The sequence below is a fragment of the Dipodomys merriami genome, unplaced genomic scaffold (assembly GCF_024711535.1).
Source record: "Dipodomys merriami isolate MVZ:Mamm:240054 unplaced genomic scaffold, mDipMer1.0.p SCAF_83, whole genome shotgun sequence".
NCBI classification, from domain to species: Eukaryota; Metazoa; Chordata; class Mammalia; order Rodentia; family Heteromyidae; genus Dipodomys; species Dipodomys merriami.
In genome coordinates, this window is record NW_027206435.1 from 5004087 (window position 1) to 5076175 (window position 72089).

Sequence of the window (72089 nt, forward strand, 5' to 3'; positions counted from 1 at the left end):
AACACTCACTCTAACCCTTACCCTCACCCTAATCCTAACCCTTATCCTCAGCCAAACCCTCTTCCTAACCCTAACCCTAACCCTCAACCTAACCCTAACCCTAACCCTAAAACTAATTCTCACAATAACCCTAAACCTCACCCTCACACTGACCCTCACCTTCAGCCTAACCCTAACCCTAACCCAAATCCTAACCAGAACCATCACACTCACCCTCACCTTAACTCTAACCCTAACCCTAATCCTGACCCTCACCCTAACCCCAATCCTATCCCTAGCCCTCAACCTAACTCTAACCCTCACTCTAAACCTTACCCTAACACTCACCCTAACCCTAACCCTAACCCTAATGCTATCCCTAAACTTCACGCTCACCATTACCCTCACTCTAACACTTACCCTCACCCTAACCCTCACCCTAACCCTAAACCTAAACCTAACCCTCACTCTAACGCTCACCCTATCCCTCAACCTAACCCTAACGCTAACCCTAACCCTTACTCTCACCCTAATCCTAACACTAACCCTTATCCTCACAGTAACTCTAAACCTAACCCTATCCCGCACATTAAGGCTAACCCTCACCCTAACCCTAACACTACCCTTCACCCTACCCCTCACCCTAACCCTAACCGTAACCCTCACCGTCACCCTAATCCTCATCTACACCCTCACCCTCAACTTCAGCCTACCCCTAAACCTAACCCTAAACCTGACCCTCACCCTAACCCTAAACCTCAACCTCACCCACACCCTCACCGTCAGCCTAAAACTAACCCTAACCCTAATCCTAAACCAAAACATCACACTCCCCCTAAACCTAAATCTAAACCTAACCCTAATGCTGACTTTCACCCTAACACCAACCCTATTCCTAATCCTCATCCTAACCCTATCCCTCACCCTAACCCTAACCCTAAACCTCACCCTAATCCTAAACCTAACCCTAATGCTAACCCTAACCCTCACCCTCACCCTAACCCTCACACTAACACTAACACTAAACCTCACCCTAACCCTCAACCTAACCCTAAACCTAAACCTAACACTCTCCTTAACGCCCACCCTAAACCTCAACCTAACCCTAACCCTCAACCTCACCCTAACCCTCACCCTAAACCTTACCCTAACCCTAATCCTAAACCTAACCCTAACTCTAACCCTCACCCTCAACTTAACCCTAAGCTGAACCCTAACCCTCAACCTAACACTCACCCTAACCCTAACGTTGTCCCTAAACCTCACTCTCACCCTAAACCTCATTCTAACCCTTACCCTCACCATAACCCTAACCCTAACCCTAACCCTAATCCCACCCCAACCCTAACCCTCACCCTCACCCTAACCCTCACCATCACCTTAACCCTCACCCTAACCCTAACCATCACCCACACCCTAAAACTCACCTCAACCGAACCCTCACACTCACCATAACCTTACTCTAAACCTCACCCTAAACCTAACCGTCGACCTAAACCTAACTCTAACACTCACCCTCATACTAACCTTAAGCCTCACCTTAACCCTCACCCTAACACTCACCCTAACCCTAACGCTAACCCTAACCCTCAATCTAACCCTAACCCTTATCCTCACACTAACCCTAACCCTAACCCTAAACCTCACATTAAACCTAACCCTCACCCTAACCCTAACCCTACTCCTCACCTTAGCCCTCACCTTAACCATAACCGTAATCCTCACCCTAACCCTAACCCTAAACCTCAACTTCACCCTAACCCTCACTGTTACCCTACACTCACCCTAACCCTAAACCTCACCCTCACCCTAAACCTCACCGTAACCCTCACCATCAACCTCACCCCAACCTCAACCTAAGCCTAACCCTAACCCTCAACCTAACCCTAACCCTAATGCTAACCCTAAACCTCAACCTCACCCTAACCCTCACCCTAACCCTTACCCTCAACCTCAACCTCAACCTAAACCTAACCCTAACATTAACCCTAACCCTAACCCTCCCCTAAGACTCACCCTAACCCTAACCCTAACCCTACCCCTCAGCCAAACCCTCCCCCTAACCCTAACCCTTACTCTAATCCTTACCCTACACCTAAACCTAACGCTAACCCTCACCCTAAAACTCACCCTCACCATAAATCTAATGTGAACATTAACCCTCAACCTCACGCTAAACTTCGCCCTAACCCTTACCCTCACCTTAAAACTATCCCTCACCCCCACCCTAACCCTCACCCTACGCCTAAACATCACCCTCAGCCTCAAGCTCAACCTCAGCCTATCCTTAACCCAAACCCTAATTCAAACCCTAATCCTCTACCTCACCATAACTATAAACCTAACCCGAACCAAAACCATCACGCTAACCCTAACTCTATCCCTAACACTCACCCTAACCCTAAACCTAATCCTAAAACTACCCCTCACCCTCACCGTAACCCTTACCCTCACCCTAACCCTAAGCCTAAACCTAAGCCTAACCCTCTTACTTACCCTAACCCTAAACCTAACCCTAACCCTAACCTTAACCCTAACCCTAACCCTAACCCTCAACAAAACCCTAACCCTCACCCTCACCCTAAGCCTCACCTTCAACCTCACACTCACCCTCACACTCACCCTCACACTCACCCTCACCCTAACCATAACCTTAAGCCTAACCATCACCCTCACCCTCACCATGACCCTAACCCTAACCCTCACCCTCAACCTCACCCTAACCCTAAACATAACCATAACCCTCACCCTAAACCTAACTCTGACCATCACCCTCAACCTCACCCTAAGCCTATCCCTACACCTAAGCCTAATCCTAAACTTAACCATCACCCTCACCCTCACCCAAACCTAAAACTCAGCCTAACCCTAAGCCTAACCCTAGCACTCACCTAAAACTTACCCTCACTGTCACCCTAAACCTAATCCTCAACCAAAATCTAACCCTCACCCTAACCCTAACCCTAACCATAGCCCTCACACTAAACCTACCCCTCACCCAGACACTCACCCTAACCTTAATCCTCACCCTAATCCTAACCTTAAGCCTAGACCTCAGCCTCACCCTACCCTCACACTAACTTTAAACCTAAAACTAACCATAGCCCTAACCCTAAATACCTAATTCTCATGCTCACCCTCATCCTCACCATCACCCTCACCCTCATCCTCACCCTCACCCTCACCTTAACCCTAACCATAACCCTAACCCTCACCCTAAACCTGACTCTGACCCTCACCCTCACCCTCATCCTAAGCCTAACCCTAATCTTAAGCCTAAATCCTAAACCTAACCTTCAACCTCAACCTCACCCTAAACCTAAACCTCACTCTAACCCTAACCCTAACCCTAGCCCACACCCTAACCCTTACCCTCACCATCACTCTAACCCTCACATTAACCATAACACTCACCCTAAACCTACCCTAATCCTTACCCTCACCCTCAAAATAACCCTAAAACTAACCCTCACCTTAACCCTAACCCTAACCCTACACCTCAACATAACCCTCACCCTCAACCTAATCCTAAAGGTAACCCTAACCCTCACTATAAGCCTAACCCTAACCCTCACCCTAAGCCCAACCCTAACCCTAACCCTAACTGTAACTCTCAACACAACCTTCAACCTCACCCTCACCCTAAACCTAACCGTAACCTTAACCCTCACCATAACCTTGACCGTAACCCTAATGCTATCCTTAACACTCACCCTCACTCTAAATCTCACTCTAACACTTACACTCACCCTAACCCTAACCGTAACCCTAAAACTAAACCTCACCCTAACACTCAACCTAACACTAAACCTAACACTAACCCTCTCCCTAACGCTCACCCTAACCCTCACCCTAACCCTAACACTCACCATCACCCTAACCCTCACCCTAAACCTTTCCCTCACCCTAATCCTAACCCTAACCCTAAGCCTAACCCTCACACTAACACTATACGTCATGCTAACCCTAACCCAATCCCTCAACCAAACCCTCTTCCTAACCCTAAACCTAACCCTAACTCTAACCCTCACCCACACCCTAAGACTAAACTTAACCCTAACCCTCACCCTCACCTCACCCTAACTCTAACGCTATCCCTAAACCTCACCCTCACCCTAAACCTCATCCTAACCCTTAATCTCACCATAATCCTATTCATAACCCTAACTCTAATCCTCACCGTAAACCTAACCCTCACCTCACGCTATCCCTCACCGTCACTTAACCCTCACCCTTAACCTAAAAGTCACCCACACCCTAAACCTCACCCTCACCCTCACTCTCACCCTCACCCTAAACTTACCCTAGCCATCACCCTAAACCTTACCCTCACCGTCACTTTAAACCTCACATTAACCCTAATTCTCACCCTAACCTTAACCCTAACCCTCACCTTAACCCTAACCCTAAAGCTATCCATAACCTTCACCCTCACCCTAACACTCACTCTAACCCTTACCCACACCCTAACCCTAACCCTCACCCTAAACCTAAACCTCACCCTAACCCTAACCCTCACCCAAAACCTAAGCCTAACGCGCACCCTCATGCTAAACCTAACCCACAACTTAACCCTCACCCTAACCCTCACCCTAACTTTAAAGCTAACCCTAACCCTCACACTCACCCTAACCCTCACCCTAACCCTTACCCTCACCCTAACACTAACCCTAACCCTAACCCTCACCTAATCCTAACCCTCACCCTAACCCTAACCCTAACCCTAACACTAACACTAACCCTAACCCTCAACATAACCTTCACCCTCACCCTCACCCTAAACCTAACCTTAACCCTAACCCTCCCCCTAACTCTAACATAAACCCTAATGCTATGCTTAAACCTCACCCTCAGCCTAACCCTCACTCTAACCCTTAACCACACCCTAACCCGAAACCTAACCATAACAATCACCCTAACCCTCACCCTAACCCTAACCCGCACAATCACCCTAACACTGACCCTAAACCTTTCCCTTACCCTAATCCTAACCCTTACTCTAAGCCTAAACCTCACCCTAACCCTAAAAGTAACTCTCAGCAAAACCCTCTTCCTAACCCTAACCCTAACCCTCAACCTAACTTTAACCCTAACCCTCACGCTAAACCTAAGTCTAACGCTCACCCTCATACTAACACTAACGGTCAACTTAAACCTCACCCTAACCTTAACGCTAACCCTAACCCTCACACTCACCGTAACTCTCAGCCAAACACTTACCCTCACCCTAAACCTAAACCTCACACTAAACCTAACCCTCACCCTAACACTAACCCTGACCATAACCCTAAACATAACCCTCACCCTCCCCCTCCCCCTAACCCTAACTGTAAACCTAACACTCCCCCAACACTAACCTAAATCCTAATGCTATCCCTAAACCTCACCCTCACCCTAACCCTCACTCTAAACCTTACCCTCACCCTAACTCTATCCCTAACACTTAAACTAAACCTCATCCTAACCCTCACCCTCATCCTAAGCCTAACCTGAATCCTAACCCTCACACTAACCCTCACCCTAAGTCTAACGCTATCCCTAAACCTCACACTCACCCTAAAGCTATTCTTAACCCTTACACTCACCATACCCTAACACTAACCTTAACCCTAATCCTCACCACAATCCTAACCCTCACACTCACACTAAACATCACCATAAACTTAACCCTCACCCTAACCCTAACCATCACCCACACCCTAAAACTCACCCTCACCCGAACCCCCACACTCACCCTAACCTTAGCCAAAACCTCATCCTAATCCTAACCCTAACCCTAATTCTAACTCTAACCCTCACCCACATACCAACACTAAGTCTCACTTTAACCCTCACCCTAAACATCACCCTAACCCTAACGCTAACCCTAACACTCACTCTCACCCTAAGCCTCACCCTAACCCTTATCCTCACACTAACCCTAACCCTAACCCTAACCCGCACATTAACTCTAACCCTCACCCTAAACCTTATCCTAAACTTCACCTTCACCCTAACCCTCAACTACACCCTCACCCTCACCTTCAGCCTAACCCTAAACCTAACCCTAAACCTAACCCTCAACCTAACCCTAAACCTCACCCTCACCCTCACCCTCAGCCTAACGCTAATGCTAACCCTAATCCTAACCCTAACCCTCACACTCACGCTCACCCTAACTCTAACCCTAACCCTAAAGCTGAATTTCACACTAACCCCAACCCTATTCCTAACCCTCGACCTAAACCTAACTCTAACCCACATCCTCATACTAACCCTAACCCTCACCCTAAACCTAACGCTAACCCTAAACCTCAATCTCACCCTAACCCTCACCCTAAAACTTATAGTCACGCTAACCCTAACCCTAACCCTAAACCTCAATCTCACCCTGACCCTTACCCTAAAACTTATAGTCACACTAACCCTAACCCTAACCCTAAACCTCACATTAACCCTAACCCTCATCCTACACTTCACCCTACCCCTGACCCTAACCCTAACCCTAACCTTTACCCTAACCATAACCCTAGCCCTCAAATTCACCCTAACCCTCACCGTCACCCTACCCTCACCCTAACGCTAACCCTCACATATAACCTCACCCTCACCATTACCCTCACCCTCACCCTAACACCCACCCTCACCCTAAACATCACCCTAAACCTAACCCACACCCTAACCCTAATCCTAATCCTCACCCTAACACTAACCTTCACCTTAAACCTCACCCTCACCATAATCCCTACCCTAAAACTTACCCTAAGACTTTCCTAAATAAAACCCTCACCCTCAACCTAACACTAACCATCACCCTCACCCTATCCCTCACCCTCAACCTAACCATCACTTTATCCCTTAGCCTCACCCTAAACCTCACTCTAACCCTAACCCTAACACTAACACTAAACCTCACTCTAACCCTCACCCTAACCCTCAACCTAAACCTAACCCTCACCCTAATGCTCAACCTAACCCTCAACCTAACCCTAATCCTCACCCTACCCCTCACCCTAAACCTCACCCAAAACCTTACACTCACCATAACCCTAAACCTAACCCCAACCCTCAGCCAAACCCTCTTCCTAACCCTGACCCAAACACACAAATAACCCTAAAAATAAACCTAAACCTAACCCTCAACCTAAACCAAACCCTCACCCTAACCCTCAGCCTAACCCTAACCCTAATCTGAACCCTAACCCTCACCATCACCCTAACTCTAACTCTAACACTAACACTGACCCTCACCCTAACCCCAACCCTCACCCTAAACCTAAACCTCAACCTCACCCTAACCCTAACACTCACCTTAAACCTCACCCTTACTCTAACGGTAACCCTAACCCTCACCATCACCTTAAACCTCACCCTAACCCTGACCCTCTCCATAACCCTAAACCTAACCCTAATCCTCACACTAAGCCTCACCCTAACACTCACCCTAAAAGTAACCTTAACCCTCAACTTCATCCTAAACCTCACCATCACCCTAAACCTCAACCCAAACCTAACCCTCACCTACACCCTAAACTTCACCCTAACCCTCACCCTCACCCTCAACCTCACCCTCAACCTAAACATTACACTAACCCGAACCCTGATCCTAACCCTAAACCTAATCCTCACCCTAAACATAACCCTCACCTTAAAACTCAACATCACCCTAATCCTCACCCTACCCCTAATACAAAACCTTTCCTAACTGAAACCCTCACCCTCAACCTAACCCACACGCTAACACTTACGCTCACCCTAGCCATCACCCTAATCCTAGCCCTAACCCTAACCCTCACCCTCACCCTCAACCTAACCCTAACCCTAACCCTAACCCAAACCCTAAGGCTAACACTAGCCCTCATCCTCACCCTAACCCTAACCCTAACCCTCACCCTCACACTCAACCTCAGCCTCAGTCGAACCCTATGCCTAACCCTAATCCAAACCCTAAACCTCACCCTCACCCTCAACCTAACTCTGAACCTAAAAATAACCAAAACCCTCACCCTAACCCTATCCCTATCCCTAACCCTCACCAGAACCCTAACCCTAATCCTAATCCTAACCCTCATCTTCACCCTAACCCTTAACCTCACCTTACTCTAACCCTCACCATAAACCTTACCCTCCCCAGAACCCTAACCTTAACCCTCAGCCTAACCCTCATCCTAACCCTAACCCTACCCCTAACCCTCAACCTAAACTTAACCCTAACCCTAACCCTCACACTAACCCTAACCCTCACCCTAAACCTAACCGTACATGTCACCCTAACCCTAAATTTAACCTAAACCTAACCCAAACACTCATCCTAACCCTAACCCTAACCCTAAACCTCAACCTCACCCTAAACCTCAACGTCACCCTAACCCTCACTCTAACCCTAACCCTCACCCACACCCTAACCCTAACCCTAACACTCAGGCTAACCCTAACCCTCACTCTCACCCTAAACCTCACCCGAACCCTAAACGTTACCGTAGCCCTCACACTAAACCTAAACCTCACCCTAACAATAACGCTAACCCTACCCCTCACCCTAACCCTTACCCTCACTGTCACTCTAACCCTCACCCTATCCATTACCCTCACCCTAACCCTAACACTAACCTTCAACCTCACCCTCATCCTAAACCTAACCCTAAACCTAACCCTCACCCTAACCCTAACCCTAATCCTAATGCTATCCTTAACCCTCACCCTCACCCTAAATCTCAATCTAACCCTTACCCTCACCCTAAGCCTAACCATTACCCAAAATCTCAACCTCAACCTAACCCTCACCTTAACCCTAACCTAACCCTAACCCTCACCCTAACGCCCACCCTAACCCTCAAAATAAACCTAACACTCACCGTCACACTCACCCTCAACCTAAAACTTTCGCTCACCCTAATCATAACCCTAACCCTAAGCCTAACACTCACACTAACCCTATCCCTCACCCTAACCCTAAGCATAACCCTCAACTTAACCCTAACCCTAACCCTATACCTAATTCTCACCGTAACCCTAAACCTCACCCTCAACCTCAACCTCACTCTCAGCCTAACCCTAACCATAAAGCTAATCGTAACCCTAACCCTCACACTCACCCTCACCCTAACTAAGTTTAACCCTAACCATAAGCCTGATCCTAACCCTAACCCCAACCATATCTCTAACCCTCAACTTAACACTAACCCTCACCCTATACCTTACCCTAACCCTCAACCTAACCCAAATACTAACCCTAATGCTATCCCTAACTCTCACTCTCACCCTAACCCTCACTCTAAATCTTACCCTCACACTAACCCTAAACCTAAACCTAACCCTCAACCAAACGCTCACCTTATCCCTCAAGCTAACCCTAACGCTAACCCTAACCCTCACTCTCACTCTAATCCTCAAACTAACCCTTATCCTCACAGTAATCCTAACCCTAACCCTAACCCTCACATTAATGCTAAGCCTCACCCTAACCCCAACTTTACCCTTCACCCTACCCCTCCCTAACCCTAACCCTAACCCTCATGCTAACCCTAACCCTAACCCTGCCCTTCAGCCTAAACCTCACCCTCACCCTCAGTCTAACCCTAACCCTAACCCTAAACCTGAACCTCACCCTAACCCTAAACCTCACCCTAACCCACAGCCTCACAATCAGCCTAAACCTAACCCTAACCTTAATCCTAACCCTAACCCTCACACTCCCACTAACCCTAAATGTAACCCTAAACCTAAAGCTGACTTTCACCCTAACACCAACCCTATCCCTAACCCTCAAACTAACCCTAACCCTCACCCTAAGCCTAACGCTAAACCTCACCCTAACCCTAAAGCTAACCCTAATGTTTAACCCTAACCGTCACCCTTACCCTAACCCTTACCCTCACCCTAACCCTCATCCTAACACTAACCCTAACACTAACACTAAACCTCACCCTAACCCTCAACCTAACCCTAAACCTAAAATTAACACTCTCCTTAAAGCCCACCCTAACCCTCAAACTAACCCTAACCCGTACCCTCACCCTAACCCTCACCCTAAACCTTACCTTAACCCGAAGCCTAACCCTAAACCTAACTCTAACCTTCTCCCTAAACCTAACCCTTACCTGAACCCTAACCCTCACCCTAACTCTCACCCTAACTCTAACGCTGTCACTAAACCTCACCCTCACCCTAAACCTCATTTTATCCCTTACCCTCACCATAACCCTAACCCTAACACTAACGCCAATAATACCACAACCCTAACCCTCACCCTCACCTTCACTCTAACCCTCACCATCACCTTAACCCTTACCCTAACCCTAACCGTCACCCACACCCTAAAACTCACCCTCACCCTCACCCTCACCATAATCTTACACTATACCTCACCCTAAACCTAACCCTCACCCTAAACCTAACTCTAACATTCACCCTCATACTAACCCTAAACCTAACATTAACCCTCAACCTAACGCTCACCCTAACCCTAACGCTAAAACTAACCCTCAATTTAACCCTAAACCTTACCCTAATTCTTATCCTCACACTAACCCAAACCCTAACCCTAACCCTCACATTAACCCTAACCCTCACCCTAAACCTAACACTAGCCCTCACCCTAACCCTAACCCTAACCCTCACCTTCACCCTAACCCTCACCGTCACCCTACCCTCAACCTAACCCTAACCCTCACCTATAACCTCACCCTCACCATAACCCTCACCCTCACCCTAAGCCTTTCCTAACCAAAACCCTCACCCTCAACCTAACCCTAACCCTATCACTCACCCTAACCCTAACCCTAATATTAATGGTATCCCTAACCTTCACCCAAACCCTAACCCTCACCGTTAACTTTACCCTCACCCTCACCCTAACCCTACCCCTATCCATCAGCCTAATGCTCGCACTAACCCTAACCCTATCCATAAGCCTCACCCTAACCCTAACACTAATCCTAAACCTAACATTCACCCTTATCCTCACGATAAACCTAACACTCACCCAAAACCTAACCCTCACACTAGCCTTCATCCTAACACTTACTCTCACACTCACCCTCACCCTAAACCTCAACCTAACCCTAAACCTCACCCTAAGCCATACCATCACCCTAACTCTAATCCTAACCCTTACTCTGTCACCCTAACACTAAACCTTTCCCTAACCCTCATCTTAACCCTAAACCTCACACTAACCCTAAACCTTACTCTCACCCTCACCCTAACCCTAAACCTCACCCTAACCTTCACACAAACCCTAACACTAACCCTAACCTTCACCCTCACCTTAAACCTCACCCTAACCCTTACCCTCAACATATCCATAACACTAACCCTACCCGAAATCCTCACACTAACCCTAACCCTCACCCTCACCCTAACCCTAATCCTCACCCTCACCCTAACCCTTACTGTCACCTGAACCCTCACCCTAACCCTAACCCTACCTTCACACTGACCCTCGCCCTCACGCTAAACCTATCCCTTACCCTAACCCTCATCCGCACCTTCACCCTCACTCTCTGCCTAACCCTAACCCTAACCCTAATTCTAAACCTATCCCTCACACTCACAGTCAACATAAGCCTAACCCTAAACTCACCCTAAACCTAACCCTATCCCTAATGCTAAACCTATACCTCACCCTCACCCTAACCACAACCATAACGCTAACCCTCACCCTAACCCTAACCCTAACCCTAATGCTAACCCTAAACCTCACCCTCACACTAACCCTCACCCTAAAACTTAACCTCTACCTCACCCTCACCGTCATCCTAACCCTGACCCAAACCCTAACCCTCACCCTAACTCTCACACTAACCCTAACCCTAACCCTACCCCTTAGCCTAACCCTCACCCTAAACATAACCATAACCCTAATCCTCACCCTATCCCTAACCCTAAACCTATCCCTCACCCTATCCCTCACCTTATCCCTAACCCTAAACCTCACCTTAACCTTCACCCTCACCCTAATAATAATGCTAATCCTAACCCTCAACGTTACCCTAACCCTCGCCCTAACCCTGACCCTGACTGTAACCCTATACCTCACCCTCACCCTAACCCTCATGCTAAACCTTACACTCACCCTAACATCAACTCTAACCCTAACCATAACCCTCAACCTAACCCCCACCCTAACCTTCACCCTAACCCTCACGCTAACCCTAACCCTCACTCTCAACCTAACCCTCACCCTAAGCCTTATACTCACACTAACCCTAATCCTAACCCTAACCCTAACCCTCACACTAAGCCTAATCCTCACCCTAACCCTAACCCTACCTATCACCCTAATCCTCACCTTAACCCTAACTCTAAACCTCACCCTAACCCTAACCCTAACCCTAATCCTCACACTAACCATAACCATAACCCTATGCCCATGCTTCTCCCTAAACCTCACCCTAATTCGAACCGTATCCCTAACCCTCATGCTAATGCTACCCCTAACTCGAACCCTCACCCTTACCCTAACCCTCACAGACACCCTAACTATCACCCTTACCATCATCCTCACCCGAAGCCTCATCCTCACCCTAAACCTCAACCTCACCATAACTCTAAAAATAATCCAAACCCTCACACTAACCCTAAACCTCACCTTCACCCTCACCCTCACACTCACACTCAACCTAACCCTAACCCTAACACTAACAATAACCCCACCCTCACCATAACCCTAACTCTAACCTAAACCTCACACTAACCTTCACACTAACACGCACGATAATCCTAACCCTCACTCTCACGCTAACCCTCACCCTAATACTTAGCTTCACCCTAACCCTAAACCTAACCCTCACAATAAACCAAACCCTCACCTCAACTCTAACCCTAAATCTAACCCTAATCCTAAAACTAACGATCACACTTACCCTCACCCTAAGCCTAACCCAAAACCTCACCTTCACCCTAACCCTCACCCTCAAACTAAACATCACACTAACCCTAACCCTCACCCTAAACCCTCACCCTAACCCTAACCCTCACCTAATCCTAACCCTCATCCTAACCCTAACCCTAACCTTAACCTTCAACTTCACCCTAGCTCTCATCCTAACTGTAATCCTAACAATAAACCTAAACCTAACCCTAAAGCTCACCCTAACCCTAACGCTAACACTCACCCTCATCCTAACCTAAACCTTAACCCTAACCCTCACCCTCACCCTCACCCTAAGCCTCACCCTCACCCTAACCCTCACCCTCACCCTAACCCTCACCCTAACCCTTAACCTCATCCTAACAGTGACCCTAACCTTCACCCTCACCCTAACCCTAACCATAACAATAACCCTAAACCTCACAGTAAACCTAATCCTCACCCTAACCCTAAACCTCACCCTCACCCTAACCCTGACCCTAACTGTAACCCTCACCCGCACCCTCAACCTCAAACTAACCCTCACCCTAACCCTCACCCTCACCCTAAACATCACCCTAAACCTAACCCTCACCCTCACCCTAACCCTAACCCTAACCCTCACCCTATACTTAACCTAACCCCAACGATAATCCTAACCCTCACCCTCAACCTAAATCTCACCCTAACACTCAACCTAACCCTAACCCTCACCCACTCCCTAACCCTCACCAAAATCCTAACCCCAACCCTCACCCTAACCCTAACACTCACACTAACCCTCAACCTCAACCTTATCCTCACCCTAAAAATAACGCTTACCCTTACATAACAGAAAACCTCAACCTCACCTTCACCCTAAGCCTCACCCTCACCCTAAACCTAAATCTCAAGCTAACCCTCTCCCTATCCCTAACGCTAACGCTCACCCTCACCCTCACCCTAACCCTCAACCTAACCCTATCCCTACACCTCACAATAACTCTTACCCTAACCCTAACCATAACCCTAACCCTCACCCTAACCTTAAACCTAAAACTAACCCTCGAGCACACCCTAACCCTCAACTTACCCTCACACTCACCCTCACCCTAACACTCATCCTCACCTTAACCCTCACTCTCACAATAAATATCACCCTAAACCTAACCCTCAGCCTAACCCTAACCCTCAACATAACCCTAACTCTCACCCTGACCCTCACCCTAAACCTAACCCTAACCTTAACCCTCACCCTAACCCTTACCCTAAAGCTAACCCTTACCCTAAACCTAACACTCACCCTAACCCTAACCCTCACACTAACACTAAACCTATCCCTTACCTTAACCTTAATCTTAACACTAACTCTCACCCTCACCCTAACCCTAACCCTATCATTAATCTTAACACTAACCCTCACCCTCACCCTAACCCTAACCCTAAACCTAACACTCACCCTAACCATAATGCTAACCCTAACCCTCATATTCACCTTAAACCTCACCCTAACCCTTACCCTCACCATAACCCTAACCCTAAACCTTACCCTACTCCTCACGCTAATCCTAACCCTCGCCTACACGCTAACCCTCACGATCACCCAAACCCTCATCCTCACCCTAACACTCACACTAACCATAACCATAAAGCTAATCCTAAACCTAACCCTCAACCTCACCCTCACACTAACCCTAACCCTAAACCTAACCCTCAAAATCAACCTCACCCTAACACTCACCCTTAGCATAAAATTCACCCTAACCCTAAACCTAGGCCTAACCCTCACCCTAACCTTATCCTCAACCTAACCCTCACCCTCACCCTTATCCTCACACTAACCCAAATGCTCACCCTATCCCTAACCCTAACCCTAACGCTCAACCTAACCCTAACCCTCACCCTAAATCTAATTCTAATCCTAACTCTCACTCTCACAGTAACCCTCACAATATCCCTTACATTCACCCTAACCCTCACCCTCACCCTAACCCTACCCTTACCCTCACACTAACCCTAACCCTAACCCTAACCCTAACAGTAACTCTAACCTGCAAACTAAACCTAATCCTAACCCTAACGCTCACCCTAAACCTCACACTCACGCTCAGCCTAACCCTAACCCTAACCCTAATCTTAACACTAACCCTTAACCTCACCATAACCCTAACCCTAACCCTAACAGTCACCCTAACCCTCATCCTACCCCTAACGCTAACCCTAACCCTCACCTTCACCCTAAACATCACCCTAACCCTTACCCTCACCATAACCCTAACCCTAACCATTACCCTAATCCTCACCCTAACCCTAACCCTCGCCTACACCCAACCCTCACCATGACCTGAAACCTCATCCTCACCCTAACACTCACACTAACCATAACCATAACGCTACTCCTAAATCTAAGACTCACCCTCACCCTCACACTAACCCTAACCCTAAACCTAACCCTCACCCTCAACCTCACAATAACACTCATCCTTACCATAAACATCACCGTAACTCTAACCCTCATCCTAAACCTAACCATAACCCTCACCGTAAACGTAACCCTCACCCTAACACTCACCCTACCCTAATGCTAACCCTACACGTCACCTTCACCCTAACCCTCACCCTAACCCTTATCCTCACACTAACCCTAAAGCTCACCCTATCCCTAACCCTAACCCTAAACCTCACCCTAACCCTAAACTTCACCCTCAACCTACATCTCACCCTAACTCTTACCCTCACACTAACCCACAAACTAAAGCTAATCCTATGCCTAACATTCACCCTAACCCTCACCTTCACCCTCACCCTCACCCTAACCCTAACCCTCACCTTAAACCTAAACCTCACCCTCAACCTAACCCTAAACCTTAACCTTACCCTCACATTAACCATATCCCTAACACTAACCCTAACCCTATCTCTCAACAGAACACTTACCCTCACCCTAACCCTCACACTCACACTAAACATCACCCTAACCCTAACACTTACCCTAACCCTAACCATAACCTTCACCTTAACCCTAACCCTAATTGTAACCCTAACCCTCACACTAATCCTAACCCTAACCCTCACCCTCACCCTTACACTCACCCTAACCCTTACCCTCACCCTCTCCCTAATCCTAACCCTAACCCTAAACTTTACCCACACCCTCACCCTAATCTTCACCCTAACCCTAACCCTAACCCTTACTTAACTGAAAAACTCACCCTAAACCTCACCCTCACCCTAACCCTCACCCTCAACCTAGCCCTCAACTTAACACTTACCCTCACCCTCACACTAACCCTCACCCTAAACCTAACCCTAACACTCATCCTAAACCCAACACTCAACCTAATGCTAACCCTAAACCTGACACCCTAACCCTCACCATAACCGTTACCATCACTCTAACTCTAACCCTAAACCTAACACTAAACCTAACCCTCAACCTAAACCTCAGCGTAAACCTAACCCTAACCCTAATCCTCACCCTATCCTTAACCTTAACCCAAACACTCACCCTAACCCTCACCCTAACCCTCAACCTAACCCTTACCCTCACACTAACCCTAACAATCACCCTCACCCTAATCCTCACCCTCACCCTAACACTTACCCACATCCTAAACCTCAAACTACCCCTACCCCTACAGTCTCCCTAATCCTCACCCTACCCCTACCCCTAACCCTAATCCTAACCCACCCCTAAACCTCACCCAAACCCGAACCCTTAACTCACCCGAACCCTCATCCTCACCCTAAACATCACCCAAACACTAACACACACCCTAACCCTAACACTAAACCGTAAACCTCATCCACACCCTAACCCTCACCATAACCCATATCCTCACCCTAACCCTAACCATAACCTTCACACTAACCGTAACCCTCACCCTAACCCTAACCCTAACCCTAACCCTAAGCTTCACCCTCACACTGATCTTCAACCTCAGCCCAACCCAAACCCTAACCCTATTCCTAATACTAACCCTCACCCTCAACCTCACCCTAAAACTAACTCTAACTGTAACCCTCACCCTCACCCTCACTCTAACCCTAACCCTCATCCTCACCCTAAACATCACCCAAACCCTAACCCTCACCCTAAAGCTAACCTCAGCTTAACCCTCACCCTCACATTAATCCTCACCCAAACCTAATCCTTACCTAACCGAAACCCTCACCCTCACCCTAACCCTAACACTAATCCTCAGCCTCAACCTCCACCTCTCCCTCAGCATTACCATAACCCTAATTCTAATCTGAACCCTAAACCTCAACCCCACCCTAACCCTAATATTAACCCTAACCCTAATGCTAACCATCACCCTCACCCTCACCCTGTCCTTAATCTTAACAATAACCCTACTCTAACCCTAACCCTAAAATTCACCCTAATCCTAATCTTAACTTTAAACCTCAACCTCACCCTTACCATCACACTAACCCTCACACTAAACCTAACCCTCCCCCTAACCCTAAACCTAACCCTCACACTTACTTTCAACCTCACCCTCAACCTAACACTAACCCGAACCTTAATCCTAACGCTAACCCTCACACTCATCCAAACCCTAACCCTAATCCTCACCCTCAACCTCACCCTCACCCTCTCCCTCAACCTCACACTAACTCTCAACCTCACACTAAACCTCAACCTACCCCTAACCCTCACCCTAAACCTTAACCACACACTAACCACAAGCCTCACCCTAAACCTCACCCTAACCCTATCCCTAACCCTAACCCTAACCCTAACCTTAAAGCTGATTTTCACACTAACCCCAACTCTAACCCTAACCCTAAACCTAACCCTAACCCTAACCATAACCATAACCCTAGTCCTAACCCTCACCCTAACCCTCTCCCTAACCCTAAACCTAACCCTCACCCTCACTCTCACACTAACCCTAACTGTAACCCTCACCCTCACCCTAACCCTCACCATAACCCTAAACTTAACCCTAACACTCACCATAACCATAACCCTAATGCTGACCCTAACCCTCACACTAACCCTAACCCTAACCCTCATCCTAACCCTCATCCTAACCCTAACCCTAACCGTAATCGTCACCCTCACCCTAACACTAACCCTTAACCTAAGCCTCACCATACCCCTACCCTAAGGCTAACCCTAACCCTCACAGTAACCGTAACCCTAACACTCAGCCTAAACCTCATCCTAAACCTAACCCTCACCCTAAACCTTACCCTCAACCTAACCCTATCCCTAAAACTAAACCTAACCCTAACTCTCACCCGAACACTCAACCTCAACCTAAACATCTTCCTCACCCTAAAAATTGCCCTAACCCTAACCCTCACTGTAACCCTAACCCTCCACGAAACCATTACCCTAACACTAACCCTCACCCTCACCTTCACCCTAACCCTCACCCTAACCCTCATCCTAACACTAACCCTCACCTAACCCTAACCCTAAAATTCACCCTCAGCATCACCCTAACCCTAAACCTAAACCTAACCCTCATCCTAACACTAACCTTAAACATAATGCTAACCCTAAAACTCACACTCACCCTAAACCTCACCCTAACCCTTACGGTCACCCTAACCCTAACCGTAACCCTCACACTAAACCTAACCCTCAAATTAACTCTAACCGTAACCCTCAGCCTAACCCTCACCCTAAACCTAACCCAACCCTATTCCACACCCTATCCTTAAACTTAACCCAAACCCTCATCCTAAACCTCACCCTCACCCTAACCCTAATGCTAACCCTAAACCTCACACTCACCCTAACCCTCAACCTAACCGTTACCCTGACCCTAAAGCTAACCCTCACCCTCAACCTAACCCTCACCCTAACACTTAACCACACCCTAACCCTAACCCTACCCCTCTCCATAACCCTCACCCTAACCCTAACCCTCAACTTAACCCTAACTCTACCGCTAACTCACACCATCAAACTAACCCTAAACCTAACGCTAACCCTCACCCTCACCCTCATCCTAAACCTCACCCACACCCTTACCCTCAACATTAAACTAACCAACACACTAACCCTAACCCTCACCAGAACATCGGAAACCTCACCCTAAACATCACCCAATCACTAACCCAAACAATAACCCTAACCCTATCCCTAACCCTCACCCTCAGCCTCACTCACACCTTAGCCCTTACCCTCAACTTAACCCTAACCATTAACCTAACCATAACCCTCACACTAACCGTAACCCGCACCCTCACCCTAACCCTAACCCTAACCTTCACCCTCACCCTGACCATCACCCTCAGCCTAACCTAACCTTAACACTATTCCTAATCCTAACACTCACCCTCACCCTCACCCTCACCCTAATCCTAACGCTAAACCTAACCCTCACCCACACCCTCACCCTCACCCTCACCCTCACCCTAACAATCACCCTAACCACAAACCTCACCCTCACCCTCACCCTCAACCTAAACCTAAACCTAACCCAAACCCTCACCCACACCCTCACCCACACCCTGACCCTAACCCTAACACTAACCTTAACCCTAATCCTCACCCTAAACATCACCCTAAACTTAACCCTCACCCTAACCATAACCCTATCCCTCACCCTAAACCCAACCTCAGCTCAAACCTCACCAACACCCTAATCCTATCCCTAACCCTAACCCTTACCTAACCAAAACCCTCACCCTCACCCTAACCATCACCCTCACCCTAGCCCTCACTCTAAACCTAAACCTAATCCTAACCGTCAAGCTCAATCTAACCCTAACCCTTACCCAAACTTTCAGGCTCACACTCAGCCTAACCATAACCCTAACCTTAACACTCAGCACCACCCTCACCCTAACCCTAACCCTAACCCTAACACTAACCATCACCCTCACCCTCACCCTAACCCTATCCCTAACCCTAACAATAACCCTAACGCTAGCACTAACCCTAACCTTAAACCTAAAACTCACCCTAACCCTAATCCTAACCCTAACCCTCACCCTCACCCTCATCCTAACCCTCACCCTCAACCTGACCCTCAACATCACACTAACCATCATACTAACACTAACCCACACCCTAAACCTAAACCTAATCCTCACCCAAACTTTCAGGCTCACACGCAGCCAAACCATAACCCTAACCCTAATCCTAACCCTAACCCTCACACTCACCCTAACACTAACACTCACCCTCAACCTCAACCTCAACCTCACCCTCAACCAAACCCTCACCCTCACCCTCACCCTCACACTAAAACATACCCTCACCCTAAACATCACACTAACCCTAACACTCACTCTAAACCTAATCCTAACCCTCACCCTAATCCTAACATTCACCCTAACACTAACGCTAAACCTAAACCTCACCCTCACCCTAACCCTCACCCTAAACTTTATCCTCACATTAAACCTAACCCTAACCCTAACCCTCACACACACCCTAACCCACAACCTAACCCTATCCCGACACCTCACCCTAACTCTCACCCTAACCCTAACCCTAAAGCTAACCCTCACCCTCACGCTAATCCTCACCGTCATTCTAATACTCACCCTCACAATAAACATCACCCTAACCCTAATTCTCACCCTAACACTAACACTAACCCTCAACCTAACCCTAACCCTAACCCTCACCCTAACCCTTACCCTAACTCTAACCCTCACCCTAAACCTAACCCACACCCTAACACTAACCTCACACTAAACCTAACCCTAACACTCACCCTCACCCTCAACCTCACTCTCACCCTAACCTTAACCCTCATCCTAACCCTATCCGTATACCTAATGCTAAACCTAAAACTCACTCTCACCCTAACCCCAAACCTAACCCTCACATTAAACCTAACCCTCAAACTAACACCAAACCTAAACATCACACTAAACCTAACCCTAAACATACCCTCAGCCTAACCCTCACCCTAACACTTACCCACACCCTAACCCTCACCCTAAGCCTAAACCTAACCCTCACCCTAAACCTCACCCTAACCCTAACCATAACCCTAAGCCTAACCCTCACCGTAACCCTCAACCTAACCCTAAACCTCACACTCATCCTAACCCTCACCATAAACTTTACCCTCAATCTAACCCAAACCGTAACCATAAACCTAACACTCACACTAACCCTAAATCTAACCCTCAGCTTAACCCTTATCCTAAGCCTAAACCTAATCCTAACGCTAAACCACACCATAAACCTAACCCTAACCCTAACCCTCACACTAACTCTAACCCTAAAACTCAGCCTAACCCTCATCCTAACCCTAACCCTCACCCTCATCCTAACCCTAACACTCACCGTAACCCTCACCCTAACCCTAACCCTCACCCTCACCCTAACACTCACCCTAACCCTTACCCTCAACCTAACCCTATCGCTAACCCTAAACCTAACCCTAATTCTCACCCGAACACTCACCCTCACCCTAACACACAGGCTAACACCAAAAATCACCCTAACACTAACACTCACCCTAACACGAACCTTAAGCCTCACCCTAACCCTACCCTCACCATAAACCTAACCCTTACACTAAACCTAACCCTAACCCTCACCCTCACACTAACGCTCACCCTAACCCTAACCCTACCCCACATCCTAACACTAACGCTCTCCATCACCCTCACCCTCACACTCACCCTCATCCTAAGCCTAACCCTAACCCACACCCTCACCCTAAACTTCACCCTAAACCTAACCCTAACTCTTACCTAGCCGAAAACCTTACCCTCACCCTCACCCTCACCCTAACCCTCACACTAGCCTTCACCCTAAATCTAACCCTCACCCTAAACCTAAACCTAACCCTCACCCTCACCCTCAACCTAACCCTAATCCAAACCCTAACCCTCATACTAACACTAAACCTAAACCTAATGCTAACCCTAAAACTCACACTCACCCTAACCCTCACCATAACCCTTAACATCACCCTAACCCTAATCCTAACCCTCACACTAAAGCTAACCACAAACTAACTCTAACCCTACCCCTCAGCCTAAGCCACAGCCGAAACCTAAGCCTAACCTTCATCCTAACCCTAAACCTCACCCTCACCCTAACCCTCACCCTGACATTTACCCTCAATCTAAACCTAACACTAATCCTTACCCTAACACTCACACTAAACCTAACCCTAACCCTCAACCTAAACCTCATCCTAACCCTAATATTAACCCTAACCCTCACCCTCAACCTGCCCTAACCCTAAACCTCACCCTAACCCTAAACCACAACCTCACCCTCCCCCTACCCCTCACCCTAATCCTAATCCTAACCCTAATCCTAAACCTCACCCACACCCTCACCCTAACTCTAGTGGTAAACCTGACCCTACCACTCACCCAAACTCTCACCCTAACCCTAAACTATCCCTATCCCTCACCCTAACCCTAACCCTCTCCCTAGACCTCATCCTCACCCTAAAGCTAAACCAAACCCTAACCCTCACCCTAAACCTCACCCTAACCCTAACACTAACCCTAATCCTCATCTTCACACTAAACCTCACCCTAACCTTTACTCTCACCATAATCCTAACCCTAACCCTAACCCTAATCCTCACCCTAAACCTAACCCTCACCCACACCCAACTCTCATCCTGACCCTCACCATCACCATCACCCTAACACTCTCCCTAACCCTAACCTAACCCTAATCCTAAACCTAACCCTCACCCTCAAACTCACCCTAACCCTAACCCTCACCCTCACCCTCACCCTAACCCTCACAATCACCCTAAAACTCCCCCTAACCCTAACCCTACCCCTCTCCCTAACCCTAACCCTAACCCTCAACCTAACCCTAACCCTACCCCTAACCCTCATCCTCACACTAAACCTAAACCTAACGCTAACTCTCACCCTAACCCTAATACTCACCCCCACGGTTCCCTCATCCTCACCCTCAGACGAAACCTCACCCGAACTCTCATCCTATCCCTAACCCTCAACCTCACCCTAAACATCACCCAAACCCTAACACTCACCCTAATCCTAACCCTAACTCTAACCCTCATCCTAAACCTCACCCTAACCCTTACCCTCACCCTATTCCTAATCGTAACCCTAACCATAACCCTCACACTAACCATAACCCTCACTCTAACCCTAATGCTAACCCTAAACCTAACATTCACCCTCACTCTGACCCTCACCCTCAGCCTAACGCTAACCCTAACACTATTCCTAATTCTAACTCTCATCCTCAACCTCACCCTAAACCTAACCCTAACCCTCACCCTAACCATGACCCTCACACTAACCCTCACCCTCACCCTCACACTTACCATCAATATCACCCTAAACATCACCCTAACCCTGACCCTTACCCTAACCCTCACCCTAACCCTCACCGTAATACTAACCCTCACCCTAAGCCTCACCCTAACCCATTCCCGGCACCTCAACCTAACTCTCCACCTAACCCTAACCCTAACCCTAACCCTAAACCTCACCCTAAACCTTACCCTAACCCTAACCCTCACCCTAAAGGTAACCCTCACCCTATCAATATCCCTCACACTAAACTTAACCCTAACACTCTCCCTCACCCTCAACCTCACCCTCACACTAATCCTAACCCTCGGCCTAACCCTAATCCTTACCCTAATCCTAATCCTTACCCTCACCCTCACCCTAAACCTATCACTAACCCTAACCCTCACCCTAACCCTAACACTCACCTTCAACCTAACACTCACCCTAAACCTTACACTCAATCTAACCCTATCCTTGACTATAAACCTAACCCTAACTCTCACACGAACACTCAACCTCACTCCAACCCTCAACCTCAAACCAAAAATCACCCTAACACTAACTCTTACCCTAATCCTAACCCTAACCCTCACCCTATCCCTAACCCTCACAGTAACCCTAACCCTCACACTAACCCTAAATCTAACCCTCACCTCACCCTCACCCTCACCCTATCCCTAACCCTCAACCTCATCCTAACCCTAACCCTCACCCTAAACCAAACCCTAACCCACACCCTCGCCCTAATCCTCACCCTAACCCTAACTCTAAACCTTACCTAACCAAACACCTCAACCTCACCCTCAACCTCACCCTAACCCTCAACCACACACTAGCCCTCACACTAACTCTAACCCTCACTCCAGCCCTAACCCAAATCCTCACCCTCACCCTCAACCTAACCTTAATACTTACCCTAACCCTCATCCTAACACTAACCCTAACCTAATGCTAACCCTAACCCTCACCCTCACCCTAAACCTCAACCTAACCTTTACCCTCACCTTAAACCTAACACTCACCCACAACCTAACCGTGACCCTAACCCTAATGCTAACACTCACCTTAACTTAACCCCTAATCCTAAACCTCACCCTCACCCTAACTCTCACCCTGACTTTTACCCGCACCCTAACCCGTATCCTAATCCTAAAACTAAGCCTCACACTAACTCTAACCCTAACACTAACCCTCAACCTAGCCCTCATCATAACCCTAATCCTAACCCTAACCCTAACCCTCACCATGCCCTAACCCTAACCCTCACAATAACCTTAAACCACACCCTCACCCTCACCATCACCCTCAGCCTTACCCTAATCCTAACCCTAATCGTAACCCTAACCCTAATACTAACACTCACCCTCACCCTAAACCTCACCCTAATCCTCACACTCACCCAAACCTCACCCTAACCCTACCACTACCCCTCTCCATAAACCTCACCCTAAACCTAACCCTCACACTAACCCTATTCCTAACGCTAACCCTCATGCTAACCCTAATCCTAAACCACACCCTCACCCTCACCAGAACCCTCCCCTGAACCCTCATCCTCACCCTAACCCTCACCCTCACCCTAAACACCAACCAAACCCTAACCCAAACCCTATCCCTAATCCTATCCCTAACCATAACCCACAACCTCACCCTAACTCACAACCTAACCCTTACCCTCAACTTAACCCTAACCATTAACGTAACCATAACCCTCACACTAACCGTAACACTCACCCTCACCCTAACACTAACACTAACCTTCACCCTCACCCTGACCGTTACCCTCTGCCTAAACCTAACTCTAACCCTATCCCTAATCCTAAACCTCACCCTCACCTTCACACTCACCCTAAACCTGAACCTAACACTAACCCTCACCCACACCCTCACCCTAAACGTCACCCTAACCCTGACACTCACACTAACCCTCATCCTGACCCTAAACACCCTAAACCTAACCCTCACCCTAACCCTAACCCTATCCCTCACCCTAAACCTAACCTCAGCTTAACCCTCACCCTCATCCTAATCCTATCCCTAACCCTAACCCTTAACTAACCGAAACCCTAACCCTCACCCTTACCATCACCTTCACCCTAGCCCTCACCCTAAACCTAACCCTAATGCTAACAATCACCCTCAACCACACCTTCCACCTCAGCCTTACGCTAAACCTAGCCTTAATCCTAACCCTAACACTCAACACCACCCTCATGCTAACCCTAACCCTAACCCTAACACTAACCCTCACCCTCACCCTAACCCTAACCCTAAAACTAACCCTCACCCTTCCCCTAACCCTTATCCTCACACTAACCCTAATGCTCACCCTATCCCTAACCCTTATCCTCACCCTCACCCTGACCCTCACCATCACAGTAACATCACACTAACCCTAACCCTCACCCTAAACCTAACCCTAAACCTCACCCAAATTTTTATGCTCACCCTCAGCCTAACCCTAACCCTAACCCTAATCCTAACCCTAAACCTCACCCTCACCCTAACCCTAACCCTAACACTCACCCTCAACCTCAATCTCGCCCGCACCCTCAACCAAACCATCACCCTCACCCTCACCCTCACACTAACCCTCAACCTCACCCTAAACATCACCCTAACACTAACACTCACCCTAATCCTAATCCTAACCTTCACCCTAACCCTAACGCTAAACCTAACCCTCACTCTCTCCCTAACCCTCACCCTAAACTTTATCCTCACACTAAATCTAACCCTAAACCTAACCCTCACATTAACGCTAACCCACCCCCTAACCCTATCTGACACCTCACCCTAACTCTCAACCTAACCCTTACCCTAACCCTAACCCTAACACTCACCCTAACACTCACCCTAACCCTAACCATAAAGCTAACCCTCACCTTCACCCTAATCCTCAATCTAACCCTCAATCTAACCCTCACCCTAAACCTAACGCTCAACCACACCCTAACCCTCAGCCTCAAACTCACCGTCACCCTCACCCTAACCCTCACCCTCACCCTAAACATCACCCTCAACTTTACCCTCAACCTAACCCAAACCATAACCCTAAACCTAACACTCACACTAACACTAACCCTAACCCTCAGCCTATCCCTTATCATAAACCTAAACGTAACCCTAACTTTAACCCACACAATAACCCTAACCCTAACCCTAACCCTAACCCTCACACTAACCCTAACCCTAACCTCGGCCTAACCCTCATCCTAACCCTAATCCTAACCCTAGCCCTCACTCTCACCCTAACCCTAACACTAACCCTAACCCTCACCCTAACCCTAACCCTCACCCTTACCTTAACCCTCACCCTAATTCTTACCCTCAACCTAACCCTATCGCTAACCCTGAACCTAGCCCTAACTCTCACCTGAACACTCACCCTCACACTAACCCACAACCTAACACCAAAAATCACCCTAACACTAACCCTAACCTTAACCGTCACCCTAACCCTAACCTCACCGTAAACATAACCCTCAAAATAAACCTAAACCTAACCCTCACACTCACACTCACCCTTACCCTAACCCTAAAACTTACCCTCATCCTAACACTAACCGTCACCCTCACCCTCACACTCACACTCACCGTCATCCTAACCCTAACCCTAACACACACCCTCACCCTAATCCTCACCCTAAACCTAACCCTAACCCTTACCTAACCGAAAACCTCACCCTCACCTTCAACCGCACACTAACCCTCACAGTAGCCCTCAACCTAAACCTCACCATAACCCTAACCCTAAATCTAATCCTCACCCTAACCCTCCCCTCAAAATATACTTCACCCTAAAACTAAACCTCAGCCTAATACTAACCCTAACGCTCACCCTCACCCTCACCCTAAGCCTAAACCTAACAATAACTCTCACCCTCAGCCTAACTCTCACCTTCATCCTCACGCTAACACTAACCCTAAACCTAACCCTCACCCTCACCCTCACACTAACCCTAACCCTAACACTAACCCTCACCATAACCCTAACTCTAAATCTAAACCTCACCCTCACCCTAACACTCAACCACACCCTAACCCTCACACTCACCCGAACCCTCACCCTCACCCTAACACTCACCCTCACAATATACATCACCCTAACACTAACCCTCATCCTAACCCTAACCCTCACCCTAACCCTAAACCTAATCCTAACACGAACCCTCACCTTCAACTTCACCCTAAACATAACCCTATCCCTAACCCTCAACCTAACCCTCATCCTAACTTTCAGCCTCACCCTAACTCTAATGCTAACCCTACCTCTCACCCTCACCCTAACCCTCACCCTAAACCTCACCCTAACCCTTAACCTCACCATAACCCTAACCCTAACTCTAACTCTAATCCTCACACTAACCCTAACCCTCACCCACACCCTAACACTCACCATCACCCAAACCCTCATCCTCACCCTAACACTCACACTAACACTAACCCTAACAATAATCCTAAACCTAACCCTCATCCTCACCCTCACGCTCAACCTAACCCTATCCCTAACCCTAACCCTAAACCTAATCCTCACCCTCACCCTCAATCTCACCCTAAAACTCACCCTCACCATAAACATAACCCTAACCCTAACCCTCACTCTAAACCTAACCCTAACCCTAACCATAAACCTAAACCTCACCCTAAAGGTAACCCTATCCCTAACTCTAACTTTACACCTCACCCTGATACTAACCCTCACCCTAACACTTATCCTCACACTAACCCTAAACCTAACCCTAACCACACTAACCCTAATCTTCACCTTATCCCTAACACTCACCCTAACCCACACCCTCACACTAAATCTCACCCTAACGCTTACCCTCACCCTAACCCGCAAACTAACACTAACCCTAACCCTAACGCTGACCCTAACCATCATCCTAAATCTAACACTAACCCTAACACTCACCCTCACCCTAACCCTCATGCTAACCCTATCCCTAAACCTAACCCTAACCCTAACTCTGACCTGAACACTCACGCTCACCCTAACCCTCACACTAAATATCACCCTACCCCTAAATTTCACCCTAATACTTACCCTAATTTTAAACCTCACCCTAACCCTAACCCTCACCGTAATCCAAACCCGCACATTAACCCTAACCCTAACCCTCACCCTCACCATCACCCTAACCCTCAACCTAACACTAACCCTCACCCTCATCCTCACCCTCAACATAACCCTAACCCAAACCCTAACACTAATAGTCACCCTAACCCTAGCCCTAACCCTTACCTTACCCAAAACTTCACCCTCACCATTACCCTCCCCCTAAACCTCACCCTCAGCCTAACCTTAAACCTCAACCTGAACCTGACCCTCACCCTAATGCTCACCCTAAAACTTATCCTCTCACTAACCCTAACACTAACCCTCACCCTTACCCTCACCCTCACCCTAACCCTAACCCTAAACCTAACCCTCACATTAATCCTCACCCTAACCCTAAAGCTATCCCTATCCCTCACCCTCACCCTAACCCTCAAACTAACCCTTACCCTCAACCTGACCCTAACACTAAACCTAAACCTAACCCTCACACTAACCCTAACTCTCACACTAACCCTAACCCTACCTCTCACCCTAACCCTCACCCTCACCCTAACCATAACCCTAACCTTAACCCTCACCCTAAATCTGAACCTAAACCTCACCCTAACCCTAACCCACACATTAACCCTCACATTCAACCTAAACCTCACCCTAACAAGAACAATAACTCTTACCTAACTGAAACCCGCACCTTCACCCTCATTTTCACCCTAACACTCACACTCACCCTAGCCCTCACCTTAACCCTAAACTGAACCCTAATCCTAATCTTCACAATCACCCTCACCGGCCCCCTCAGTCTAACACTAACCCTAACCCTAATCCTAAACCTAACCCTCAACCTCACCCTCACACTAATCTTAACCCAAAACTTCACCCTCACCCTCACCGTCACCCTCAGCCTTACCATAACCCTAACTCTAATCCTATCCCTTCCCCTCACCCTAAACTTCACCCTAACTCTAACCCTCTCCCACACCCTAAACCTCACCCTAATCTGAACCCTAAACCTCACCCTAGCCATCACCCTCACCCTAAACATCACACTCACCCTCACAGTAACCCTAACCCTAACCTTCAACCTAACACTAACCCTCACCCTCAACCTCACCATCAGCCTAACCCACACCCTAAACCTAACCCTAACCCAAAACATAACCCTCTACCTCACCCGAACTCTCACACTCACCTGAACCCTCACCCTCACCCTAACCCTCAGCCTCACCCTAAACATCACCCTAACACAAACCCTAACCCTAACTCTCACCCTAATCCTAACACTAACATTAACCCTAACCCAAACCCTTACCTAACCGAAAACCTCACCCTCACCCCACACTCACCCTAAACCTCATCCTCACCGTAGCCCTCACCCTAAACCTAAACCTCAACTTAACCCTAAACCTAACCCTCACCCTAAACCTAACCCTAACCCTCTCCCTGAAACTCACCCTCACCCTAACCCTCACCCTCACCATAACCCTAACATTAACCCAAACCCTCACCCTCACCCTAACACTAACCCTAACCCTCAACCTCACCCTCACCCTCACCCTCATCCTAACCCTTACCCTCACCATAACCCCAACCATAACCCTCATCCTCACCTTAAACCTAACCCTAACCGCAACATGCACCTTCACCCTCACCCTCACACTCACTCTCAAACTAAACCTCACCCTCACCCTCACCCTCACACTAAACCTCACTGTCACCCTAAACATCACCTTAACCCTAACCCTCAACCTAACCTTAACCCTTATACTAAACCTAATCCGAACCCTCACCCTAACCCTAACCCTAAACCTAACCCTAACCCTGACCCTAACCCTAATGCTAACCCTAACCCTCACCCTCACCCTAAACCTCAACCTAACGCTTATGCTCACACTAACACTAACCCTAAACCTCACCCCCATCCTCAATCTAACCCGAACACTAAATTGTACCCTCACTCTAACCTTAACACTTACCCTAACCCTAACCCTAACCCTAACACTAACCCACACCCTAACACTTATCCTCACACTAAACCAAACCCTAATGCTCAATATCACCCTCACCCTCACCCTAACCCTAAACCTTACACTAACCCTAACCATAACCCTCACACTAACTCTTACCCTAACCGTAACCCTAAACCTAACCCTCACCTATACCCTCACCCTGAACCTAAACCTAAACCTGAACCAAACCCTCACCCTAACCCTAACCCTTACCCTAACCTTAACCTTACCTCTAACGCTAAACATCACCCTCAGCCTAACCCTAACCCTAAACTAAATCCTAATCCTCACCCCTAACACTAATGCTAACCCTAACCCTCACCCTAAACCTCACCCTAACCCTTATCCTCACACTAACACTAACCTTAACCCTCACCATCAGCCTCACTCTAACCCTAACACTAAACTTAACCCTCACTCTAACCTTAACACTTAACGTAACCCTAACCCTAACCCTCACACTAAATCACACCCTAACCCTTATCTTCACACTAACCCTAACCCTAATGCTCAACCTCACCCTCACCCTAACCCTAACCTTAAACCTAACCCTCACCTTACACTAACCCTAACCATAACCCTCAAAGAAACTCTCACCCTAACCGTAACCCTAAACCTAACCCTCATTTTCACCCTCACCCTCAACCTAAACCTAACCCTGAACCAAACCCTCACCCTAACCCTAACCCTTACGCTAACCCTAACCCTACCCTGCACCCTAAACCTCACCCTAACCCTAACCCTAACCCTAACCCTAAACCTAAACCTAACCCTAACCCTAATCCTCACCCTAACACTAACCCTATCCCTCAGCCTATACCAAAACCTAACACTCATCCTAAACCTAACCCTAAGCGTAACCTCACCCTAACCCTAACCCTAACCCTAAACCTTAACCTAAACTTAACCCTAACCCTAACCCTCGCCCCAACCCACCCCTAATGCTAACCCTTACTCTAACCATAACCCTCACCCTCACCCTAACCCTAACCCTCACCCTCACCCTCACCCTAACCCTAACCCCAACCCTAACCCTCACCCTACCCTAACCCTAATGCTAACCCTAATCCTCACCCTCACTGTCACTGTCACCATCACCCTCACCCTCAAACTCACCTTCACAATAACTCTCAAACTAACCCGAACTCTCAACCTAACCCTAACCCTAACACCCACCCTAACCCTCACCCTCATCCTAACCCTAACCCTAATCCTAACCTTAACCCTCACCCTCACTCTAAACATAACCCTCAATGTCACCCTCACCCACACACTCATACTAACCCTCACCCTGAACCTCACCCTCACCCTAATATTCAACCTCACCTTAAAAATCACCATAAACCTAACCCTCAACCTAACCCTAAACTTTACCCTAACCCTAACCATAACCCTAACCCTAAACTTTATCTTCAGACTAACCCTTACTCTAAACCTAACCCTAACCCTCACACTAACCCTAAACCTATCCCTAACCCTAACCCTACCCCTCAAACTAACACTCACCCTAACTCTAAACCTAACCCTTAAACTCACTCTAACCTTAAACCTAACCCTCACCCTCACTCTAACACTCAACGTCACTCTAACCCTCACCCTAAACCTAACCCTAACCCACACCCTAACCCTCACCCTCACCGGAACCCTCAACCTCACCTGAACCCTCAACCTCACCCTAACCCTGAGCCTCAAACTAACCCTCATCCTAACCCTAAACCTCACCCTAACCATAAACCTAACCCTTACCTAAGGGAAACACTCACCCTCACCCTCACAGTCACCCTAACCCTCACCGTCACCATAGCCCTCACCCTCAACCTAAACCTCACACTAACCCTCACCCTAACCCTCACCCTCACCCTAACCCTAAACTTAACCCTAACCCTCACCCTAAATCTTACCCTTACCCTAACCCTAACCCTAACCCTAAATCTCAAATTAACCCTAACCCTAACCCTAACCCTCACCCACCCCTAACCGTAACCTTAACCCTAACTCTCACCCTAACCCTAAACCTGCCCTAACCCTAATCCTAAGCCTCATCCTAGCCCTCACCTTAACCCTAATCCTAACACTAACCCTCACCCGAAACCTAACGCTAACACTAACCCTCACCCTCATCCTAAACCTTATCCTCAAACTAACCCTAACCCTAACCCTCACCATCACCATCACCCTAAACCTAACTCTAACCCTAACCCTCACCTAACCCTAAGACTTACCCTATCCCTAACCCTAACCCTCACACTAACATCACCTTAAACCTAAACCTAATCCTAACTCTCACCCTCACCCTCACCCTAACCCTAAACCTAACACTGACACTAACCCAAACCCTTACCATAACCCTAACCCTAACCCATACAATAAGCCTCCCCCTCACTCTAACCCTAAACCTCACTCTAAACCTAACCCTAACCCTAACCCTCACCCTAACCCTAACACTAACCCTGACCCTAACCCTAACTCTTATCCTAACCCTAACCCTAAACCTAAACCTCACCCTAACCCTAATGCTAACCCTAACCCTCACCCAAACCCTAACCCTCACACTAACTCTCACATTCAACCTAATCCTCTCCCTAACAATAACCTTAACTCTTACCTAACCGAAAACCTCACCATCACCCTCATTCTCACCCTAACCCTCACACTCACCTTAGCCCTGACCTTAAATCTAACACTAACCATAACATTAATCTTCACCCTCACCCTCACCATCACCCTCAGCTTAACACTAAACCTAACCCTAATCCTAAACCTAACCCTAAACCTCACCCTCACCCTAATCCTAAACCTAAACGTCACCCTCACCCTTACCCTCACACTCAGCCTTACCATAACCCTAACCCAAATCGTAACTCTTAACCTCACCCTCACACTCACACTCACCCTAAACCTCACACTCCCCATAGCCCTTACTCTAAACCTAAACCTCACCCTAACCCTAATCATAAACCTCACTCTTACCCTAACCCTAACCCTAACCCTAACCCTAACCCTAACACTCACTGTCACCGTTACCTTAACCCTTAGCCTCAACCTCACCCTTACCCTAACCCTCACACTAGCCCTAACCCTCACACTAACCCTAACGCTCACTCTCACCCTCACACTCAGCCTAACCCTCAATCAAACCCTAATCCTAACCCTAACACTCACACTCACCGTAACCCTAACCCTAACAATAACCCTCACCATCACCCTCAACCTCACCCTAATCATAACCCCAACCCTAAACCTCACCTTCACCCTAACTCTAACCCTAACCCCAACATTCACCATCACCCTCACCCTCACACCAACTCTGACCCTAAACCTCACCCTCAACGTCACCCTCACCCTAACCCTCACTGTCACTCTAAACATCACCCTAAGCCTAACCCTCAACCTAACCCTAACCCTTATATTAACCCTAAACCTAAACCTAACCCTCACCCTAACCCTAACCCTCACCCTTACCCTAATGCTAACCCTAACATTCACCCTCACCCTAAACCACACCCTAACCATTATCCTCACACTAACACTAAACCTAACCCTCACCCTCACTCTAACCCTAACACTAAACGTAACTCTCTAACCTTAAAACTTACCCTAACCCTAACCCTAACCCTCACACTAACACGCAACCTAACACTTATCCTCACACTAAACCTAACCCTAACGCTCAACCTCACTCTCACCCTAACCTAAACTTAAACCTAACCCTTATCCTCATACTAACCCTAACTCTATCCCTAACGCTAACCTTCACACTAACCCTAATTATAACACTCACCCTCACCCTAACCCTCACTGTCATCCTAACCCTCACCATAAACCTAAGACCAAACCACACCCTAACCCTCACCCGAACCGTCACCCTCACCCGAACCATCACCCTCAACCTAACCCTCACCCTCACCCTAAAACTAACCTTCAATCTAACCCTAACCCTAATTCTCACCCTAACCAAAACACTGAAACTAACCATCACCCTCAACCTAATGCTCACGTAACCCTAACCCTAAACCTTACCTAACTGAAAACCTCACCCTCACACTCACACTCACCGTAACCAACACCCTCACCGTAGCCCTAACCCTAAACCTAAACCTCACCCTATCCCTAACGCTAAACCTCACCTTCACTCTCACCCTAACCCTAAACCTAACCCGACCCCTCAACCTAACCCTAATCCTCACCCTATCCCTTACCATAACCCTAACCCTAACCCTCACCCTAAACCTAACACTCAAACTAACCCTCACCCTCAACCTAATCCTCACCCTAAACCTAACCCTAATCCTTACCTAACTGAAAAACTCACACTTACCCTCCCATTCACCCTAACACACACCCTCACCGTAGCCCTCATCCTAAACCTAAACCTCACCCTAACCCTAACCCTCAACCTTACAATCACCCTCACTCTAACCCTAAACCTAACCCTAACCCTTACCATAATCCTCACCCTCACCCTAACCCTCACCCTAACCCTAACCCTCAACCTCAACCTCACCCTAACCCTAATCCCCAACTTAACCATAACCCTAAGCCTTACCTAAAGGAAAACCTCACCCTCATCCTCACACTCACCTTAACCCTCACCATCACCTTAGCCCCCACCCTAAGCCTAAACATCACAATAACCCTTACACTCAACTTCACCCTAACCCTAAGCCTCACCCTAACCCTCACCTTAACCCTAACCCTAACACTAACCCTCACACTAAAAATAACACTAACCCTAAACCTCACCCTTACCCTAACCCTCACCCAAACCTTTTCCTCACACTAATCCTAACCCTAAACCCAACCCTCACCATCACCATCACCATAAACCTAAATCTAACCCTCACCCTCACCATCAACCTAACACTAACCCTAACCCTAACCTCACCCTAACCCTAACATTTACCCTAACCCTAATCCTAACCCTCACACTAACCCTCACCTTCACCCTAACCCTAAACCTAACCCTCACCCTCACCCTCACCCTAAACCCAACCCTATCCCTCACCCTAACCCAAACCCTTATCCTAACCCTAACCCTATCCCTCAACCTAACCCTCACCCTCAGCCTAACCCTAAACCTAAACCTCACTCTAAACCTAACCCAAACCCTAACACTAAACCTTACCCTCACCCTAAAACTAACACTAACCCTAACCCTCAACCTCACCCTCACCCTAAACTTGTCCCTAACTCTCACACTCACCCTAAACCTAATCCTAACCCTAACCCAAACCCTCACTGTCACCCTCACCCTAACCCTCACCGTCAACCTCAACTTCACCATAACCATCCAACTAACCCTAACCCTCACCCAAACCCTAACCCTAACCCACACCCTCACCCTCACCCTTACCCTAACCCTAAACCTAATCCTCACCCTAACCCTCACCCTCACCCTAAACCTTACCCTCACCATCACCATCACCCTCATCCTCAACCTCACCCTAACCCGCACCCTCAACTTCACCCTCACCTTAACCCTCACCCTCACCATAAACATCACCCTGACCTTAACCTCACCATCATCCTAACCCTAACCCTAAATCTAACCCTCACCCTAACCCTAACGATAAACCTTAACCTCACGCTCACCCTAAAACTCACCCTAAACTTTCTCCTCAAACTAACCCTAACTCTATCCCTAATGCTAAACATCACATTAACCCTAACCCTCTACCTAACCCTAATCCTAACCCTCAAACTAACAGTCACCCTAAACCTAACACTAACCCTAAACCTAATCCTCACCCTAACCCTAACCCTCACCCTCATCTAATCCTCACCGTCATCCTAACCCTCACCATAAACCTAACACTAAAACACACCCTAACCCTCACCCTCACCGTCCACCTCACACGAACCGTCAACCTCACCCTAACACTCAGCCTCACCCTAAACATCACCCTAAACCTAACCGACAATGAAACCCTAACCCTAACCCTCACCCTAACCCTAACACTCAAAGTAAGACTCATACACAACCTAATCCTCATCCTAACCTTAACCGTAATCCTTACCTAACTGAAAACCTCACCCTCACCCTAAAACTCACCCTAAAACACACCATCACCGTAGCCCTCACCCTAAACCTAAACCTCACCCTAACCCTCACCCTAAACCTCACCCTCACCCTATCCCTAACCCTAACCCTAACCAGAATCCTCACACTAACCCTCACATTCAACCTAATCCTCACCCTAACAATAACCCTAACTCTTACCTAACCGAAACCCTCACGTTAATCCTCATTCTCACCCTAACACTCACACTCACGCTAGCCCTTAATCCTAACCTTAATCCTAACCCTAACCCTAACCCTAATCTTCACACTCACCCTCACCGTCACCCTCAGCCTAACCGTAACCCTAACCCTAATCCTAAACCTAACGCTCAACCTCACCGTCACCCTAACCCTAACCCTAAACCTAACCTTCACCCTCACTTTCACCGTCATCCTCAGCTTTACCATAACCGTAACCAAAATCGTAACCCTTACCCTAACCCTCACCCTCACACTCACCCTAAACCACACCCTCATCATAGCCCTCACCCTAAACCTAAACCTCACCCTAAACCTCACTCTTACCCTAACCCTAACCCTAACAATAAACCAAACCCTAACCCTAAGCCTAACCCTAACCCTCACCCTAACACAAACCCCAAACCTAAAATTCACCGTAACCCTAATCCTAACCCTAAACCTCACCCTCACTGTCACCATCACCCTAACACTGACCCTCAACCTCACCCTCACCCTAACCCTCAAACTAACCCTAACCCTCACCCTAACTCTCACAATCACGCTAACCTAACCATTACCCTAACAATAACGCTCACCAGAATCCTCACACTAACCCTCACCGTAACCCTAACCCTAACCCTACCCCTCACCGTAAACTTTATCCTAACCCTAACCCATTCCCACACCCTAAACCTCACGCTAACCTGAAACCTAACCCTGACACTAGCCCTCACCCTCACCCGAAACAACATATTCACCCTCATCCTGATGCTAACCCTAATCCTAACCCTCAACCTAATCGTAAGCCTCACCCTCACCCTCACCGTCAGCCTAACCCTAACCCTAAATCTAAACCTAACCTACAACCTAACCCGAACCCGAACCTGAAACCGAGCCCTCACCTGAACCCTCACCCTCACCCTAACCCTCAGCCTCACACTAAACATCACCCTAAACCTAACCCTCACTCTAAACCTAACCCTAACCCTAACACTAACCATAACACAAATCCTTACCTAACCGAAAACCTCAACCTCACCCTCACAATCACCCCAACCCTCACCCTCACCGTAGCCCTCACCCTAAACCTAAACCTCAACATAACCCTAACCCTGACCCTCACCCTAAGCCTAAACCTAACCCTCACAATCACCTTAAAGCTCACACTAACCCTAACCATCACCCACACCCTAAAACTCACTCTCACCCTCACCCGAACCCGAACCCTAACCCTACCCTAAACCTCACCCTAACTCTAACTTTCACGCTAAACCTCACCCTAACCCTAACGTAAACCCTAACACTCTCTCTCAGCCTAACCCACACCCTAACTAACGCTAACACTAACCCTAACCCTCACATTAACACTAACCCTCACCCTAATCCCTCACCTTACCCATCACGCTAACCCTAAACCTAACCCTCACCCTCACCGTAAACATAACCCTAAACTTAACCCTCAAGCTAACCCTAACCCTAACCCTAATGCTAACCCTAAACCTCAACATCACTTTAAACCTCACCCTAAACTTCACCCTCACCCTCAACCTCACCCTAACCCTAACCTTAAGCATAACCCTCACCCTAACCCTCACCTTCACCCTAACCCTAACCATACCGCTCAGCCTAATCCTCAACCTCAACCTAACCCTAACACTAATCCTCACCCTATCCCTAACCCTAACCCTAACTCTCACCCTAACCCTCACCCTCACCTTAACACTAATGCTAACAATAACCCTCAACCTCACCCTAAACTTCGCCGTAACCCATACCTTCACTTTAACCCTATCCCTCACCCTCACCCTAACCCTCACCCTAACCCTTACACTCACCCTAAACCTCACTCTAACCCTAACCCTAACACTAACACTCACCCTAACCCTAATCCTAACATTAACACTAAACCTCACCCTAACCCTCAGCCTAACCCTAAACCTAAAACTAACCGTCACCCTAACCCTCACCCTAACCCTCAAACTAACCATAACCCACACCGTTACCCTAACCCTCACCCTAAACATTACCCTCAGCATAACCCTAACCCTAACCCTCACCCTCAACCTAACCCTAACCCTAACCCTAAACCTAATTCTCACCAGAACACTTACCCTCACCCTCACCCTCAGCCTAACCCTAATCCTAAACCTAATCCTAACCTTAACCCTAACTCTAACCCTAACACTACCCTGACCCTCAATCTAGCCTCAACCCTCACCCAATCCCTGACCCTCACCCTCATCCTAACCCTAACCCTCACCCTAACCCTAACGCTAACCCTAACCCTCTCCCTCACCCTAAATATCACCCAAACCCTAAACCCCACCCCAACCCTAAACCTAACCATCACCTACACCCTAAACCGCACCCTCACCCTCACCCTCACTCTCACCCTCACCCTAATCATAACACTAACCTGAACCGTCAACCTAACCTAAACCCTAATCCTCACCCTATCCCTAACCCTCACCTTAAACCTCACCCTCAACCTAACCCTCACCCCAACCCTAACCCTAAGCCTTTCCTAACTAAAACCCTCACCCTCACCCTAATCCTCACCCTAAACCTCCCCCTCCCCCTAGTCCTCACCCTAAAACTAACCCAAACACTAACCCTCACCTCACCCTCACACTCAACCTCAGCCTAACCCTAAACCTAACCCTATCCCTAACCCTAACCCTAAACGTCACCCTCACCCTAAGCCTAACTCTAATCCTAGTCCAAAACCTAATGCTAACACTAGACCTCCCCCTCCCCCTAACCCTAACCCCAACCCTAACCCTCACCCTAATAATACTAATGCTAATCCTAAACCTCAACCTCACCCTAACCCGCACCCTAACACTTACCCTCACCCTCAACCTCACACTTACCCTAACTGTAACCCTTACCTTAACTCTCACCCTAACCCTAAACCTAACCCTCACCCTAACCCTAACCATCAGCCTAACCCTCACGCTAAAACTAACCCTAACCCTAATCCTTACCCTGTCCCTAATCCTAACTCTAACCCTCACACTAACCCTCACCCTCACCATAACCCTATTTCTAACATTAACCCTCAACCTCACCCTAAACCTTGCCTTAAGACTTACCCTCACCATAACCCTATTCCTCACCCTCACCCTAAACCCCACCCTAACACTTACCCTCACCCTAAACCTCATCCAAACCCTAAGCCTAAGCCTAAACCTCACCCTCACCCTAACCCTCACCCTAAACCTTACCCTCACCCAAACCCTAACATGAACCCTCAGCCTAACCCTCATCCTAACCCTATCCCTAAACCTAACCCTCACCCTCACCCTAACCCTAACCCTAAACCTCACCTTAAACCTCACCCTCAGCCTAATCCTCACCCTAACCCTAACCCTAAGCCTGTGCTAACTGAAACCCTCATCCTCAGCCTAACCGTCACCCTAACCCTCAACTTGAACTTCACCCTCACCCTAAACCTAACCCTATGCCTATCCTAACTGAAACCCTCACCCTCACCCTAACCCTCCCCTATATCCTCACCCTCACCGTAGCCATCACCCTAAACCTAACCCTAACCCTAACCCTCACCCTTACCCTCACCCTAATTCTAAACCTAACCCTAAACATCACCCTAACCCTAACCCTAACACTAACACTAACCCTCACCCTAAACATCACCCTAACCCTAAACCTAACCCTAACCCTCAACCTAAAACTCACTCTCACCCTAACCCTAAATCTAACCCTAATCCTCACCCTCACCCTAACCCTCACCCTAACCCTTATCCTCACCCTAAACTAAGCCCTAATCCTAACACTAAACCTAACCCTCACCCTAAACCTAACCCTAACCCTCAGCCTAAACTTCATCATAACCCGAACCCTAACTCTCAACCTAAACCAACCCTAACCCTAACCCTAACCTTCAACCTAAACCTCACCATCAACCTCATCCTCAGCCTAAACTTCAGCCTCACCCTAACCCTAACCCTTACCCTAAAGCTAATCCTCACCCTCATCCTCACCCTAACTCTAACCCTAATCCTAACCCTGAACCTCACCCTAAACCTAACCCTATCTCTAACCCTCACGCTAAAACTAACCCTCACCCTCATGCTAACCCTAACCCTCACCCTCACCATAAACTTCACCCTAACCCTTACCTTCATCATAACCCTTACCCTAACCCTAATCCTCATAATAACCCTAAACCTAACCCTCAACCCTTATCCTAATCCTCACCCTCACTCTAATCCTCATCCTCAACTGAACCCTCCACCTAACCCTAACCGTCAACCAAACCCTAAAACTCACTCTCACCCTCACCCTCACCCTCACCGTAATCCTAACCCTAACCCTCACCCCAATCCTAATCCTCACCCTAACCCTAACTCTAACCCTCAGCCTAACCCTAACCCGAACCCTCACCATAACCCTCACCCTAAACCTAACGCTAACCCTAAACCTCACTCTCACCCTAACCCTCACCCAAACCCTAAATGTCAACCTCAGCATTACCCTCAGCCTAACCCTCACCCTCAGGCTCACCCTAACACTAACCATAACTTCAACCCTCACCCTAAACCTAAATCTGACCCTCAACCTCACCCTCACCCTAAGTCTAACCCTACACCTAAGCCTAATCCTAAAAATGACCCTCACCCTCACCCTCACCCGAAACCTAAACCTCACCCTAACCCTAACCCTAAATCTAGCCCTCACACTAACCCTTACCGTCACCTTCACCCTAAACTTAACCCCCACCCTAATCCTAACCCTCACCCTAACCCAAAACCTAACACTCACCCTCACACTCACCCTAACCCTCACCCTAACCCTAACCCTAATGCTAACCAAAACCCTCACCCTCACCCTAATCATAACCCTAACCCTAACCCTCACCTTAAAGGTAACCCATACCCTAATGTTATCCCTTACCCTCAAACTCAACCTAACCTTCACTCTAACCCTTGCCCTCACCCTAACCCTCACCCTAACCCTATCCCTAACACTAACATTAAACCTCACCCTAAAACTCACCCTAACCCTAAACCTAACCCTAAACCTCACCCTAACGCTCATCCTAACCCTCACCCTAACCCCAACCCTCACCCTCACCCTAACCCTCACCCTAAACTTTATCGTCACCCTATCCCTAAACCTAACCCTCACCCTAAACCTAACCCTCACCCTAAACTTCTACCTAAACTTACCTCTCATCCTAACACTCACCCTAACCTTCACACGATCCCTAACCATCAGCCAAACTCGAACCCTAACCCTCAGCCAAACACTCTTCCTAACCCTAAACATAAGCCTCAACCTAAATCTAACCATAACTCTAACCCTAACCCACACCCCATCCCTAACCCTCATCCTCACCCTCAGCCTAAACCTAACCCTAACCCTAATCCTAACTCTAACCCTCACCCTCACCCTAACTCTAAACCTAACCCTGACCCTGAACCTGACCCCAAACCTATGCCTAACCCTCACCCTCACCCTAAACCTCACCCTAACCCTTACCCTCACCATAACCCTAAACCTAACCCTAATCCTCACAGTAACCCTAACCATAACCCTCACCCTAACGCTCACCGTAACCCTAACCCTCAACCTCACCCTAACCCTCACTGTCACCTTAACCCTCACCCTAACCCTAACCTTCACCCACACCCTCACACTCACTATCACCCAGACCCTCACCCTCACCCTTACCCTACCCTAATTCTCAACCTAACCCTTACCCTCACCCTATGCCTCACTCGAAACCTCACCCTCACCCTAACCCTAACCCTCACCTTAACCCTCACCCTAACGCTCACCCTAGGCAAAATGCTAACTCTAACACTCACTCTCACCCTAACCCTCACCCTAACCCTTATTCTCACTCTAACCCTAAACCTAAACATAAAACACACATTAATTATAACGCTCATCCTAAATATAATGCTACCCCTCACCCTACCCCTCACCCGAAGCATCTCCCTAACCGTAACCGTCACCTTCACCCTAACCCTCACCGTCACCCTAACCCTCACCCTAACCCAAAACCTCACCTACACCCTAAGCCTCACCCTTACCCCCACCCTCAGCCTATCCCTAACCCTAACACTAATCTTACCCCTGTCCCTAATCCTCACCCTCAACCTCACCCTCACCCTCACCCTAACCCTAACCCTCAACTTAAACCTCACCCTCACCCTAATCCTCATACTAACCCTAACCCTTAGCCATTTGTAACCTCACCGTGACCATAGACCTCACCCTAACCCTAACCCTAAACCTAACCCTCAACCTCACCGTCACCCCCACCATCAGCCTAAACTTAATCCTAACCCTAATTTAAACCCTAAGCCTAACCCTCACCCTCACCCTCACCCTATACCTAACCATAACACTAAAACTAACCCTAAGCCTAACCCTATCACTAACCCTAATGCTAACCCTAAACCACAACCTCACTCTAACCCTCACCCTAACCCTTACCCTCACCCTTAACCTCACCCTAAACCTAAACCTAACATTAAACCTCACCCTAACCCTCACACTAACCCTAACTCTAAACCTAACCCTCAGCCTAATCCTCACCCTAACCCTAATCCTCATCCTCTCCCTAACCCTAACCCTACCCCTCACCCTAACCCTCACGCTCACCGTAACACTAATGCTAACATGAACCCTCAACCTCACCCTAAACCTCGCCCTAACCCTTACCCTCACCATAACCCTATCCCTCACCCTCACCCTAATCCTCGCCCTAACCCTTACCCTCACCAAAAACCCTATCCCTCACCCTCACCCTAAACCTCATCTAAGCCTTACCTTCACCCTCACCCTCACCCTAACCCTAACCCTCACACTAACCATCACCCTAACCTTAAACCTAACACTAACTCTAACCCTCACCCTAAACTTCACCCTAACACTAAGCCTAATCCTAACCCTCACCCTTAAACTAACCCTTTCCCTCAACCTAAACTTAACCCTAACCCTCAGCCTAACCCTCATCCTAACCCTAACCCTAACCCTCACCTTAACCTTAACCCTAACCCCAATCCTAACACTCACCCTAAACCTAACCCTCACCCTCACACTTAAACTCACCCTCAGCCTAACCCTAAACATAAAACTAATCCAAACCGTAACCCTCAACCTCACCCTCACCCTCACCCTAATTCTAACCCTAAACCTACCCCTAAACCTATCCCAAACCCTCACACTGACCCTAACCTTAATCCTAACCCTAACCCTCACCTTCACCCTCACCATAACCCTAACACTCACCCTAACCCTAACCCTAAACCCAGCCCTCACCCTAACCCTTACCCTCAACCTCACCCTAACCCTAACCCTCACCCTAACCCTAACCATGAACCTAACCCTAACCCTAACCCTCACTCTCACACTCACCCTATCCTACCCTAACTCTAACCCTGAACATAACCCTAACGGAAACACTGATGCTAAATCTAAACCTCACCCTCACCCTAACCCTAACCCAAACCGCCCCCTTCCCTAACCCTAATCCTAATGCTATTCCTATCCCTCACCCTCACCCTAACCCTCACCCCAACCTTAACACTCACCCTCACCCTCACCTTGACCCTAACCCTACCCCTCAGCCTAACCCTCACCCTAACCCGAACTCTAACCCTAATCCAAACCCTAAACCTCACCTCCCCCTCACTCTAACTCTAACACTAACCCTAAACTTCACCCTAACCCTAACCCTATCCCTAACCCTCACCCTAACCCTAACCCTAGCCCACACCCTAATACTTACCCTACACTCACACAAAAAATAACCCTCAACCTCACCCTAACCCTCACCCTAATCCTTACCCTCATCATAACCCTATCCCTCACCCTCAACCTCACCCTAACCCTAACCCAAACCCTTACCCTTCGCTACCATTAACCCTAATGCTATCCCTAACCCTCACACGCACCCTACCCTCACCCTACTCTTAACACCCACCCTCACCCTCACACTAACCCTTATCCTCACCCTAATCCTCACTGTAACCTTTACCCTAAACCAAACTCTAACCTTCACACTAATGCCCACACTAAACCTAACCCTAATCCTATCCCTCAAACTCACCCTAACCCTCACCCTAACCCTTACCCTCACCCTCACTCTCACCCTAACTCTAACCCTAAACCTAACTCTCAGCCTAACCCTCATCCTAACCCTAACGCTATCCCTAATCCTCACCTTAATCCTAACCCTCATCCTAACCCTAACCCTAAACCTCACCCTCACCCTAATCCTAACCCTAACTGTCACCCTAACCCTCACCACAACATTAACGTTAACCCTAATCCTCACTCTCACCCTAAACCTCACCCTAACTCTTAACCTCATCATGACCCTAACCCTAACCCTAACCCTCACACTCACCTTCAACCTCCCCCTAACCCGAACCATCACCAACACCTTAAACCTCACCCTCACCCTCACCCTCAACCTCACCCTCACCCTTACCTTAACCCTAAACCTAACCCACACCTTAAACCTGAATCTAACCCTCAGCGTCACCCTAACCCTAACCCTCACCATAAACCTCCCCCTAAGCCTAACGCTAACCCTAACCCTCACTCTCAACCTAAACCTTCCCCTAACCCATATCATCACACTAACGCGAACACTAACGCAAAGCCTCAAACTAACCCTAACCCTCACCCTAACGCTAACACTCACCCTCACCATAACCCTCACCCTAACATTAAATCTCACGATAACCCTTACGCTAACGCTAACCCCCACATTAACCGTAAACCTCACCCTAAACTTAGCCCTAACCCTCACCCTAAACCTAACCCTAACACTCACCTTCACACTAACCATCACCGTCACCCTAACCCTCACCCTAAACCTAAGCCCAACTTACAACCACACCCTCACCCTCACCCTTACATTTACCGTAACCCTCACCCAAACCGTAAATATCACCCTAACACTAACCCTCACCCTCACCCTAACCCTAATCCTCATACAACCCTAATCCTCACCTTAAACCTCACCCTCACCCTAAACCTCACCCTATCCCTAACACTAAGCCTTTCCTAAACGAAACCCTCATCGTCCCCCTAACCCTCAGCTAAACCCTCACCCTCACCCTAGCCCTCACCCTAAACCTAACCCTAACCCTAAACCTCATCCTCACCCTTACCCTAACCCTAACCCTAACCCTCACACTAAGCATAACCCTAACCCTAATGCAAACACTAACCCAATCTTCACTCTAACCCTAACACTAACTCTAAACCACACCCTCACCCTCACCCTTACCCTCACCCTCACCCTCACCATAACCCTCACCCTAACCCTAACCCTCACCCTAAGCCTCACTCTAACCGTAACCCTAACCCTAACCCTAACCCTAAAACTCACCCTAACCCTAACCCTAACCCTAACCCTCTCCATAACCCTTACCCTCAACCTCCCCTAACCCCAACCCTCACCCTAACCCTAACCCTCACCCTAACACTAACCCTAACACTCAACCTCACACCCACCCTAACCCTATCCTAACACTAACCCTCAACCTAACCTTAACCTTTACCCTAATGCTAACCCTAAACCTCATCCTAACCCTCACCCTAACCCTAACCCTCACCTTCACACTCACCCTAACCCTACCCTAATCCTAACCCTCAACCTAAACCTAACCTTAACCCTAATGCTAACCCTACACCTCACCCTAACCCTAACCCTAATCATAAAACTCACACTAACCCTAACCCTAACCCTAATGCTAACCCTAAACCTCACCCAACTCCTAACCATCACAGTCAACTTTACCCTCACCCTCACCCTAACCCTACCCCTACCCCTCAGCCTAACCCTTACCCTAACACTAATCCAAACCTTAACCCACACCCTCACCCACAGCCTAACTCTAAACCTAACCCTAACCCTAACCCTCACTGTAACCCTAACCCTATCCATATCCCTCATGCTAACCATAAAACTAATCCTAAACTTAACACTCACATGCACCCTCACGATAAAGCTAACACTCACCCAAACCCTAACCCTAACCCTAGCCCTCAGCCTAACACTTACCCACACCCTCACCCTAAGCCTAACCCTAAACATCACCCTATCGCTCACCCTAAGCCGTAAACTCACCCTAAATCTAATACTAAAGCTAACCCTAACTCTCACCCTAACCCTAACCCTATGCCAAACCCTCATGCTAAACCTAAACCTCACCCTCACCCTAACCCTAACCCTCACCCTCACCCTCACCATAACCTAACCCTCACCCTAACCCTCACCCAAACCATAACCCTCACACTAACCCTCACCCTAAACCTCACCCTAATCCTTTTCCTCACCATATCCCTAATCCTAACCCTAAACCTAATCCTCACACTAACCCTAACCCTAACACTCAACCTAATGCTAACCCTAACCCTAATCCTCACCCTCACCCTAAACCTTACCGTCACCTTAACCCTTACCATAACCCTAACCATCACCCACACCCTAACTCTCCCGCTCACCTGAACCCTCACCCAAAACCTAACCCTGCCCCTCACGCTTACACTCACCCTAAACCTAAACCAAACCTTCACCCTAAACCTAAACCTAACCCTAACCCGAACCCTCACCCTAACCCTAACCCCCACCCTAACCCTAACACTAACCCTAACCCTCACTCTCACAATAACTCACACCCTAAACCTTATCCTCATACTAACCCTAACCCTAAACTTAAACCTCATATTAACCCTCACCCTCACCCTAACCCTAACCCTAGGCTTCACCCTACCACTCACCCTAAACCTAACCGTAACCCTCACCCTAACCCTAACCCTAACCCTCAACTTCACCCTAAGCCTCACAGGCACCCTAAACCTCACCATAACTCTAACCCTCACCTAGACCCTCACCCTCACCCTCACGCTCACCTTCACCCTAACCCTCACCCTCACCCTAAACATCAATCTAAAAATAACCCTAACCCTCACCCTAACCATAATGCTCACCCTAACCCTAATCCTCACCTTATAGCTCACCCTCACGCTAACACTAACCCTAACCCTAACCCTCACCATAACCCTAACAGTCACACTAACCCTAACCTAAACCTCACCCTCACCCTCACCTTCACCCTAAACCTAACCCTAACCCTCATCCTAACACTAACTCTCAGCCTCATCCTCACTCTAACCCTAATCCTAACCCTAACCCTAATCCACAAGGTCACCCTAATCCTCAACCTAACCCTAATCCTAACCCTTACCTAACCGAAAAACTCACCCTCAACCTCACCCTCACCCTAACCTTCACCCTCACCCAATCCCTCACCCTAACACTAACCCTCACCCTAACTGTAAACCTAAAACTCACCCTCAAACTCTACCTAACCATCAACCTAACTCTAACCCTCATCCTAACACTAACCCTAAACCTAATGCTAACCCTAAAACTCACACTCACCCTAACCCTCAACCTAAACCTTACCGTCACCCTAACCCTGACCCTAAACCTCACACTAAACCTAACCATCGTCCTAACTCTAACTCTACCCCTAAGCCTAAACCTCACCCTAAACCTAACACAACCCTAAACCTTACCCTATCCTTAAGCTTAACCCAAACCCTCACCCTAACCCTCACCCTCACCCTAACACTAATGTTAACCCTAACCCTCACATGCACCCTAACCCTCACCCTAAACCTTACTCTCACCCTAATCCTAACACTCACCCTCAAACTAATCCTCACCCTAACACTTACCCACACCCTAACCTTCACCCTAACCCTAAACTTAACCATCACCCTAAACCTAACCCTAACCCTAACCTGCACACTAACCCTAAACCTAACCCTCAGCCTAACTCTCATCTTAACCCTAAACCTAAACCTAACCTAACCCTAACCCTAACACGCACACTAACCCTAAACCTAACCCTCATCTTAACCCTAAACCTAAACCTAACCTAACCCTAACCCTAACCCTAACCTTAATCCTCACCACAATCCTACCCTCACCCTCACGCTACCCATCACCCTCAGCCTAACCCTAATCCTAACACTCACCCTCACCCTTACCCTAACCCTCACCCTCACCCTCACACTAACCATCAACAATACCCTAAACCTCACCCTAACCCTAACTCTCACGCTAACCATAACCCTAAACCTCACCGTAACGCTAACCCTCACCCTAAATCTCACCCTAACCCTAACGCTAACCCTAACCCTCACCCTCAACCTAACACTCACTTTAACACTTATTCTCACATTAACCCTAACCCTAACCCTAACCCTCACTCTAAACCTAACCCTCACCCTAAGCCTAATACTAACCCTCACTCTAAACCTAACCCCCACCCTCACCATCACCCTAATCCTCACCCTAACCGTAACCCTAACCCTAACTTTAACCATAAATCTAACCATAACCCTCAAACTAACCGTACCTCTCAAACTAACCCTAACCTTAAGCCTAATCTTCACCCTCAACCTGACCGTCACAATCAGCCTAAACCTAACCCTAACCCTATTCTTATTCCTAAACCTCACCCTCACCCTCAGTCTAAACCTAAACCTAACCCTAACCCTCACACTCACCCTCACCCTTACTCTCACCCTAACCTTCACCCTCACCCTAACCCTCATCCTCACACTAAACATCACCGTAACCCTAACACTCACCGAAACCATAACCCTAACCCTCACCCTAAACCTAACCTCAGCTTAACACTCACCCTCACCCTAATCCACACCCTAACCCTAACCCTTACCTAACCGAAACCCTCACACTCACCCTAACCCTCACCCTCACCCTAGCCCTCACCCTAAACCTAAACTTAACCCTAATCCACACCTTCCACCTCCCCTTCCCCCTCAGCCTTACCCTAAACCTAACCTTAATCCTAACCCTAACCCTCAACCCCACCCTCACCCTAAACCTAACCCTAACCCTAACACTAACCCTCACCCTCATCCTCACCCTAACCCTAACACTAACACTAAAAATTACCATGACCCTAACCGTAACCATAACCATAACCATAAAACTCAGCCTAACCCTAAACCTAAACCTCACCCTCACCCTCAACCTCATCCTAAACCTCACCCTGACCCTGACCCTCACCATCACAATAACCCTAACCCTCACCCTCACCCTCAGCCTAACCCTAACCCTAACCCTAATCCTAACCCTAACACTCACCCTCATCGTAACCCTAACCCTTACACTCACCCTCAACCTCAACCTCAACCTCACCCTCACCCTCACACTAACTCTCAACCTCACCCTAAACATCACCCTAACACTAACCCTCAACCTAACCCTAATCCTAAGCCTCACCCTAACCCTAACCTTCACTGTAACCCTAAACCTAACCCTAAACCTCACCCTCACCCTAACCCTCACCCTAACTTTTATCCTCACACTAAACCCCACCCTAACCCTAACCCTCACACCAACCCTAAAATACACCCTAACCCTATCCCGACACCTCACCCTAACCCTAAAACTAACCCTAACCCTCACCCTAACCCTAACCTAAGCCTAAACCTCACCCTCACCGTAACCCTCACCATCACTCTAACCCTCACCCTAAGCCTAAATTTCAACGACACCCTAACCCTCACCCTCACCAGAACTCGACCCTCACCCGAACACTCACCTGAACCCTAAACTTGACCCTCACAATGACCATCACCCTAACCCTAAATCTCTCCCTAACACTAACCCTAACCCTCAACCTAATCCTAACCCTCAACCTAAAACTAACACTCACCCTAAACCTAACCTTCACCCTAACACTAACCCTCATACTAAACCTAACCCTAACACTCACCCTCACCCTCAACCTCAACCTCACCCTAACCCTCATCCTAACCCAAACCCTAAACCTAATGCTAACCCTAAACCTCACCCTCACCCTAACCCTAACAGTCAAACTAAACCTAACCATCACCCTAAACCTTGCCGTCACCCTAACCCTAACCCTCAGCCTCACCCTACCCTCACCCTAACACTTACCCACACCCTAACCCTCGCCCTAACCCTAAAACTCTCACCCTAAACTTCACCCTAACCCTAACCCTCCCCTCTCCCTAATCCACCCCCTAAACCTAACCCTGACCCTAACACTCACACTAATCCTAAACTTCAAACTCACCCTAACCCTCACCCTAAACTTTACCCTCAACCAAACCCAAACCCTAACCCTAAACCTAACACTCACACTAACCCTTATCCTAACCCTCAGCCTAACCCTTATCCTAACCCTAAACCTAACCATATCCATAACCGTAACCCTAACCCAAACCCAAACCCTCACACTAACCCTAACCCTAACCCTTAACCTAACCCTCATCCCAACTCTAATCCTAACCCTAACCCTCACCCTCACCCTAACCCTCCCCCTCCCCCTAATCCTCACCCTAAACCTAACCATTACCTAACCGAAACCCTCAACCTCACCCTAACCCTCACCCTCACACTAGACCTCACCCTAAACCTAGCCCTAATCCTAATACTCAACCTCCACCTCCGCTTCCCCCTCAGCCTTACCCTAAACCTAACCTTAATCCTAACCCTAACCCTCAACACCAGCCTCACCCTAACCCTAACCCTAACCCTAACGCTAACCCTCACTCTCATCCTCAACCTAACCCTAACCCTAACCCTAACCCTAAAAATTACAATAAACCTAGCCCTAACCCTAACCTTAAAACACACCCTAACTCTAAACATAACCCTAACCCTCACCATCACCCTCACCCTCATCCTAACCCTCACCCTCATCCTAACCCTCACCCTCACCCTGACCCTCACCATCACACTAACCCTAACCCTCACCTTAACCCTCACCCTCAACCTCAGCCTAACCCTAAGCCTAAAACTAATCCTAATCCTAACACTCACCCTCATCCTAACCCTAACCCTAACACTCACCCTCACACTCAACCTCACCCTCACACTAACTCTCAACCTCACCGTAAACATCACCCTAACACTAACCCTCAACCTAACCCTAATCCTAAGCCTCACCCTAACCCTAACCCTCACTGTAACCCTAACGCTAACCCTCACCCTCACCCTCACCCTAACCCTCACCCTAACCTTTATCCTCACACTAAATCTAAACCTAACCCTAACCCTCACACTAACCCTAACCCACACCCTAACCCTATCCCGACAACTCACCCTAACTCTCACCCTAACCCTAAAACTAACCCTAACCCTCACCCTAACCCTCCCCGTCACCCTAAAACTCAACTTAACCCAAACCCTCACCCACACCCTAACCCTCACACTCACCCGAAACCTATACCATACCCTAACACTAAACCTCACCCTAAACATCACCCTAACGCTAAACTTCACCCTCACCCTCAACCTCACAATAAACATCAACCTAACCCTAATCCTAACACTGACCCTCACCCTCACCCTCACCCTCACCCTAACCCTAACCCTAAGCCAAACCCTCACCCTCACAATAAACCTCATCCTAACCCTACCCCTACCCCTCTCCCTAACCCTCACCCTCACCCTAACCCTAACCCTAAACCCAATCCTAACCCTACCCCTATCCCTCACCCTCACACTAACACTAAACCTGTTAACCCTCACTCTAACCCTAATCCTCACCCACAGCCTAACCCTCAACCTCAAGTGAACCCTCACAATCTCCTGAACCCTCATCCTCACCCTAACCCTCACCCTAAACAGCACGCAAAACCTAACCCTCACCATAACCCTAACCCTAACATTCACCCTCACTCTAACCTTCACCCTAACACTTATCCTCACCCTAACCCTATCCCTAACACTAACCAAAACCGTCACACTAGCCGTAACCCTTACCCTAACCCTAAACCTAACCCTAACCCTAACCATAAACTTCACCCTCACCCTCACCTTAAAACTAACCCTAACCCTAACCGTCACCCTCACCCTCACCCTCACCATCACCCTAACCTTCACCCTCACCCTAAATATCACCCTAACTCTAACACTCCCCCTAAACCTACACCTCAACCTAACCCTCACACTCCCTAAAACTCAGACTAACCCTAACCCTCACGCTAACCCTAACCCTCACCCTAACTTTCACCCTCACTCTCAGCCTAATTCTAACCCTAACCCTAATTCTAACCCTAACCCTAAACCTCACCCTAACCCTAACCCTAACCATCACCCTCAACCTCACCCTCACCCGGACCCTCAACCTAACCCTCACCCTCACATTCACCCTCACACTAAACCTCAACCTCACCTTAAACATCACCCTAAACCTAACTCTCAACCTAACCCTAAACCTAACCCTCAAACTAACCCTAAGCCTAACCCTCACCCTCACCCTAACCCTAACCCTAACGCGAAACCTAAATCTCACCCACACCCTAACCCTCACCCTAATCCTTATCCTCACACTAACCCTCACCCTAACCTTAACCTTCACCCTAACCCTATCCCGACACCTCAACCTAACTCTCACCCTAACCCTAACTAACCCTAACCCTAACCCTCACCCTAACCGTAACCCTAGACCTTACGCTCACCCTCACCCTAACCCTCACTATCAACCTAACACTCACCCTAACCCTACCACTCAAACACACCCTATCTTTCACCCTCACCCGAACCCTCACCCTCAAGCGAACAGTTACCCTCACCCTCACAATAAACATCAACCTAAACATAACTCTCACCCTAACACTAACCCTAACCCTCACCCTAAACCTAACCCTCAACCTAACTCTAACCCTCACCCTAATGCTCAACCTACCCCTACCCCTAACCCTCACCCTAAATCTACCCTAACACTAAACCTCACCTTACACCTAACCCTCGCCCTAACACTAACCCTCCCACTAAACCTAACCCTAACACACACGCTCACCCTGAACCTCACCCTTACCCTAACCCTAACTCTCATCCTAACGCTAACTCTAATCCTAATGCTAACCCTAAACCTCAACATCACAATAAACCTAACCCTGACCCTCACGCTAACCCTAACCCTAACCCTCACCCAAAGCCGAAACAGTACCCTCACCTAAACCTCACCCTCACCCTAACCCTAAACCTAACCCTCACCCTCACACTCTCCCTCACCCTAACCCTCACCCTCACCCTAACCCCCACCATAACCCTAACCCAAACCGTCAACCTCACTCTAACCCTAACTCTAACCCTAACCGTCACCATAACCCTCACACTAACACTCACGCAAATCCTAAGCCTCTCTTTCAACCTAACCTTCACCCTAATATTTACCCTCACCTTAAACTTAACCCTAACCCTCAAACTAAACCTAATCCTCACCCTAACTCTAACCCTAAACCAAACCCTAATCCTAAACCTAACCCTCACACTCATCCTCACCCTAAGCCTAACCCTCACCCACAACCTCACCCTAAACCTCACCCTCAAACTAAACATCACTCTAACCTAACCCTCACCCTAAATCTAACCCAGACACTCACCCAAAACCCTAACCCTCATCCTAGCCCTAACCCTAACCCTCATCTTCAACCTAGCCCTCATCCTAACCCTAGTCCTAACAATAACCCTAACCCAAACCCTAAAAATCACCCTAACCCTAATCAAAACGCAAACCCTCAACCTCTTCTTCACCCTCACCCTAACCTTCACCCTCAACGGACCCCTCACCCTAACACTCACACTAACCCTAACCCTAAACCTAAATCTTACCGTAACCCTCACCCATAAACCTAATCCTAACCCTTACCCTCACCCAAACCCTCAACCTCAGAATAACCCTAACCCTAACCCTAATCCTAAACCTAACCCTAAAACTCACCCTCAACCTAACCCTAAACTGAACCCTCACCCTCATCATCAGCCTAACCCTAAACCTCATCATCACCCTAACCCTCACCCTCACCCTAACACTAAACCTAACACTCACCCTCACCCTCACCCTAACCCTATCCCTAACCCTCACCATAGCGCTACCCCTCACCCTATACCTCAACCTCACCCTAATACTAAAGGTAAGCCTAAGCCTCAAACTAACCCTCACCTTAACCCTCACCCTAACCCTAACACTAACCCTAACCCTCATCCTCACACCATACCTCACCCTAACCCTTACCTTCACTATAACCCTAACCCTCACCCTCATCCTAACACTAACCCTAACCCTAACCCTCAACCTAATTCTAACCCTATCCCTAACCCTCACCCTCCCACTAACCCTAACCCTAACACTAACCCTCACCCTAACACTAATCCTCACCCACACCCTAACCCTCTCCCTCACCCGAACCCTCACCCTTCCCGAACACTCATCCTCACCTAACACTCACCCTCACCCTAAACATCACCCAAACCCTAACCCTTACCCTAAACCTAACCCTTACCCTCACCCTAACCATAACCCTCAACCTAACCCTCAACCTCACGCTAATCCTCACCATAGCCCTAACCATTGCCTAAAAGAATCCCTCGCACTAACCCTCACACTAACCCTCTCCTCAGCCTAGCCCTCAGGCTAAACCTATCCATAAACCTAACCCTCTCCCTCACACTTAACCTCACCCTAAACCATACCCTCTGCCTAAGATTGAGGTTAACCCTATTCCTAATCCTATCCCTCATACGCACCCTCACCCTAAACCTAACGCTAACACTAACCCTCACCCTTACCCTCACCCTCACCCTCATCCTCACCCTCACCAAACGCTCACCCTCACCCTAAACATCACCCTAAGCCTAACCTTCACCATAAGCCTAACGCAAACCCTCACCCTAACCCTAACCTCAGCTTAACCCTCAACCTCAACCTAAACTTCACCCTAACCCTAACCCTAAGGTAAATGAAACCCTCATCTCCACACTCACACTAACCTACACACTCACCCTAGGCCTCACCCTAACCCTAAACCTAACCCTTACCCTCAACCTCTCCCTCCCCCTACCCCTTAGCCTAAACATAACCCTAACCATAACCCTAAACCTAACAATCCCCATTACCCAAAACTTCACCCTAACCCTTAACCTTAACCTTACCCTAACCCTAACCCTCACCCTCAACCTCACCCTCACCCTAATACTAACCCAAACCCTAACCCTAACCCTAACCCTAACCACTAACCATCTCTCTCAACCTCACCCTAATCCAAAACCTAAAAATAACCCTAACCCTCACCCTCACCCTAACCCTCACCCTACCATTTACACTCACCTCACCCTTACCGAAACCCTCACCCTCACCATCACCCTAACCCTAACCCTTACCCTCTCCCTACCTCTAACCCTAAACCTAAACCTAACCCTCACACTAACCCTAACCTTCACCCACACCTTAAACATCACCCTAAACCTTACTCTCACCCTAAACCTAACCCTAACCCTAACCCTAATCCTAAACCTAAACCTAACCCTAATCCTAAACCACATGCTCAACATAACCTTCACCCTCACCCTAACTCTAACCCTAACCCTCACACTCATCCTAACCCTCAGCCTCACCCGAACAATCACCTAAACCCTAAACCTCACCCTCAAAATAAACATCACCCTAACCCTAACCCTCAACCTAACGCTAACCCTAACCCTGACCCTCACCCTGAATCTCACCTGCACCCAAAACATCACCCTAAACCTAACCCTCACCGTAACCCTATCCCTAACCCTCACCCTAAACCTAAACTCAGCTTAACCCTCAACCTCACCCTAATCCTCACCCTAAACCTAACTCTTACCTATCCGAATCCCTCACCCTCACCCTCACCCTAACCCTAACCATAACCCTAACAATAATCATAACTGTAACCATAAACCTAACCCTAAAACTCACCCTATACCTAATCCTAACCCTAACGCTCACCCTCACCATCAAACTCACCCTAACCCTAAACCTAACCCTCACCCTCACCCTCACCCCAAATCTCACACTCACCTTAAAACTCACTCTATTCCTACACCTACCCCTCTCACTAACCCTCACCCTAACCCTAACCCTAACCCTAACCCTAACCCTAAAACTCACACTAATCCTAAACCTAAGATTAACCTTCAACCTAACCCTAATCCTCACCCACACCCTCAGCCGAACCCGAACCCGAACCCAAAACCGAACCCGATCCTTAACCTTCACCCTAAACATCACCCAAACCGTAAACCTCACCCTAACCTGAACCCTAAAATTAACCCTCACCCAAACCCTCATCCTCACCCTCATACTAACCCTCAACCTAACCCTAAACATCACCCTAACTTTCACCCTCAACCTCACCCTAATCCTAAACCTCACCCTAAACCTAACGCTAACCCTAACCCTCACCCTCCCCCTAACCCTCACCCTAAAACTTATCCTCTCACTAAACCTAACCCTAACCCTAACCCTAAAACTAACCCTAACAGTAACCCTCATCCTAAGCCTAAACATAACCCTAAACCTAACTCTCATCCTAACCTTCACCCTAACCCTAACCCACACCCTCACCATAACCCTCACCCTAAACTTTACCCTCAACCTAACCCAAACCCTAACCCTAAACCTAACACTCACCTAACCCTAAATCCACCCTTCACCATAACCCTAATCCTAACCCTAACCATAACCCTAAAACTTTCCCTAACGCTACCCCTAACAGTAACCCTCACCCTCATCCTAAACATCACTCTAACGCTAATCCTCACCCTAATCACAACCCTAACCCTCACCCTAAACCTACCCCTCAACCTACCCCTCACCTTCCCCCAACCCTCACACAAAGCCTAACCCTCACCCCAAACGTAACACTCACCCTCAATTTCACCCTCACCCTCAGCCTAACCCTAACCCTAAACCTAATCCTAATCCTCACCCTAAGCCTAAACCTAACTCTCACCCTCAGCCTCACCCTCACATGCACCCTCAACCTAACCCTCACCCTCACACTCTCCCTCACACTAACCCTCGACCTCACCTTAAACATCAGCCTAACTCTAACCCTCAAATTAACCCTAAATCTAACCTCACCCTAACCCTAACCCTAACCCTAAACCTAACGCTAACCCTAACCCTCACCCTCAATCTAACCTTCACCCTAACCCTTATCCTCACACTAAAACTAACCCTAACCCTAGCCCTCACCCTAACCCTTATCCCGACACCTCAATGTAACTCTCACGCTAACCCTAACCATAACTATAACCCTCACCCTGACCCTAACCCTCACGGTCACCCTAACCCTCACGGTCACCCTAACACTCACCCTAACCCTAACTCTCAACCACACCCTAACTTTCACTCTCACCCGAACCTTCACCCTCAACCGAACAGTCACCCTCACCCTAACCCTCACCCTCACAATAAACATCACCCTAATCCTATCCCTACACCTCATCGTAACTCTCACCCTAATCTTAACCCTAACCCGAACCCTAAATCTCACCATAACTCTAACCTTAAATCAAATCCTCACCCTCACCCTAACCCTCACCCTAACCCTCACCCTCACCCTAACCCTAACCCTCAACCACACCCTTACCATCACATTCACCCGAACCCTCACCCTCACCCCAACACTCATGTTCACCCTAACCCTCATCCTCACAATATACATTACCCTAACCCTAACCCTCAGCCTAACCCTGACCCTCACCTTAACCGTAACCCTAATCCTAACACTAACCCTCACCCTCACACTCACCCTAACCCTAACCCTAACCCTCATTCTAACCGTCACCCTCACCCTAACTCTAATGCTAACACTACCTCTCACCCTAACCCTCACCCTCGTTCTAAACCTCACCCTCATCTGACCCTCACCATCACACTAACCCTCATACTAACCCTAACCCTCACCCTAACCCTAACCCTAAACCTTACCCTCGCTTTCATCCTCACCCTCAGCCTAACCCTAACCCAAATCCTAACCCTAATCCTGCCCCTCCCCCTAAACCTAACCCTAACCCTCATCCTAACCCTAACCCTAACCCTCAAACTCACCCTCACCCTCACCCTCACCCTCACCCTCACACTAACCCTCAGTCACACCCTAAGCATGACCCTAAACCTAACGCTCACCCTAAACCTAACCCTAAACGAAACCCTAATCCTAACCTTCACCCTAACCCTAACCCTAACACTAACACTAACCCTCCCCCTCACCCTAACCTTCAGCATAACCCTTATCATCACACTAACCCTAAGCCTAACCCTAACCCTAACCCTCACCCTAACCCTAAACCTCACCCTAACCGTATCCCGACACCTCACCCTAACTCTCACCCTAACCCAAACCCTAACTCTAACATTCACCCTAACCCTACACTAAACCTAACACTCACCCTCACCCTAACCCTCACTGTCAACCTAACCCTCACCCTAACCCTAATCCTAACCATCACCATCACCATAACCCTTACCCTCACCCTAACCCTAACCCTAACCCAAACACTGACAATAACACTCATACTAGCCGTAATCTTTACCCTAACCCTAACAATAACCATAATCTTCACCCTCACCCTGACCCTCAACCTCAGCCCAAAACTAACGCTAACCCTATTCCTAATCCTAACCCTCACCCTCACCCTCAACCTAAAACTAACCCTAATCCTAACCCTTACCTACCGAAACCCTCACCCTCACCTTAACCCTCACCCTCACCGTCACCCTAGCCCTCACCCTCACCCTAACCTTCACCCTAAACCTCCCTTTCCCCCTCAACCTTACCCTAACCCTAACGCCAATCCTAACCCTAACCATCTACACCACCCTCACCCTGACCCTAACCCTCACTCTAACGCTAACCCTCACCCTCACCCTCAACCTCACCCTAACCCTAAACCTAACAATAAGCCTAACCCTAACCCTAAACCTCACCCTAAAACTCAACCTAACCCTCATCCTAACCCTAAATATCACCCTCAACCTCACCCTCATTCTAACCGTCACCCTCACGCTCACACTCACCATCATACTAAACCTAACACTAACCCTAACCCTCACCCTAACCCTAACCCATACCCTCATTTTCACTGTCACCATCAGTCTAACACTAACCCTAATCCTAATCCTAACCCTAAAACTCACCCTCAACCTAATCCTCACCCTAACACTTATCCTCACACTAATACTAACTCTTACCCTAACCTTACCCTCACACTAACCTTAAACCTCACCCTAACCACAAAACAACCCATCACCCTAAACCTCACCCTAATCCTAATCGTAACTCTTTCCCTAACGCTAACCCTAACAGTAACCCTCAGCCTCATCCTAAATATCACTCTAATGCTAACCCTCACCCTAATCATAACCCTAACCCTCACCCTATCCCTACCACTCAACCAAACCCTCACCCTCCCCTAACCCTCACACTAACGCTAATCCTCACTCTAACCCTAACCCTCACCCTCACTTTCACCCTCACCCTCAGCCTAACCCTAACCCTAATCCTAATCCTAACCCTAACCCTAACCCTCACCCTAACACTAACCCTAACCCTCACCCTCAACCTCACCCTCACACACACCCTCAACCTCACACTCACACTCACACTAAACCTCACACTAACCCTCAACCTCACTTTAAACATCACCATAACCCTAACCCTAACCCTCACCCTCACCCTAACCCTAACCCTAGCGCTAACACTTACCCTCACCCTCACACTAACCCTAACCCTAACCCTAACCCTAAACCCTAACCCTAACCCTATCCCGACACCTAAACCTAACTTTCACCCTAATCATAAATCTAACTATAACCCTCACCCTAACCCTAACCCTAAACCTAACCCTCACCCTCCCCTAATGCTCACCGTCACCCTAACACTCACTCTAACCCTAAGCCTCAACCACACCCTAAACTTCACCATCACCCAAACCCTCACCCTCACCCGAACACTCACCCTCACCCTAACCCTCACCCTCACAATAAACATCACACTAACCCTAAGTCTCACCCTAACATTAACCCTAAACCTCACCCTAACTCTAACCCTCAGCCTAACCCTAAACCTCACCCTGACCCTCACCCTACCCCTAACTCTAACCCTCAACCTAACCCTTACCCTAACCCTAAACCTCACGCTAAACCTAACCCTCACCCTAACACTAACCTTCACAATAAACCTAACCCTAAAACTCACTCTCACCCTCAACCTCACCCTCACCCTAACCGTAACTCTCGTCCTAACCCTCACACTAACACTCACGCGAATCCTAACACTCACTCTCACTCTAACCCTCAGCCTAATATTTACCCTCAACCTAAACTTAAACCTAACCCTCACACTAAACCTAACCCTCACCCTAACTCTAACCCTTAACCTAACCCTAATCCTAAACCTAACCCTCACACTCATCCTCACCCTAAGAATCACGCTCACCCTCACCCTCACCCTAACCCTCACCCTCAAACTAAACATCACCCTAACCGAACCCTCACCCTAAACCTAACACAAACCCTCACCCAAAACCCTAAACCTTATCCTATCCCTAACCCTAACTCTCATCTTTAACCAAGCCCTCATGCTAACCCTAATCCTAACAATAACCCTAACCCTAACCCTAAAACTCACCCTAACCCTAATCCTAACGCTAACCCACAGCCTCTTCCTCACCCTCACCCTAAAGTTCACCCTCAACCTCACCCTCACCCTAACACTCATACTACCCCTAACGCTCAATCTAAACCTAACCATAACCCTCACCCCTAAACCTAACCCTAAACCTCACCCTCACCCAAACCATCAAGCTCAGCCTAACCCTCACCCTAACCCTAATCCTAATCCTTACCCTAAACTAACCCTCATCCTCACCCTAACCCTAACCTTAACCCTCACCCCCAACTCCAGCCTAACCCTAAACTTTATCCTCACCCTAACCATCACCGTAAAACTTACCCTCATCCTTTCCCTAACCCTAACCCACACCCTCACCCTAACCCTAACTCTAACAATAACCCTAACCATCACCCTAACCCTAATCCTCACCCTCACCCAAACCATAACCCTAATCATAACAATCACCCTCACCCTCACCTTCAACCTAACTCTCAACCTCACCCTCACCCTAACTCTCATCCTAACCCTCACACTAACACTCACGCTAATCCTAACACTCACTGTCACTCTAACCCTCACCCTAATATTTACCCTCACTCTAACCCTCACACTAAACCTAAACCTCACCCTAACTCTAACACTTTACTTAACCCTAATCCTAAACCTAACCCTCACACTCACCCTCACCCTAACCCTCAACCTCACCCTCACACTAACCCTCACCCTCACCCTAAACATCACCCTAACCCTAACCCTCACCCCAAATCAAACCCTAACCCTATCCCTAACCCTCACCCTAACACTCACCCTAGCATTTATCCTCACACTAACCCAAACTCTAACCCTAAACCTTACCCTCACACTAAACCTAACCCTCAATCTAAACCTAAACCTACCTCTCACCCTAACCCTCACACTAACCCTAATCCTAACCCTTTCCCTAATGCTAACCCTAACATTAACTCTCACCCTCATACTAAACATCATTCTAACCCTAACCCTAACCCTAAACCTAACCCTCACCCTAACCCTACCCCTCAACCTAAACCTCACCCTCCCTTAATACTCACCCTAACACTAACCCTAACCCTTACCTAAACTAAACCCTCACCCTCAACTTCACCCTCAACCTAACCCTCACAATAACCCTGACCCTACCCTAAACCTAACTCTAACCCTCATCCTAAACCTAACCCTCACCCTAAACCTAAATCTACCCCTCACCCTAACACTCACTCTAACCCTAACACTCACCCTAAATCTAACCCTAACCCTCAACCTCACCCTAACCCTCACCGTCACCCTAACACTCAACCTAACCCAAAGCCTCAACCACACCCTAACCCTCACACTCACCAGAACCCTAAACCTTACCCTAACCCTAACCCGAACCCGATCCCGAAACCTCACAATAAACATCACCCTAACCCTACCCCTCAGCCTAAACCTAACCCTCTACCTAACACTAAGCCTCACCCTGACCCTCACCCTAACCCTTACCGTAACCCTAACCCTAACCCTCACACTAACCCTAACCCTAACCCTCATACTCACCCTCACCCTCACAATACCCCTAACCCTAATCCTAACACTGAACCTCACCCTCACCCTCACCCGCACCCTAACCCTAACCCTCACCCTAAACGTCATCCTAAACCTAACGCTAACCCTAACCCTAACCCTCACCTTCACCCTAAACCTCACCCTAACCCTTACCCTCACCATAACTGTAACCCTAACCCTAATCCTCACCCTATCCCTCACCCTAACCCTAAACTTAACCCAAAACCTAACCCTCACCCTCACCCTCACCCTAACACTCACCCTCACCATAAACATCACCCTAACCGTAACCTTCATCCTAAACCTAACCCTAACCCTCCCCCTTAGCCTAACCCTAACCCTCACCCTAACTTCACCCTATTCCTAATGCTAACCCTACACCTCACCCTCAACCTAACCCTCACCCAAAACATAACCCTCACACTATCCCTAACCCTAACCCTCACCCTCACCCTCACCCTCACAAAACCCTAACCCTAATCCTAACACTAACCCTCATCCTCACCCTAACCCTCACCTTAAAGCTAACCCTCACCCTAACCCTCACCCTAACCCTCACCCTAACCCTCATCTTAACCGTAACGCTAACCCTAACCCTCACCTTGACCCTAAACCTCACCCTAACAATAACCCTCAGCATAAGCCAAACCCTAACCCTAACACTAACCCTCAGCCTAACCCTCATCCTCAACTTAACCCTATACCTAATCCTAACACTAACCATCACCTTCACCCTCAACCTCACCCTAAACCTAACCCTAACCCTAACCCTCACCATAACCCTAACCCTAACTCTAACACTAATCCTAACCCTAAACCTAACCGTCACCCAAATCCTAACTCTCACCATCACCTGAACCCTCATCCTCACCCTAACACTCACACTAACCCTTAAGCTAACCCTAATCCTAAACCAAAAACACACCCTAACCCTCAAAGTCACCCTAACTCTAACCCTATCCCTAACCCTAACCCTCACCCTCAACTTCTCCCTAACCCTCACACTCACCCTAAATCTCACCCTAACCCTAACCATACCCCTCTCCCTAACCCTCACCCTAACCCTAACCCTAAGCGTAACCCTCAACCAAACCCTAACACTTTCCATAACCCTCACCCTCACACTAACCCTAACCCTAACGTGAACCCTCACCCTAAACCTAATCCTCACCCACACCCTAACCCTCACCCTCACCCGAACCCTCACCCTCACCTGAACCCTACTCCTTACCCTAACCCTCTCCTTCACCCTAAACATCACCCAAACGCTAAAGTTCACCCTAAACCTAACCCTAACCCTAAACCTCACCCTCACCCTAACCCTCACCCTAACACTTACGCTCACCCTAACCCTAAATATAACCCTCACACTAACCGTAACCTTCACCCGAACCCTAACACTAAGCCTAACCCTAAACTTCAACCTTACCATGACCCTCAACCTCAGCCTAACCCTAAGCCTAACCCTGTTCCTAATCCTAACCCTCACCCTCACCCTCACCCTAAACCTAACACTAACCCTAACCCTCACCCTCACCCTAACCGTAACCCTAACAATAAACATAATCCCAACCCTAAACCTAAACCTAAAACTCAACCTAACACTAATCCTAACCCTAAACATCACCCTCAACCTCTCCCTCTTTCTAACCCTCACCCTCAAACTTACCCTCACCATCACACTAACCCTAACACTAACCCTAACCCTAACCCTAATCTTAACACTCACCCTCACTTTCACTGTCACCATCAGCCTAATCTTAACCCTAACCCTTATCCTAACCCTAAAACTCACCTTCAACTTAATCCTCACCCTAACACTTATCCTCATACTAACCCTAACTCTAACCCTAACCCTTACCCTCACACTAACCTTAACCCTAACCCTAAACTTAAACATACCCCTCACCCTAAATCTCATCCTAATCCTAACCCTAAGCGTTCCCTAACGCTAACCTTAACAGGAACCCTCACCCTCATACTAAACATCACTCTAAATCTAACCCTCACCCTAATCATAACCCTAACCCTCACCCTAACCCTAACCCTCACCCTCACTTTCAACCTCACCCTCAGCCTAAACCTAACCCTAACCTTAACCCTCACCCTACCCTTACATTAACCCTAACACTAATACTAACCCACATCCTCACACTGAACCTCACCCTAAACCTTAACCTAACCATAACCCTTATCCTAAGGCTAAACCTAATCCTCATCTAAACCTAAACCTCACCCTCGCCCGAACCCTCACTATCATCCTAACATTCACCCTAACCCTAACCCTAAATGTAAACTTCACCCTCTCCCTCACACTCACCCTAACCCTCACCCTCACCCTAACACTCACGCTAACCCTAACCCTACCCCTCATCTTATCCCTCACACTAAACCTTACCCTAATCCTAATCCTCACCCCAACCCTCACCCTACCCCTAACCCTCAACCTCACACTCGCCCTAAAAATAACGCTAACCCTCATAATAACCCAAATCCTCACCCACAACCTAACACTCACACTCACTCGAAACCTCACCCGAACCCGAACCCTAATCCTCAACCTAACCCTAACCCTAATGTAAACATAATCCTCACCGTCAAACTCACACTAACTCTAACCCTCACCCTAACCCTCACCCTAACACTAACCCGCAACCTCACCCTCACCCTCACTCTCTGTGTAACGCTAACCCTAACCCTAACCCTCAACCTCACCCTCAACATAACCCTAACCCTAACCCTAAGCTTCACCCTAACCCTAACCCTCACCCTAACCCTAACCTTCAACTTCCCTCTCACCCTAATCCGAACCCTAACACTAAACAAAAACTTCACCCTCACTGTAACCCTTACCCTAACCCTTACCCTTATCCTCACCCTAACCCTAACCCTAACCCTCACCCTAAACCTAAACCTAACACTCACACCATGCCTAACATTCACCATAATCCTAACCTCACCCTCACCAACACTCTAAACCTTAACCTAAGCCTTGCCCTCACCTTAACCCTAACCCTAACCCTAAACTAAACCGTCACACTAAACCTAACCCCCACCCTAACCCCAACCCTACACCAGAGCCTAAACCTCACCCTAACCCTAACACTAACCTTAATCCTCACCTTATCCCTAACCCTAACTCTAACCCTCACACTAAACCTAACCCTCAACCTAACCCTAACCCTACCCCTCAGCCTAACCCTCACCCTAACCCTAACCCTAAACCTAATCTTCACCCTATCCATAACCCTAACCCTAAGACTCACACTCACCCTAGCCCTCACCTTAACCAAACTCTAACCCTATCCCTAACCCTAAATCTCACCCTCAACTTAACCCTCACCCTAACCCTTACCGAATCCTAACCCTAACCCTAACGCTAACCCTAAACCTCACACTACACTAACCCTCACACTAACCCTAAACCTAATCCACAGCCTAACCCTCATCCTAACCCTAACCCTAACACTAACCCTTACCCTCAACCAAACCCTAACCCTCACCCTCACCCTAACCCTAACCCTCACCCTCACCTTCACACTCACCCTTAGCCTAACACTAAACCTAACCCTAATCCTAAACCTACCCTCACCCACACCCTCACACTAACTCTATCATTAACCCTAACCCTCACACGCCTCCTGACCCTCACCCTCACCCTCACCCTAACGCTCACACTCACCCTAACCCTAACCCTAACCCTAACCCTCACCCTCACCATCACACTCACACTAGCCTTCACCCTCACCCTCACCCTAACCCTAACCCTAAACTAAATCTCACGCTAACCCTAACCCTACCCTTCTCCCTCACTCTAAACTTCACCCTCACCCTAAACATCACCCTAACCCAAACCCTCACCTTAACCTTCACCCTCAACCTAATCCTCATCCTAACCGAACCCTAACCCTTACCTAAACTAAACCCTGAGCCTCACCCTAAACTTCAACCTCACACTAGGCCTTATCCTAACCCTAAGCCTAAACGTAACCCTCACCCTCACTCTAACCCTACCCTTAACACTCAACCTAATCCTAACCCTCACCCTAACCCTAACCTTCACCCTCACCCTCACCCTAATCCTAACCCTAACACTAACCCTAATCCTTACCCTCACACTAACCCTCACCCTATCCCTAAACCTAACGCTAACCCCCACCCTAATCCTAACGCTCATCCTAAACCTAAACTTCACCCTCACCCTCACCCTAAACCTAGCTCTAACACTAATGTAAAACCTCACCCTCACCTTACCCCTCACCCTACCCTTATCCTCACCCTAAACCTAACCATAACCCTAATGCTAAATCTCACACGTACCCTAACCTCCACACTAAACCTAACCCTAACCCAAACCCTAAGCCTAGCCTCACCCTAACCCTAAACTTTACCCGCACCATAACCCTAACCCTCACACGAACCCTAACCCTCAGCCAAACCCTAACCCACATCCTCACCCGAAACTTCACCCTAACCCTAACCCTACTCCACAGCCTAAACCTCACCCTAACCCTAACCCTAATTCTTACCCTATCCCTAACCCTAACTCTAACCCTCACACTACCACTCAGCCTAACCCTCAACCTAACCCTGACCCTCAACCTAACCTTCAGCCTTATCCTCACGATAAACCTAACCCTATCCCTTACCTAAATGAAACCCTCACTCTCACACTAACCTTCACCCTAACACTAATCCTCACCCTATCCCTAACCGAAACCAAAATCCTCACCCTAACTCTCACCCTCACCCTAACCATAATGCTAACCGTAACCCTCAACCTCACACTAACCTTCACCCAGCCCTTACCTTCAACATAATCGTATCCCTCACCCTAACCCTAACCCTCACCCTAGCTCTCACGCTCACCCTTATAGGCACCTTAATTCTAACCCTCATCCTAACCCTAAACCTCACCCTAACCCTAACGCTCACCCTCACCCTAATCCTAACCCTAAAACTCACCCTAAGATTAACGCTCACCCTAACACTCACCATCACCCTAACCCTCAACCTAAGCCTAACCCTCAACCACACCATAATCCTAAACCTCACGCGAACCCTCAACTTAACGCTAACCCTCAGCCTCAAACTAAACATCACCATAATCCTAAAAATCACCCTAAACCTAACTCTAAACCTCAGGGTAAACCTAACCCTCACCCTCACCCTCACCCTCACCCTAAGACTAAACCTAACCCCAACCCTAATCTTAACTTAACCCTCACCCTCAGCCTCAACCTAACCCTAAATCTACCCTGAACCCGAACCCTCACACTCACCCTCACCCTCACCCTAATCCTAACCCTAGCCATAACCCTCATCCTAACCCTAAACCTTACACTAATCCTAACGCTAACCCTCACCCTAATCCTAATCCTAACCCTAACCCTCACTCTAACCCTCTCCCTCACCCTAACCTTCACCCTAACATTTATCCTAAACCTAATCCTAATCTTAACCCTAACCCTCACACTAACACTAACAGTCACCCTAACCTTAACATTACCACTCACCCTACCCCTCACCCTAACCCTAAACCTAACTCTTACCCTCAACCTAAACCAAACCCTAACCCTCACCCTCACCCTAACCCTCACCCACACCCTAACCCTCACCCTCACCCGAAACCAAAACTTCACCCTAACCCTCACACTCACCCTCACCCTAATCCTAACCATAACCCTAACTCTAACCCTCACCCTCATCTTCACCCTAACCCTAACCCTAACAATGACCATAAACCTAACCCTAACCCTAATCCTAACCCTAACTCTCACCCTAATCCTAAACCTAACCCTAAAACTCACCATAATCCTAATCCTAATCTTAACACTCACCCTCAACATCACCCTCACCCTGAAAGACCCTAGCCCCCTAGGATACTTTGGTCAATGGGAGGGCGCCACAGAAAACTCAGACTCCAGGCCGGGAGATGCAATAAGCAAGAGGAGTTTATTTGATGTTTGCGCAAACGGACTCTCTGTCCCGAGCAGAGAGGGAGCCCCAAGCAGCAGTTACAAGCCCTTTTTAAAGTCAAAACCCACAAGATTAACGCATAACACAAAGCATCCCATGATTGGTCCATTTAAAGGTCACCATATACACCAACAATCACTTTGCCACGCGGGAAATTTTGTAACACTCTTTGTAAAATGACTGGCTCATGATTGGTTTAAGGGGGGGTTTACATGGTTACAGGCCTATGATTGGTTGACATTTGGCTTGGCTTGTGGTCTTGCCAGGTGGTCGTTATCTCAAGGTCCAGTCTGGGGAATTTCTAAATGGGAACTGAGAAACACGTACTGTCTGTTCTTTATCTACTACCACTGACCTTGTGTTTGGGCCGGCATCTGGTCCCTGAAACTTCTTAACTCATTTTTGGGAAAGGAAGGGTCAGTGCCAGTGTAAGCAAGTTTACAGAAGCAGAATCAGCAGTTAGCAAGTTAATAATGGTAATGGTCAATTTTTAATCTTTCAACCCTAAACTTCACCCTGACCCTCACCCTAACCCTAACCCTCACACTAACCCTAACCCTCACCCTAACCCTAAACCTAAACCTCACGCACACCCTCACCCTCACCGTCACCCTCACTCTCAGCCTAACCCTAAAACTAACCGTAAACCTAATCCTAACCCTCACCCTGACCCTAACACTAACAGTCACCATCACCCTGAACCTCACCCTAAATATCACCCTAAACCTAATCCTCACCCTAATTCTAAACCTAACCCTAACCCTCACCCTAACCCTCACCCTCACCCTAACCATCACCCTAACCTTTATCCTCACAATTACCCTAACCCTAATCCTAATCCTAACACTCACACTAACCCTAACACTCACCCTCACACTCACCATCATCCTAAACCTCACCCTAAACCTAACCCTTACCAACACCCTATAACCCCCACCCTCACCCTCACCCTCACCCTCACGTGAACCCTCAACCTAACCCTAACCCTCAATCTCACCCTAACCCTAACCCTAACCCTAACCCTTACCTAACCGAAACCATCACCATCACCCTCACACTCACTGTAACCCGCACCCTCACCGTAGCCCTCACCCTAAACCTAAACCTCACCCTAACCCTAAACCTAACCCTCACCCTAACCCTAAGCCTAACCCTAAACCTCACCCTAAACCTCACCCTAAACCTAATGCTAACCATTACCCTAACCCTCACCCTAACCCTAAAGCTTACCCTAACCATCAACCCTCACCCTAATCCTTAAACTCAACATGACCCTAACCCCAACCCTAACCCTAAACTTCACCCTAATCCTAACCCTAATCCTAAACCTAAACTTCACCCTCACCCTAACACTTACCCTCACCCTAACGCTAACCCTAACACTAACAATCAAACTAACCCTCACCATCACCCTCAACCTAACCCTCAAAATCACCCTAACCCTCACCCTAACCCTCACTCTAACCCTAACCCTCAACCACACCCTAAACCTCACCCTCACCCTCACCCTCATGCTCACCCTAACCCTCACCCTTACACTAACCCTAACCCTAATCCTAAACCTAACCCTCACCCTCATCCTCACCCTAACACTAACCCTAACACTCTCACCCTCACCTTAAACCTCACCATAAACCTAACCCTAACCCTCAACCTCACCCTCACATTAACCCTATCACTAACCCTAACCCTCACCCTAACCCTAACCCTTACCCTAACCCAAACCCTCACCCTAACCCTCACCTTAAAACTAATGGTAACCATAAACCTCTTCCTCACGTAATCTCTCATCCTAACCCTCACCCTAACCCTTTTCCTCACACTAACCCAAACCCTAACACTAATCCTAACCCTCACAATAACCCTAAACCTCAGCCTAACCCTAAACTTAACCTCACCCTAACCCTAACCCTAAACCTCCCCTCACCCTAACCATCACCATCGCTGTAAACCTCACCCTAAGCCAAACCCTCACCCACAAGCTAACCATAATCGTCATCCTTACCCTGAACATCACCCTAACCCTAACCCTCACCATAAACCTAAGCCTAATCCTCCCCCTAAACCTAACTCTCACGCTCACCCAAACGCTAAGCCTAACCCTAACAAAAACAATAATCCTAAACCTATCCCTCACCCTCACTCTCAACCTAAGCCTAACCCTAAGCCTAACCCGAATCCTAACACTAACCCTCACCCTAACCCTAAACCTAACCCTAAAACTCACCCTCACCCTCATCCTAACCCTAAGCCTAACCCTAACAAAAACACTAATCCTAAAACTATCCCTCACCCTCAATCTCAACCTAAGCCTAACCCTAACCCTAACCCTAATCCTGACACTAACCCTCACCCTAACCCTAAACCTAAACCTAAAACTCACCCACACCCTCATACTAACCCTTACCTTAAACCTAACCCTAACCCTAACCCACACCCTCACCCTAAACCTCACCCTAACCCTTATCCTCACACTAAGTCTAATCCTAACCCTCACCCTCAACCTTACACTAACCCCAAATTTAACCCTCACTCTAACCCTAATTCTTACCCTAACCCTAGCCCTCACACTAACCCTCACCCTAACCCTTATCCTAACATTAACCCTAAACCTAACCCTCAACCTCAGCCTCACCCTACCCCTCACCCTAACCCTAAACCTCACCCTAACGCTAAACTTAACACTCAGCCTAAACCTAACCCTCACAATCACCCTAATCTGCACCCTAACCCTAACACTTACCAAACCGAAACCCTCACCCTCACCCTCAACATCACCCTAAACCTAACCCTCACCCTAACCCTAACCTCACCGTAACCCTCACCCTAATCCTAACCCTAACAGTAAACCTAACCCTCATACTAACCCTAACACTACCCCTCAGCCTAAACCTCACCCTAAACCTAACCATAACCCTAATCCTCACCCTATCCCTAACCCTAAGCCGAAACCTCACCCTAACCTTACCCTCACCCTAACCCTAATGCTAAACCTAACCCTCACCTTAACCCTAAACCTCACCCTCACCCTAAACCTCAATCTAAGCCTTACCCTTACCCTAACCCTAACCCTAACCCTCACCCTAATAATAACCCTAACCCTAACCCTAAACTTTTCCCTGATCCTAACCCTCACCCTAACCTTAACCTCACCCTAACGCTAACCCTAACAATAACCCTCACCCTAACCCTCTCCATCACCCTAATCTTCACCCTCACCCTAAACATCACCCTAACCCTAACCCTCACCCTGATCCTAACCCTCAACCTAACACTCAACCTCACCCTAATCCTCACCCTAACCCTTACCTAACCGAAACCCTGTTCCTCACACTCACCCTAACCCTCACCCTCACCTTAGCCCTGACAATAAACCTAAACCTTACCCTAACTCTCACCCTCACTCTCACCCTCACCCTCAGCCTAAACCTAACCCTAACCTTCACCCTCACCCTCACTCTCACCCTCACCATAACTCTAAACTTTACCCTAACTCTCACCCTCACCCTCACTGTAACCCTAACCCTATCCCTAACCCTCAACCTAACCCTTATTCTAAACCTAACACTAACCCTAACCCTCACTTTCACCTTAAATCTCACCCTAACCCTTAACTTCACCATATCCCTAACCGTAAGCCTAACCTAATCCTCACACTAACCCAAACCTTAACCCTAACCCTAACCCTCACCCTCACCCCAACCCTCACCATCA